The 70979-nt window shown below is 45.1% G+C and overlaps 3 protein-coding genes and 1 long non-coding RNA gene across 7 annotated transcripts; 2 read left to right on the top strand and 2 right to left on the bottom strand.

Annotated features, from left to right (window-relative positions):
* The first annotated feature begins 7629 nt into the window (after window positions 1-7629).
* AQP5 (aquaporin 5) lies at window positions 7630-11348 on the top strand. 2 transcript variants are annotated; one of them, XM_077170850.1, is made up of 4 exons: window positions 7630-8108; window positions 9242-9406; window positions 9833-9916; window positions 10570-10684. In XM_077170850.1, the coding sequence occupies exons 1-4, from the start codon at window positions 7746-7748 to the stop codon at window positions 10624-10626; spliced, it is 669 nt and encodes a 222-aa protein (XP_077026965.1). In that variant the 5' UTR covers window positions 7630-7745; the 3' UTR covers window positions 10627-10684. The 2 variants fall into 2 exon arrangements, with proteins under 2 accessions (XP_077026965.1, XP_077026964.1); XM_077170849.1 differs by having other exon boundaries at window positions 7678-8108; window positions 10672-11348.
* Window positions 11254-14604, bottom strand: LOC143691799 (uncharacterized). The gene is made up of 2 exons (XR_013179695.1): window positions 14326-14604; window positions 11254-11475 (listed from the first exon to the last, which is right to left on the bottom strand). It is a non-coding gene; the product is annotated as an uncharacterized LOC143691799 (long non-coding RNA).
* A 3341-nt stretch (window positions 14605-17945) lies between these two features.
* On the top strand, window positions 17946-23230 carry AQP6 (aquaporin 6; the record flags this gene model as incomplete). Its single annotated transcript, XM_077170851.1, has 4 exons — window positions 17946-18455; window positions 19259-19417; window positions 19611-19691; window positions 20294-23230. Coding segments are annotated over 4 exons (963 nt in total), but the record flags the coding sequence as incomplete, so codon positions are not given.
* Window positions 23231-30584: 7354 nt separating this feature from the next.
* On the bottom strand, window positions 30585-56197 carry RACGAP1 (Rac GTPase activating protein 1). 3 transcript variants are annotated; one of them, XM_077170847.1, is made up of 17 exons: window positions 56039-56197; window positions 48723-48807; window positions 43775-43977; window positions 42602-42738; window positions 41521-41590; window positions 39889-39942; window positions 39117-39197; window positions 38662-38779; window positions 38169-38299; window positions 37319-37483; window positions 36142-36237; window positions 35856-36054; window positions 34177-34282; window positions 33869-34001; window positions 33587-33722; window positions 32559-32667; window positions 30585-32278 (listed from the first exon to the last, which is right to left on the bottom strand). In XM_077170847.1, the coding sequence occupies exons 2-17, from the start codon at window positions 48805-48807 to the stop codon at window positions 32203-32205; spliced, it is 1899 nt and encodes a 632-aa protein (XP_077026962.1). In that variant the 5' UTR covers window positions 56039-56197; the 3' UTR covers window positions 30585-32202. The 3 variants fall into 3 exon arrangements, with proteins under 3 accessions (XP_077026962.1, XP_077026963.1, XP_077026960.1); XM_077170845.1 differs by having other exon boundaries at window positions 30588-32278; window positions 48723-48811; window positions 56039-56196; XM_077170848.1 differs by lacking the exon at window positions 48723-48807 and having other exon boundaries at window positions 56039-56196.
* Window positions 56198-70979: the final 14782 nt, after the last annotated feature.

Raw genomic sequence — 70979 nt, forward strand, 5'->3', positions numbered from 1 at the left:
AACCTTCCACTGCTGCAGAGAAAACAAAACCCTTTTGTGGGCCCCTAACCTTTGTCTTGGGAAAGCGGGAGATTTGCAACTAGACACTTCTTGAAAGGAGATACTCATTTCGCAAGTGAGCTTTTTCGCCCAGCACACACCTCAGGCTGGGGACAGCAGGCAACACCTCTCCACCACCCACCCTTCCCCCAGGCAACAACTCCCCTTTGCCAGCAATCTCTGTTCCCCTCCCTTTCTCCTGTCAACTCCAGAGCTCCTCCCCTGCTCCCTGCTCCCCAGCCCCGACCACTGGACACTGGATAGTGTTGAGAGAGCAGCCTGGCACTCTCAGGACCAGCATATACACTAGAGAAGAGAAATGACTTGTCCAGGTAGAGGCAGGTCTGAGTCTAGAACCCAGGCTTCTAAATTTCCAGGTCAGTGCACTGGTTCTCAAATGATTAAGTGAGATGATGCATGTAAAAATGCTGTGTGAACTGTAAATCCTAATACCACTATCATGCATCAGTAGGCTTGTTTTCATTATTTGTGCTTCCTCGTGGGGAGCGGAGAGGTGCACGCAGAAGGAGAATGCAGAAGTGGCCTGACTCTCTGCCTCCTTGACCTGGGTCAGTGGTCAAAGTTAAGGAGAGCCCTGGGAGTCCGATGGTCCAGACAGAAGAGGGGGCTGAAGTTTGGTGCTAACCCCATCATTGTGCAGACTTTCAGCCTCTCCTCACTCTGAGTTCATGCTGACTATTCTCCCACCTCCCTCCCACCACCCAGGCTATCCATTCTCTCCCTCTCTTCAACCTGCTGCATAACTAACCTAAGATCATACCTTGAACTCCCTTCCTCATGCCCTCTGGTGCCTCCATGTTTTCAAGGCTTTTGCACAAGCAATGGAGCAAAGGAGGTCTGAGCACCCACTGTGCACCAAGCACTGAGTCTCCAGTCCCTGTCTCCCCTCAAGACTCTCTTCAGAGCTGGGATGCATATAAAGGTCATCTCTGTAATGGCACTCCCACCACCTACCCCCGCTGACACCCACCCCTTGTCATCACGCTCTTGCCTGTCTTCCTTGGCCCTCCCTTTGGTATCAGAAAAGGGCCCTTCTGGGCCATGGGCACTATGGAGATTACTCCCAAACCCTGGACAGCTAGTGACAGCAACCTGGCCCCACTGAGGGGGAGGGGTCCATCAAAGGCCAAGGTGACCTCCAGGTCTGAACTCCTGGAAGTCACCTGTCCTTACTCTGGAAGCTCAAAGGCAGCAAGGCACTGAGCTGTGGGGCCAGCCTGGATGTGCCTCAGGCACCCCATTCCTGCCCTGCCTCATGCCAGCAGACAGACTCCTTTGGCAGGTGCCAAGAAGTTTTCTCTATGCCCTGCTTCCTGCATTTCATTTCCCCTAAAACTATATGTTCCCAGCCCCTATTATCTAGATTAAGGCACTGAGGTCAGTGGTTGAAGCAGGATTCAAAGTGATGGAAGTGGAGAACTGACACCTATTCAGCATCTCTGAAAGAACAGCCACTGTGCTGGGTGCTTTATGTTTTCCCATTTACAAAGCACTCCCTTATTATCTCCTGTGATTATCTCCCAACCCTGTGAGATGGACAGAGCAAATATTATTCTTCCCATTTTATAGATTTAAGAAACCGAGGCTAAGAGACTGGTCTAAAGTCACACAGCTAATATCTAGTGGAGCCAAGACTTGCACTCAGGCCTTTTTATTCAAAATCCCATGATCTTTAGATGTGGAAGTCAGGAGAGACGAGGTCTGCACTGAGGCAAGGCCTAGACAGATCTTGGGAGCCCCTGGCAGAAACCACAGCACGACTGTGCCCACAGTCTTATGGGCATAGAACCTTGGGGAGGGTAGAGAGGAAATGACAAAGAACACAGGATGGTTTCTGCCCTTGAAGAGCTACCAGTCTGGAGAAGGGTGGTAGTCAGACACACTCCAAGCGAGACAGAGGCAGGCAGACAGTACTGCAAGTCCCCAAGCTGGAGACAGAAAGGCTGGGAGGTGAGGGGGGGAGGTGGCTGACACTGGGTCCCACAGCATCCATTCCCATTGTGCTGAATGACTTTGCCCCTACAAATGTTGCTTTGATTTTTTTTTATTTCTTAAAGATATGAGCTTGTATATATGCAATGACTCCCAGACTGTAAGCCTTTTGGAGGCCAGGCTTCTTCCAGTTTGTTGATCTGCTTGTCTAGCACGGTATTCTGTATATAGGAAGCACTCAATAAATGTTCATTTGCCAATAAGCGCTGTTTCTTCCACAACTTGGAAATGGTCAATACAGTCCCAGGTGCCAGAAGGGAGACTGGGTTGTCTGGCATAGAATGAGTTCCTTAGCCCCGAGCTACTATTAGGAGTGGTGTAGAGGGGCTTTCCACACTCAAGTAGAAACTCACCCAGGAAGCCTGTGGAGGCAAATTCCTTCTGCCTTGAGGAAAGATCCAACCTGGGTCAAAATGGGCTTTGTAACCAAATGGCACTATGGAAAGGGCACCAAGACATGGGCAGGCTGTGTGCCCTCCAGAGAAAACAAAGAACAGTCCTTTTTTGCTCCCCTCCACCCCTCACTGGCCTGGCCGGCTGCTGTGTCTATTGAAAAGCTAGGGCAGGGTCCTCCAGAGTCTTTGACAATGCCTAACATGCAACATGTCCAAAACTGGCCTCCTGATCTTCCCACAAAACCGGCTTCTCCCACAGTTCTCTCCATACCAGTTATGGCAACTCCATCCTCCCCGTTGTTCAGGCCAAAAAGATTGGGGTCATTGTTGACTCTTCCTTCTCTCATACCCCACATGACAGCCATCAGGAAATCCTGTCAGTTCTCCCTTCAAAATGACTCTAGAATCTGATCTCTCTCTCCACCTAAACTGTCTCCACCCAGGCCAGGCCAACCTCACCTCCACCTGCCCCTATGATGTGCAACCCAGCAGCAGCGTGAGCAGTGTTAAAAACTTCTGTCAGGGATTTATATTTCGGGTAACACATTTCCTAATTTAACTTGTATGGTCAGTTTAGTTGAACACCGTAAGTACAAGGAATCTTGAATAGGACATGAGATTTTGTTGGTTTGTCCAGGTTAGTATGATACCCCAATATATCCCAGAGTAATTGGGCAGTGGATAAAGAAGTATCTGCAAAGACCCCTTGAGGGACTGGGGAGAAAGGAGGAAAGTCAACTTCTCCATTTGGACGATCTCTGATATTCTCACAAGCAGTGGGGACAGCCAAATCAATAGGCCAAGTCCTCGATCTTGGTGTTTGCCCCTGTGAAACTTATTCCTACAAAGGATAGGCTAAACCTACTTAAAATTAAGCCTAAGAGTCACCCCCAGAGAACCTCTTTTGCTACTCAGATGTGGCCTGTCTCTCTAAGCGAACTTGACAGGTAAACTTACTGCCCTCCCCCATATTTGGGACATGACTCCCAGGGGTGTAAATCTCCTTGGCAACATCCGGACAGAAACCCTGGGGATGAGCCAGGACCCAGCATCATGGGACTGAGAAAGCTTTCTTGATCAAAAGGGGGAAGAGAGAAATGAGACAAAATAAAGTTTCAGTGGCTGAGAGATTTCAAACAGAGTTGAGAGGTTATCCTGGAGGTTATTCTTATATATTACATAGATATCTCTTTTTAGTTTATGGCATATTGGAGTGGCTGGAGGGAAGTATCTGAAACTGTTGCGCTCTGTTCCAGTAGCCTAGATTTTTGAAGACGATTATATAAAGATATAACTTTTACTATGTGACTTTATGATTGTGAAAACCTTGCTTCTGATGCTCCTTTTATCCAGAGCATAGACAGATAAATAAAAAATATGAATAAAAATAAATAAATAGTAAGGGAGACAAAGGGTAAAATAAATCAGGTAGATGGAAATACTAGTGGTCAGTGAGAGGGAGGGGTGACGCGTATGATATATGAGTTTTTTCTTTTTATTGCTTTTTCTGGAATGATGCAAATGTTCAAAAAAATGATCATTGTGATGAATACACAACTATGTGATGATATTGTGAGCCACTGTTTGTACATCATGTATGGAATGTATGTGTGTGAAGATTTATCAATAAAAATATATATTTTTAAAATTTTGTCAGTCCACATCAGTTCTCTGTTCTGTGGCTTCCTATTTCCCTGAAAGTAAAGCCCACAGTCCTTAGACTGGGATATCAGATCCCACACTCCGTTTCCTCTCTGCCCACACTCTGCTGCCTCTCTGTCCTCATCTCCTTCCTCTCCTCCTTGCTACCTCTGCTTCAGCAACACCAGCTGTTCTCTCTGTCTGGAGTATTCTTCCCCCAGATTTCTACATGGTTCTTTTCTTCTCCTCCTTCAAGTCTTTGCTCAAATGTCACCTTCTCAATAAGACCCCAAAATTATATAGAAGCCCCAATTCTACCACAGCCTGCCCAGCCCCCTTTGTATGTTCTCTTTCTTCCCATCCACTCACCAATTCTGTCATACCACTTAGTTTACACATGCTCACTGTTTATTATCTGTCTCTTTTCACTAGAATATAAGCTCCCCAAGGGAAGAGACTTTCGTCTGCTGAACTCATGGCTGTATCTCTAGTGCCTACAATAGTGTCTGGTACATACTAGGTACTCAAGAAGTTTTTGTGGAATGAACAGATAACTCTCCCCAACACTGAGATACATAGCCCCAGGATACACCTGTTCCCGGTTACCCTCCCTGCCCAGGTGCCCTACCCCCTCAACTTCTCCAAGGAATCCTGGGCTCCCTGTATCAGGAGAGGAAGGGAAGTTTCTCCTATGAGACTTCAATTCCCTCTTGCACAAATGTGAGACCTCCCCCCATCCCAGAAAGGTCCCAGGGAAACATTCCTCTGAGTGCTCAAGGAAAAGACAATTCCAGGAGATAATAGCTTCAGGAGTTTCCTTTGAGAATCCAGGGACAAAGTGATCCTGATGTTAAGAGGACGGGACCTCAGGCACAGGCCTCGGAAATGTAAACAGCTGCCCCCTGAGTGCTTTGACAGATCTAGGTCTCCTTTAACTGCACCCAGCCCCCCCACTCCTGGCATACAGTTCCTATCTCAACTCTGTCCACTTGTGACCTTGGGCAAGGCAGTAACCTCTCTGAGTCTGGGTTTTCTTACAGGTAGCTTGGAATTAAATCACATAGTGGAAGCCAAAGACCTTTGTTAGCTGTAAAGGACTGTGCTCAATTCTGCAGGTGGGACTTCCCCTGCTGGCCCCGTCTCCTCTGAGGACTGCTGAGTCCTTCCCACTCCAAGACAATGGAGTGTAGACCTACGAATTCATGGAGACAGTGCTTGGGGAGAGAGGATGAGAAAGAAGGTGGAAGGGTGCAGCCTGGGGGCAAGCTCAACGGCGTAGGGGCCCGGCCTCCAACAGCCTCCCCGTCTGGGCCAGTCCCTCACCCCAACCTCTAAGTCCCAGGCTCAGGAGAAAATAAATCCTGATATAACTGCTGTGCTCTGCCAGGGGAGGGGCCCTGGGACCCACAGAATAAAGGACGGACAGACCTCCTGCCCTAAGAGAAGAGAAGTGGGGGAGGAGCTCCTCCAGCCGGAAATGCCATGCAGAGCAGGAACAATAGTGGGGTTTCTTTGGCCCCTGTTTTCTTTGGCCTTTTGGCTGCCACGGAGCCCAGATCCCGGTCCTCCAGGCCCTTGGCTTTCCTCCCAGCTCCTCCCCTCAGCTGCTGCCTGACAGACTGACAGAGGAGACAGCTACTTTCTCCCTGTGCTGTATTGTCCATCTGGGCTCCTTCCCCTCACCTAGCTCCACACCAAACACTCAGGGCGGGGGCTTGTAAAATGATAATTATAGCACAAGGAAACTTCACGGAGCCTTACTCTGTGCCAGGCATTGTGCTCAGTGTCCCCTGATCACAAGGAGGGATGGGCAGCTCCTCTCAAGGGTCCAAGGGGGTGCATACCCGCCCCTCCTCCAAGCCCTGGAGGGCCCTCCAGCCTCATTCTTCACATGCCAAACCTGGGGATGGGAAGAGGGAGGGGTGGGAGGAAGGTGAAGAGGGGCTGGGAGTTCAGAGGGAAAGGGAGAGAACAGGAAGAGGGGGTTGGAGAACTGGAAGACAGTGTCACCCAGTTCAGGGCTGGGGGAAAACACACACACACACACCTTGTAAAACCAACAGACATGAAAAATGGGGTAGAGACAGACAGACAGAAAAGCTCAGACGTGAAAAGAGCCTGAGAAAGGTGAAAGAGAGAGGAAATAGAAACTGAGAGGTAAATAGAGAGATTGAGACACCGGAGTGTGGGACGGGGCTGGAGAAGACGGTGAGATCAGGGCAGACAGAATGAAGAGGGAAGGAAGGAAAAAACAGACGCTGAGAAAGAGGGAGAGAGAGCAGGCACACTGAGACCAGAAATAGAGGGAGAGAGACACTGAGCAAGAGACAGACAGAAAGGGAGAGACCGGCAGACAAAGAGGGACAGGGAGACTTAAGAGACAGACAGATAAACTGAGACAGAAAGAGAGAATAAGAGACAATAAGAGCAAATACAGCAAGAGAGATTGAGAGGGAAAGAAGCTAAATCTAAGTGAGGGTTTGGTAGAAGAGACTAAGGGAAAGAGGGAGGAGGAAGAATTGAAATTCAAGAGCGAAAGGCTAAGAGGCTTCAGACAGGGAGGCACCTGCGCCCTCCCGGCACCCAGCTCCAGCACCCAGACTTCCATGGCCCTTACACTGACCCCAAAGAAAATCTAACGCAGTCGTATGGGTTCCCCCGCAATCTAGGAGGTGACCTGCACCCTACGTCCTGCGGGGATTCGTGCGTCTCCCCAAGGGGGCTGCGCCACAGGAGGGCTTAGACTTCTTCAGCCGGGGAGAGGCAGAAGATGCCGAGGGACGGGCTCCCCGCCTCCTCCCGGGGCTGCCTGGCCACCGGGCGTCGAGAATTGCCAAGCGCGCAGAAGGCTGGCACGGCCTCGACTCTTCCCCAAACACCTCCGCTCCAACCCAGGGCCAGCCCGGCCCAGACCAGGGATAGGCCCAGGACCGCCGGACCGCCTCGCACCACCCAGTCTCGCCGCCCGCCCCCGCCCTCAGCGGGCAGGGAGCTGAGTGGCGCCGAGCTCAGGGAGCCGCATCGCGGCACCGCGGTCGGGGGTGAGGCCGGGTCAGGATGCCCAGGTCGCAGGAGGAAAAGGAGGAGCTAGACCAAGAGATGGAAGAGGAGAAAAAGGGAAAACCACGCACGGAGATAAATTCCCAGAGCAGGTAGATGCCCGGAGGTCAGACGGAAGAGGCCAGATTGAGCAAAGTCTCCCAGCGAGCCGGGTGAGAGGGACGAAGGGCGCGGAGCAGAGCGGGAGCCGCCTGCAAGCGCGCCATGTGCGGGGCCGCGGCAGCGGGGCGCATCTACACCGCCGCCTGGGTCACATGGCCCCGGCGGGCGCACGGCTGCCCCGGAGGTGGGGCGAGCTCCGGGCGGGGGGCGCGCGGGGCGGGGACGGGCTGCGAGCCCGCGGCGGCCACAAACTTCCCTCCCTGCTGGCCCCGGGGCGCGGGAGCCGCCCCCTGCCCCCCCGCGCTCGCGGCGCTCAGGCGCGCCCGCCCTCTATATAGCGCGCCCCTGCTGGGCCCGCACCAGGCCGCCAGGCAGGGAGTGGGCGCGGGAGAGCGCGCTGCGCCCCGGAGCCAGGCCCCCGCCCGCGCCGTCGCCCCCGCCCCAACGGGCGACCCCCGCCGCCGCCGCCGCCACCGCCAGGGGCCCGTGGCCACCATGAAGAAGGAGGTGTGCTCCGTGGCCTTCCTCAAGGCGGTGTTTGCAGAGTTCCTGGCCACCCTCATCTTCGTCTTCTTTGGCCTCGGTTCGGCCCTCAAGTGGCCGTCGGCACTGCCCAGCGTCCTGCAGATCGCGCTGGCCTTCGGTCTGGCCATAGGCACCCTGGCCCAGGCCCTGGGGCCCATCAGCGGTGGCCACATCAATCCCGCCATCACCCTGGCCCTCTTCGTGGGCAACCAGATCTCGCTGCTCCGCACTGTCTTCTACGTGGTGGCCCAGCTGGTGGGCGCCATTGCGGGGGCGGGCATCCTCTATGGGCTGGCACCACTCAATGCCCGGGACAACCTGGCTGTCAACGCCGTGAGTGACTGCGGGACTGGGGTGGGGCCAGGGACCCTGGCCCTGGGCTCCAGGCCAGGCCTCTAGCCAGAACTTGAGAATGGGTACGATAGAAGGGGGCTGTACACACCCTTTCCAGGAAGGCGAGAGCCTCCTGGGGGGGGGGGGGGGGGGGCGGGGAGAAATCTCCAGGCTGGTCTGTGCACCACTCAGTCTCTCTAGTCCATATCCACCCTCTTCTGTCCCCCGCCTTCCTGCTTTCCCATCTTGGCCACTCTCCTGCCTGCTGTCCCCTTTTATTTCCCTATCTCACCTCTGGCTATGACCTCGCTCTTGGCCCCTCACCTCTTCTGTCTACCCCTCAGAGGAGTGGTTCAGTGGAACCATGTGCAACAATTGGATTGTTCTGCCTTGGGTGACATTAGTCTCTCAGCACTTCATTTTTTTCAGCCATAACATGGGAATGCTTATACATGCCCAGTAGGTGCTGTGGGGATTCCCTTCAGAAGCCATGCCCGTGAGCCCCTAACATGGTGCCATCCATAGCAGTGTCTGGTGAATATTGGTTCCTCCATCTTGTCCCTGCTCCTGTCTCCCTGCTGCGTCCCTCCTCCCACAGCCCTCGATTCAGCCCCCACATCCCATGTACTGGGTTCATTAATCAAACATAGAGGAGGATTTACTCGACCATTGTCAAGCCATGAGTCAGCCGCACCGGAGAGACGGGTTTGAGGTTGGCAGCAGCGGCAGGTCAGGCATGGGCAGAAGGCCTGGGTAGAGGACGCAGTAGGCAAACTGGGCAGCTGTCCGCAGGAGGGAGGATGAAATGCCAGCTTGTGGGGGTGGGGAGCTGAGCAGGACCGTTGACAGGACTGTGTCCAGAACAAGCTCCCTTCACACTCTGCCCTTTGGCTACAGCCCGCAGCTTCAAGCTGTGTGCAAACTGTGAAGTGCGTGGTCTCTTCTGCAAATGGCCTCTCTGAGGTAACATATGCAGGGCTTGGCTGTGCCAACCATGTGGGGTTCAGGACTTCCCTTTCCAGGTTCTCAGGCTCTAGATCTCCTCAGGAGCCAAAAGGAGGGCCAAACCCTTCACCATAGAGCCAGAAGAAGGCAGGGTGGCTCTGGGGTCCTAACCCACCCTCCCCTCACAGCTCAACAAAAACACGACGCCAGGCCAGGCCATGGTGGTGGAGCTGATTCTGACCTTCCAGCTGGCCCTCTGCATTTTCTCCTCCACTGACTCCCGCCGCACCAGCCCCGTGGGCACCCCGGCCCTGTCCATCGGCTTCTCTGTCACACTGGGCCACCTTGTAGGGGTGAGTGGGGTTGCCAGAAGGAGTGGGCTTAGGGTTTGGGAGGAGCTACATGGTACAAGTAATGGGGGATCCTAGAGCCGCCCCTTCTGGACCTGGATTTGGGAGTACTGGACCCTGGCTCAACTGACCTTAAGTTTAACCCCTCAAAAACTTCTCTCTGGGCTGAGGAGAGCTGGGAGTTAGTGGGAGGTGGGGTGGGGCCAGGGAACCAAGCCTAAGTTCAGGACAGAGTAAGAGAGGAGGCATTCATGGTTAACTGGACAACTGGGGTCTGTGAAGGGAGTGGTCACCAGCTGAGGAATTACGAGATTTGAGTTTTGAGACTGACTGAACCCCTCAACTGCTGCAAGACCTTGGGAGAGTGCTGTGCCCTGTGTGAGTGGGTGAGGGCATTGCCCTGCTCACCGGCTCCCTCTTTCTATCCAGATCTACTTCACTGGCTGCTCCATGAACCCAGCCCGCTCTTTCGGCCCCGCAGTGGTCATGAAGCGGTTCAGCCACGCACACTGGGTGAGTATGGGCCCTTCCCTGGTTCCCCAATGATGAGCGCCCTGCAACCTGGCCCATGGCCTCCCAGGGCTGACTGGGCCTTCTAGATGCTGTGGGCCCAGAGCTTGGGGTGGGACCCGGGGGGCACGGCTGGAGTGAGGAGGAGACACAGGAGGGGATGGGATGCAGCCAGAACAGCAGGGATGGAGTCACATGGCCCGAGGCCCTGGGGACAGGGGACCCGGGTGGGTGGGTATGGTCCATGTGTTTCTGTCTCTCTGGGGAAGGGGGTCTGTGTCTCTGTGTTGATCTCTTCTGAGGATTCTGCATCTGTCCCTCTGGGATCTGTATGTCTTTCCTTTCTAATGTTACATTTATCTATCCCTCTTGAGGGGTTTGGGAGAGTCTTCCTGTGTGTCGGTCCATTTGGACAACCTGTCTGTCACCTCCTTCAAGAGCTCATGGCTTCTCGCTCCAGAACCTGTCTCTGGACCTGCGTGTATGGAGGCAGGGGGAATGGGCCTGTCACTCTGAGAATCTGATGTTTGACCCTCTGAAAGTTTGTCTCTTTGGGGGGCATGGATGAGGCCCGACCCTCTGAGGATCTGTGTGTCTCCTCTAGGGTCCATGCTTCCGTCACTGGGGAGGAGGGTGTCAGTGTATCTGTTTCCCAGGTAGGAGGAGGTCTTTCCCTCTGGAAGACTGGGAAGCTGCATGTCCATCTCCTCTGAGGGCCCGTGGGCTCAGCCCCCTGACTGCTGCCCTGTCTCCACCAGGTGTTCTGGGTGGGGCCCATCGTGGGGGCTGTCCTGGCTGCCATCCTCTACTTCTACCTGCTTTTCCCCAACTCTCTGAGCATGAGTGAGCGTGTGGCCGTCGTCAAGGGCACTTATGAGCCCGAGGAGGACTGGGAGGAGCAGCGGGAGGAGCGGAAGAAGACCATGGAGATGACCGTCCACTGACCAGCGTCAGGCAGGGGCCAGCCCCGCAGTCCCTGAACCACAAGGGGAAAAAAAGAAAAAAAAAATTGACGGCAAACCTTCCTTCCCCCACAGCTGGGTCCTCCTGGCTGGAGAGGAGGTCTGGCTCTCCAGGTGCAGTTAGAGATGGGAGCAGGGTTCTGTGACAGAGTTCTTGGGGTGGGGGTGAGAGGCTGGGGGCGGATGGAGAAGAGGCCTCTTAGGGACAGGGTAGACTGTGCTGCTGGGAGGTGAGACTTGGAGATTGTGAACACAGGCTAGGAAGGGGTGACCTGCCGTCTGCACCTACTCCTTCCCTAGCCCTCAAGAGCCAGAGGGTTCCAAGCCCCTAGGATAGTAGAGGGCTTCTCCAGAGCACCTTAGGAAACAGACTGGCTCAAAAATGGCCCCTTATTTATTTCTGATCAAGGATGAGTGGGGAGGCCTGCTGGTGTTTGGGGTGGGGGCACTGCCCAATAAACCAGTGACACTCATGCTCTGCTTCCATGGCTTCCTGACGCTTCTCCTTGGGACACTTCCCTCCCGGTCCCCACAGGGCACACGAGGAACCCAGGACGAGTCTGCTGAGGAAAGATAAGGGAAAAGGAGGCCAGAGGAGACCTGGGGAGTCAGAGAATCAGGGAAGAGAGAGAGAGACCAGTTAGAAATAGAGCAACAGGTCAACAAGGAAGGGGCAGTGGGAGTGGAGAAGGAAGGGTCCTCACTGGCCTCACCCACCCACTCACCCCTCCCTTGACACCTCAGCTATGTCAAGTCCCTGCCACTTGAGGAGGACCTCGCACTAGGTGTATGGCAGGCAGGGTGTGGCAGGCAGGGTGGAGGAGAAGTGAACCAGCCAGCAGCCCCTCAAGATGCCAAGGGGGTGACCAGCCAGTTCTGTCACTGGGGAGGAGGCACCACCCTGAACTCCCTTCTCTGTATCTTGACATCTCAAAAGGTGCCATTTTGGGAGCCTGGGCTTATATGGAGTAATATCCCACCCCCCCAAGGCCACACCCAGTCCAGCTGTTTTCTGGGTCCCCTCCCTCCTGCCTCTGCCCCTCAGAGTTCCTACCATCCTCCCCTCTGAACCTCTACTTCTGCCCTTGCCTGCTCCTTGGTCAATTGCCCCAACATGTCTTAGGCAACCTCTTTAAACTTTCTGAGCCTCCATCTTTTAATCTGTAAAATGAGGATAAGAAATGCTTCTCTCACAGGGTTATTGTAGGAAGCAGAGGAGATGAGGGAGGGAGTTGCAGCTTTCTGTGAGAAGTGGGGGTCTAAGACTCTGGGCCCTGAAAATGAGCAGCTCGGGACACAGCACAGCTTGGAGTCTTAACCCAAGTGCAAATCTCGCTGTGCAACTTTGGGTCACATACTTAAGCTCTCTGAGCATTAATTGCCTTGTTGGTAAAATGGGGATACTCTTACTTCCCTCATAGTTTGTTGCAAGGATAAAATTAGATTATGGTTGGAAGTAAACTGCTTGTGCAAACAGGGCCAGTTACCTCAGAGTGAGTGCCCAATTGACTAGTGTGAAGAGAATCAGCACATATACCTGCCAGCCACATCCCACCTCTGGGCCTTGTGCTCTCCTGAGTGTGTGAACCTAACCTCCAGATTCTCTCCCTGTATTGCCTCTCCCTGGGATCTCCAATCTAGCCTAAGAGGAGGGGCCAGTAGGGCCAGAAGATGGACTGAGAAGGGGTGAGAGAAGCTAAAGAGTCTGGCGAGGGTCAGTCCCGGGAGCTGGGGGTAAGGAGCGGCAGACTCCCAGCCCTCCTCCAGACTTTAGTCTCCGCATCTGTAAATGGGTTTGCAACCACCCCTGCCCTGCCCTGCCTTGCCCTGACCTACATGACAGTGCGTGTGAGAACCTCTGGACTCCAGTAAAGAAGCTCCCTCTCCTCCAGGCCTGGGGAAGCAGGGCTGCAAGTGCCAGCTCCTGCCAGCAGGGGGGGACCTGGTCCACCGAATCCGCAATTGCTTTGCTTCCCCATCCACAAGTCCTGGGTCTGGGCTCCAGCCAGGTGGGGGTAGTGATGGAGGACACAGGAAGTCTCTCAGGCAGAGGTCTCCCGGGGCCACCAGAAAGCAGCCTGCCCCAGTCCAATTCCCCACTCCACTCTGAGGAGTGCAGGAGAAAGACAGCAATGACTGGGAGACTGGCCTCTCCCACCAACCTAGCAGCTTGTGTGTCTTTCTCTGGCAGGCCTCAAGGGAGAGCATGACGGGTGAACGGAGGGCCCATTAGGGACAGATCCTCGGGGGTGTGGGGGTTGGAGCATCCACTCAGAGGGAGTTACAGGCCTTGAACTGCTCTGAGTAAGAGTGGCCTGGCCAGTGGGCAAGGGTTTGGGTTGTCAAGTTGCACGTGGCCATGGCAGTGTAGCCAGCAGGGGGTGCTGTGCGCCTTGGCATTTATCTTCCATCCTTCGTACGGGTCTGTGGGTTCTCGAAGACCTGCACACATGTGAGCATACATACACACAAGCCTCGTACGTCTCTGGGGTTTGGGCTTACCCTCAGTTTTACCCACAGGACTGCTGTGTTTTTTCTGTGCATGTATCACCTGCCATCAGCATAGAAGCGTTTACTCATGTGTGTGCAAAGCCCCCTTCAACACGCCCCCTTCACTTGCACAGAGCCACTCTGGTACCGGATCTAAGAGTCAGGCTCCATGTGTTCTCAGAGAGGCACACACGTGTGCAGTCATACACAGCACACATAGGCTCACACTGCTCAGAAGCCTCAGTCACCTGTCTGACCTTCCGTTCTACCTGAAGGCTGAACCCAGGAAGAGCCTTCATTCTCCTACAGGACATTCCCTCCCCCTCCTCCCCAGGGGCTGCCAGTTTCACCGGGTAAGAAGGTAGACATGGTGATAGGATGGAGATGAAGGAGGACTGGAGGTTTCTGTCAACAATGGACAGGTGATTTTTACCAGATGGGTGGGCGGGAAGAGGATGGTCTGGGAGGATCAGATCTCCCAGCTCCTTCCTGAGTCTCAGCTTCCTCATCCATGAAGTGTGGGTGAGGATGCCAGTCCTTACCTTTCCAAACTTTGTGGGATCGGTCAGATAATGCAACAGAGCCACCTTGAACCCCTTGCCTTTATATCAGGTTTTCTTCTCTCTCTCTCCTTCCCCTCTCCTCCTTTAGCCCTGAGCGGACCCTTAGCCAGAGATGCCCACTGCACCAGTGTGGGCAGCCGCACAGCCACCTGACAGGCAGCCCTAGGCAGCCAGCCGTGGGGCCTTGGCCAAAGGCCTCTGTGCATGAGCGAACTCTAGCTTGGCACCAGAGCCTGACACTAGCTGGGTCCAGGACAGGGCCAGCTGGGGCTGGTAAATCCAGGGCTGGACCAAGCCCCGGCCAGTGCCCAGTTACTCTCAGGGAGTGAAGGGCTCATCCCAGGCCAGACAAGGCCCAGGAGGACCTTTTCAAGGCTAGCTAGGAATGGGGGTTGACCTGTATTTAGTCCTCTCCACCTCCAGGGTCCAGAGCAGGGGGACACAGGTGCTGTTTGTTCTAGAGCTGCCATGGCAACCGGAACCCCTCCCAGCCCAGTCCCCACTGTCTCAATGGAGTGCCCGTCTCCCCTTTCTGTGGGGATAGGGAGAAGAACAATCCTAATAACCAACATTTTCTGACTCAGAGCCATTCTCTTACAAAGCAGCCCATTCACATCTAACACCACCTGGGAGATGGAATTGCCCCCATTCTATAAATGGGGAACCCAAGGCCACAAAAGGTAAGCAGCTGTCAGGGGTATAATCTACATGGCTGTGTTCAAAATGCACGTGCTCGTATATTTTTGAACGCTCTCAACAGATAGGTCTTACTGGTGTTTGGTGCCTGTTTTATAGATGCAGAAACTGAGGCTAAGTAAGATATAGGGGCTGGTGCAAAAGTAAACATCTAGATGGGACTCCTACCTTAGTCACTGAGTGCAAGACCAGTATCTGTCCACTAAGCCCTCTACTGAGAAGAGGAAAGGGGAGAGATAGCTGAGGTGCTGTGGGACAGCCCCAGGCGGGGAACCTACTAACCCAGGGAGGAACAGCCTGCACAGCCCACACAGCTACATTCTTGCATTTGTTGAACCTTTATTGAATGACTCCTCTCTGAAGGCAAGGGTGGAAGTCTGCACAGAACAGCAGAGGGAGGCGCAGAGGGAGGCACGGAGGGCACAAAAGCCAGAGCCACCAGCTGGCTTTGCTCAAGCCCAACTTCTCAGTGAAGCGTGCCCTGATTTTGTGATGGGAGAGGGGGGGTGGGAATCAGGACAGGTTTCATAGAGGAATTGGGCTTGAACAAAGTCTTGAAAGAGAGACCAGGAAGAAAGGCATTCCAAACTCAGTGTTGCAGAGGGCTCAAAAGCTTATTTTGGGGACTGGACTGCAAATATTTGGCCTGGCAGGAGTAGAAGAGGGGCAGGGTGGGCAGTGAGAGGGAGCTGTCCTTGCATGTTAGACTTGGATATTCAGACTTGATGCTGAGGTAATGGACAGCCATTGAAGGGTTTTGAGCAGAGAAGTGACTGATCGGCTCTGCATTTTAGAAGGCTCCCTCTGGTGGCAGGGAGATGGTGTGGAGGGGCACAAATGTAATCCAAGAGCCTAGTAAAGAGGCTGATGCCGTAATCCTGGGGTAGATGAGGGCTGAACTGAGCCAGTGGCATCTGGGCACAGGGGAAGTGTCAGGTATGAGAAAAAGCCACTGGAAACTTGGCTACCCACTGGGGATGGGTGGAGGGAAAGGGAGGTTTCTGGATGACTTCTAGGTCTGGCTGGGACAACTGAGGGGAGAGGGACAAGGAGGAACAGGCAGGAGGGCCGAGAGGGGGTGGCCATGGGGGGCTGGAGATGCTGCTGTGATGGTCTTGAGGCCACAGACAGGACAAAGAAGCTAGAAGAGCTAGAAGAGCCATGGGCCAGGAACTGACAACACCTGGGTTTAAGGGTGAGCAGAAGAGCTGCTGGCAAAGGAGACCAAGAAGAAGCCCTCAGAAACGTAGGAGAGCCAGAAAAGTAGAGTCCTTCAAGAAGCTGTAGGTGAGTTTGTGGCTGGGGAGGCAGGATGAGAAGTCTCCTTATCAGATGACCTGGCCTTCTAGGTGAAACAGGTGAGGCCGTCTGCTAAAGGAAAATCCAGGGTGAGTCAGGTACCGTAAGAGAAGGGGGAAGATTTGAAGCAGGCCTCACAAGAATGGGGACGCATAAGGATTGCTGAGCAGAGCAGAGACCCCTGCTGAGGCTGGAGGCAGCGGACTTGCCATGGCAGCAGTCTACACGGCTGGGCGATTTCCTTCAGCAGTGCTCGGGAGCGCAGATGCAGGGTGCAGGAGGTGTGGAGGAGGGGAATGAGAACAGAGTGATGCAGCCACGGCTAAGAGGTCTCTGGGGAGCTGGTAGAGAGAACAGGGCATGCGAGAGCTGAGAAGCCAGGGGATCTGGCTGGATCTGTGGAAAGGGTTCTCTAAGAAGAGGGGAGACTGTCCTCCAAGGAGAGACGAACATGGAGTGTTCCAGAGTCACAGGCCATTTGATGTGGCCAGAGAGTAACGGTCAAAGCAAGGAGTCGGGAGAGGCAAGGCAGGAGTAGCAAGGGCTGGCTCCCAGAGGGCCTTGTAAGCCAGGCGCAGAGCTCACAGAGGGGATGGGAGGCATTGAAGAGATTTTAGCAGGGGAGCAGCATGATCAGATTTGCATTTTAGAAAGATCACTGGGGCTGCAGTGTGGAGAATTGATTGGAACGGAGCAAGGGAGCAGGCAGAGGCTGGTTAAAGGCAGTAGAAGCAACGAGAAGAGGGCACAGTCAAGAAATATTTAATATTCAAAATCAGCAGACTTGATTTTTATTGGATCGGAGGAGGAGAGAGAAGGGTCAAGGATACTTCTCAGGTACCACTAACTGGGCTGAAGAAAGCAGGGGTGCATTAGTTTCAGGTGTGAGGGGGGCAGAGGGAGAATGGGGGAGCCCATTTTGAGACAGGTTTCATCTGAGGGGCACCAGGACAACTGGGAAATATCTACCGGGCAGGTAGATATGCCCAGAGGTGAGGTCAATGCACCCAGATGTGGTTATTTCAATAGCACAGCAGATCCTTCTGAGGGAGGAAGGAAGGGGTATTTTCCTTTATTAGGGAAAATACCTTAATATGGTGGTAAGAGGAGCAATGGGGGCCTTTCTTTCAGGCCCACACAGCCACATAAATGGTTGAGCTGCCCCATTTGAGAAATGAGGGGAGTGTCTTTGGCCCTGAGAGGAAGAGAGCCTGAAATTTGGGCTGAGAGAGACGCAGGGAAGGCGGGGGCCGGAGAAGTGGGTGAAGGGCCCATGGGAATTCTTGGTGGTGGGCAACCTACAGCCATTTTAAGAGCAGAGGGACATGAGTGCAGGTATGTGATTTGATGTAGCTAGAGTAGCTGCGGTATAAAGCCTCCTCCACCTGTTCCCTCCTGGCACCCCCACAGATGCCTTTGGTAAAGTTGATTCTATTCACAGCTGCTTTCTGTGAGTGGGGTTTTAGGGGCAATAAAGGGGAGAGCCTAATTTCACATCTGGGTTTAGGGGCACAGTATTCTGTCAGCCTATTTGGAGGCTGAGCCGGGAGGCAGAGGGGGACCAGGACAGGAGGTCCCCACCAACCAAAATGCATAGGAACCCCCAAGGTGGGCCCTGGGCTCCCAGGGTTGTGGTCTTGGGGGTTCTGAGTGATTCTGTCCTAACTAAACCCATGGGACATGAGTTCCCTGGAGCCCCCGTTTCTCCCCCGAACCCCCACTCCACCCCACCCCCACCACTGTTCCTTTACCGGCAGCCCTCAGTCTGGGACTCTGCCCATAGCACTAGTCAGGCTGCCTGGCCTTGGAAAATTTTCTGGGGTTTCCAGCTCAGTGCCCAGGCCCTCCCACCCCCAGCCCAATCTTTCAGGTAAACTCAGGGTGAAGCAGGCATGTAAGCCCCACCCCTTCTACCGTCCACACCCCTCCCACCCACCCAGACACACATAAGCCCCTCGGACTGTTCCCTGCCAGTCTGACTGGCCCAACTCTTAGGAAGGCAGAGAAGCCTCCAGAGGGTGAGACAGGGTCAGCCAGAGACCAGAAGTTAGAGGAGACAAGGAGGAGCAGAGACAGGAAAACAGAAGAGGCCCTGGTGCAAAGGAGGCGATGGCCAAGGAACCAGAACCTGGACACACAGAGGGCCAGGAGGGCCGCGGCTGGGCTAGGGTGCTGGTGTGCCGGCCCTGGACAGCTATCTGCAGGGCTCTGTTTGCCGAATTCCTGGCCACGGGGTTGTATGTGTTCTTTGGGGTGGGCTCGGCTCTGCGCTGGCCCTCAGCGCTTCCCTCTGTGCTGCAGATTGCCATCACCTTCAATCTGGCCACGGCCATGGCAGTGCAGGTCACATGGAAGGCCAGTGGGGCCCACGTCAACCCTGCTGTCACACTGGCTTTCCTTGTGGGCTCCCACATCTCTCTGCCCCGAGCTGTGGCCTATGTGGCTGCCCAGCTGGCAGGGGCCACTGTGGGGGCTGCTCTGCTTTATGGGGTCACACCAGGAGACACCCGAGGCACCCTTGGGATCAACATGGTAAGTGCAGGGAGGGGCACATGGCAGGTGCTAGGGTAGGGAAACCTGGTGGGGCCAGGAGTGAGCCCAGAGAAGAAAAGGAGACAGGAGGAAAGAACTCACCCATATCTCAACATCTGCTCTGGGTGGGGTCCAGGGACTCAGAGGAATTAGATATTGGCCTCAGCCCAGGCAGAGTAGGAATAGGATTGAGTTGTGAGGAATAGATGTAAAAGGGAGAAACCACATGATGGTTCCTTGGGATTGGGATCTCCTACGAGTAGAAGGACCAGATACCGAGGGGCAGGGGTGCCAAGGGAGGGCTGAGGCTGTGGGTAATGGAAGGGGGCACTCCATGTACTTTGTGCTTCCTCCCCAAGCTCCACCCCCTTGTCCTCTGGCTCTTGTTTTCCCCTAGTCCTCCTTCCAGGTCTCCACCACTGTGAGGCCTCTCTCAATCCTCCAGATTCCCCTAATTATCTATTATTCCACCTACTTTCTCAGATCTCCACCTTCCAGGACCCATACTCCTCTCAAGTAGGCATCCCCAGCAACTCTGAGCCTTCTCTTTCTCACCAGTCCTGAGTTCCTGCCTCCTCCTCCTGAACCACTAGCCCCAGCCAGAGTTGGGGGATGGGGACACTCACTCCTGCAGACAGCAGGTGTCCAGAGATGATACACACCCCACCAGCCCAGTTCTCCTCTGGGATGTCCTATCCTTAAGGTGTGCAGCTGGGAGTTGGTAAGCTGTTCCCCCACTTCTAGGGGGGCTCACCATCCATTAGCAGAATCTGCATCTGCTCCAGTGTAAACCCCTCTCCCAGGTCCGGGGCAGCATCTCAGAGATCCAGGCTGTGGCAGTGGAGCTCGTACTGACCCTGCAGCTGGTGCTCTGTGTTTTTGCTTCTACCGACAGCCGTCAGGCATCTGGCTCCCCAGCCACCATGATTGGGATCTCTGTGGCATTGGGCCACCTCATTGGGGTAAGGGGCAAAGGGGATACTGTACACATATGCCCACTGGGTCCCTCCCTGGGGAAGCCCTACCCTCCAGCTCCAGATATGGTGCTGCAGTTACCAAGGCTGGGTCGGGGCTCTGAGCCAGGGCAGATGGAACTGTCCCCTCCCTGGCCTGTCTCAAGCCTCCTCATACCCAGAGCCTACACTCACTCCTCAGATCTACTTCACTGGCTGTTCCATGAACCCAGCTCGCTCCTTTGGTCCTGCCATCATCGTTGGGAAGTTCACTGTTCACTGGGTAAGACCCTTTGCTGGGCAGTCATTGGGGAAGAGGGGGGCCAAAGGTGGGTGCTGATTGAGGATATAGGTTTCATGAGGCGTGGGTCCACAGAGATCATTTTGACTCCCCGGGGGAGGTTTCCCAAAGCTCAGAAGACCAGGGAAAGAATCCGTGTTTGTACCTTCTTTCTTACCACCTTTAACACCTAGTGGACTGGCAAAAATTGGGAGGCCTTACGTCTGTGGTTGTTTCCTTATTCATTTTTTCCAACCAGACCAATTTCCAAACTTTGGTAAAGAAAAAAGGAAAAGCAGAAATAGCCACACATCCCAGCAGAGAAACGCACAGCAGTAGCCAAGACTCCTGGCTAAAACAGGGAAGGGGAGAGGGAAGAGGCAGGAGTAGAGGGTAGGCTGGCTCCTGGCCCTGTTCCACAGTCCCCTCACCTGCATGGTCTCAGGAGGCATGACTTGTGGTTCTCAAATTTATCACCCTGTAGACAGCTTAAGGGTTCCTGGAAGACCAAGACTGTGCTAAGGAAACAGGCCAGGGTCCCAGGACTACCCCATGACCCTGGGACCTCTTGCATGCACTGCCTACTTCTCTCTCTGCCTCCTCAGATTTTCTGGGTGGGACCCGTGATGGGGGCTGTCCTGGCTTCGCTGATCTACAATTTTATCCTGTTTCCCGACACCAAGACCCTAGCCCAACGGCTGGCCATCCTCACAGGCACTGCGGAGGAGGAGAGAGTGGTAGGGGTGGAGCCCCAGAAGACAGAATCTGAGCCCACTGAAGGGGACACTGAAATGGAGTGTGTGTGTGAGACAGCATAGACTTTGGCTCTTGCCCTTGGGCTTCAGAAGGGTGCTCTGTAGCATGCCTTGTCTGATCTGACTTCAGATTTTCCTGGGGATCTTTGCAAGAGGATGGAGAAGGCTGGCCTCTTGATTTAACACAATAGTCGGGGGATGCCAATGCCTGTTCCTATACATCATTTTTCTAGATAGAATCTGAGGACTGTATCTGTCCAGTTTCCTCTCCGTAGGCCTTCCCATCTCTCAGTTGAACAGAGAAGAGGGAGGCAGGGAAAATCATGATGGTTCTCTCCTTCCCTCACCCATCTGGACCCCATTAGGAGTTCAAGGCCTCCAGAGTCCCATGTCCTAGGGTAAGGGGAACTGGAGTCCAGTGAGCCACTCTGCTTAGAGACTGAAGACTACAGGGACATCAGGGAACCCCCACTTCTCATTCTACTCTACGGGAAGAAGAGCCAAGGCTCCCAGAAGAACCAGTCCCTGTGATGGCCTTCTGAGCTCCTCAGAAGGCCACGTGGTTTAGGGGCTATGACTCCCCTGTCAGATTGGGTACTTCCTGAGGACAAGGATTGCTCTCAACAGATGGTCACTGCTCACACCTCCATGTGCTCAGGACAGTTGCCTGCCCTAGGGAAGAGTTGATACAAAGAGGAACCTGCTTTTAGCTGCCAGAGAGACAAGATGTGAGCAAGGGAAGGTTTGAGGCTAGACAGGCCTTTTCCAGAACAGGCTCTTCCCTGGTGTTGTCCTGCCTTCCATTCTACTCACAAGAACAATCCTGAGAAGGGAAATCCTCATTCCATCCCTCAACCAGTGACCTGGGCCAGAAAAAGAGGGCTCCACATCCAGATTCTCAGCTCTAATGGGAGCCACCAAAAGCTGTTGAATATGTCCCAAAGATGATAGAAACCCTAGGAATTACAGGAAACCAAGATTTGAGGTCCAGTGCTTCTGAAGGACTAATGGAGTCTCAATTGGTTTGTTAATATTTAAAAGCTGCTATAAATCTACTCTGCCCATGACTTAGGGTCCTATCTGGATCGTGGCTTTACCAGCTATAAAAGGGGTTCAGTCCTCCCCCATGGACTGCTGTGAAAACAAGCAATTGGAAAATGCTCTGGGAAGTTAAAATGCTAGAAAAAACAACCCAAATAAATGATGATTGTTGCTGCTACTGTAATTATTAGGCTTGAATACAACTGCTGTTGGTAATGGGAGGGATGAGGGAAGAGGAGAGAAAGGAATGATTGAGAGGGAGAGAAACGAGAGGAGGCTTTTTTCTCTCATTTCACTAGCTCTGCTTATCAGGGGCCTTGCCTCCTTATCTACTGACCTGGAAGCCTTGTGGGTATGGGGTATGGGGGCTTGGGAGGGAACCTGGAATGAAGAGATGAGCCAATAAGTCAGTTCTCATCTCCATGGTGCCCATCACCATGGCATCCTGAAATGCAGAAGCCAAATAAATCCATTAAAAAAAAAAAATCCATTATGTCCCAAGATGGGAGAGGGGCTCCCAAAGGCAGGGTCACAGAGCCCAGCCTGTCCAAGGCAGTCACTGAACCCCAGTTCTTTCTATACTAACGTCAGTGCCGTGCTGTACACCTCTCCAAGCTGGACCCCATTCATCTGTCTTCAATCTCTCAGTGCCCAGGGCATTCTTTGCCCTTTTACAAGCAGTGACAGCTGTGTGTGTGTGTGTGTGTGTGTGTGTGTGTGTGTGTACACAAGAGGGTGTGATTGACTTGCTAAAGGTCTTCCAGCTTAGTACCATAGCCCCCTAAGGCCTCCCCAGCTCCCAGCTTAGAATTTTCCAAAATAGAGCCCCAGGGGGGCTTATACAGGCTGCAACCAGAGGAAGGAAGGGAGCAGGAACTAGAGGGTTGAAGAGGGCAGGGGTGGAGCTCCTGCAGTAGGATCTTAAGCTCCTTGACAAATTATCTCTGCGTCCCCAGAGCTGAGCACACACTGGGTGCTCAATAAAAGTTTGATGAATGAATGACTAAGGCTGAGTGGAGTGCAAAGGAGGGAAGGCAGCAATTGATCAAGAGGAGGAAAATTCAGGCACTACAGCTCCAAATGAGGCAAAACGGCAGCAGCTGAGAAGCCTGTGCTTACAGGAAGGGTTGGCTGGGGAACGGGGTGCATATCCAAAACCTCCACCCACTACTCCAGGGCAGCACTGTCTAACCTCTGTGGTAGGACTGTCAGGCCAAAAGGTCAAGGGTGCTTACCTGAAGAGAAAGCTGGGGGCCTGCTTTTATCTTTAGTGCTTCCCTATGTCAGTATAGACTAAAACAAGAAGAGGCCTACTTCAGAAGGGAGGAACTAGTCTAGAATCTAAAAAGCACTGAAGGTTAGACAGGAATAGGTAACTGAAGGTTAAGCAAAGGCCATGTGTTAGGATGAAGGAAGGGCTGGCCTTTGAAGAGTGGAATCTCAGCAGTTCCAGAACGGGGGAAGCAGGCTTCAGGTCACAGCCCCTGGGCATCGTTCAGGGGCGGTGGGAGGCAGAGGACAGAGACCCAGCCAGGCAGGCCCTTAGTGTGTGTTCCCTTCCTCCCAAATTTGTCAGGGGAAGTTTTTAATTAATGGTGTGTAATCTGATCTGGCCCCTCTCCCTGCTGAGCACTGCCTTCAATCAGTAGAGCCATCTGCAATTGCAATTCATAATTCTCCAGAAAGGGAGAGGAGCTTGGAATGGGAGCCTTGGTGATTAATACAATTAGCCTTTTATGTTGATGATTGTCTTAGCAGGAGCAGATGAAGCAAGCAGACCTGAGGCTATTGCTACCCAACTGGCTGGCATGAAGGCCCTCCCTCTCCATCCCCACTCCCACTGCAATTCTTTAACCTGCTACTCCCAGGTAGAAAGAGGATATGCCTTATCTGGGGTTATAATGTGCAAGGGGAAGCCCTGGAAGGGGCTAAGGCTCTGGGGCACATTTGGTCTCAGACTTGAGGATCAAGACAATGGTCTAGAGACTCACTTTCCAAAGAAAATCACCTTGACTTACAATGCCTGTGCACCCAAAATAAAAAGCAAAGCAAATAAAACCCTTCCATAATGGTAGTATAGAGGTTGAAAGAGTTTAAATACAGGCACAGCACTGAGGTGTGGGAGTTGAGCAAGTTATAAAGGATTCTGAAGCTCATTTTCCTCATCTGTAAAATGGGAATATTAACCCTCACTTAACATAGCTGGAAAAATTAATGAGCTGCATTTGGCACCACACCTGATGCACAGCTCTCAGTCAGTGGTATCTATTTTTACCATCATCATGGTAGATTGCCATTCCTATGCCACTGAGTTCAGCTGCTCCCCCTGGAGTTTATGAGGCTCAGGCTGTTACAGAAATGATCACTTCCTTCCCATAGCCCAGGTGCCTGAGCTAAGGGGGAAGGAGAGAGGAGACAAAGGAATCCCAGAGGAAAGAGGAGTCAAAATTCAAACATAGGAAAGAGAAACAAAAGGCCTTCTCAGAATAGAGGAATTGGAACACTGGAGTGCTCATGGTAGAGGTGAAAAGCAGGGCTTTGAGGATTTGGAATTTCATTTGAAAACTAAGTAAACAAAAACGGAACAGCCGCCAGAGCCCAGGATTGAAGAGGTAGCACAGCCCTAAAGCACTGAAATTCCCAAGGACAGATCTATAATGACATCAAGTGATCTGGGACAAGCCCCAAGGCCAGGTGAGGGACCCATTGCCTGTTCTCCATGACCATGGCAATGCTCCGTAGAGTGCAGGGAAAAGATTCAAGGAGAAAAAAGCTGGTTCTCAAGAAAAATTTTAACCCATGGCAAAATGTCAGGCCCAGGCAATGTCAGAGAGGAAGACAGTGAGGGAAGGAGGGAGAGAAGTTAAGGGCTAATCAAGGTGAAGCATCCGGCCAAGCTGTGGCCACTCTGGGCAGCTGTGGCAGGGGGTCAGCACAGGACAAGATCTGTAATCATTTCTCAGAGAGAGGCAGCTACACTGAGGCATAGTCACATATTTAGCAAAGCTGGGGAGGGGAGGCTTGGTTGATAAAGGGAAAGTGGGGGGTCTAATTAAAAAGCTGCAGTTAATAGGCAGAAAAGGGGGAAAATGAAATACAATGTTTCAGAGCTCTGATCAAGCCACACAGGATTGACTATTGCCACAGCTGGGGGTGGAGGAGGCCAGAGACAAGCAGCAACCAATAACCTGCACTCCAACCCCATGGACAGATGGAGAAAGGCCCAGTCAGGCCAGGGCCCAGCCTATGATCAGAGAAGAAGCCAGGATAGCAGTCAGGGATGTCCAATTCTGGAACAACAGTCTAGAGGGATTTCCTCTGCCCAAAATATGCTTCTGTGCTCTCTTTAGTTGCTTCATCCATCCTTTGAGATCTGTTAAAATCTCCAAAGCTTTCTAAGCCTCCCTTCCTCCTTCTGAGTTCCCAAAGCACTCTGCTGCTATCTCTATGCTGGAACTGAACACATTTTCATAGCCATTAAAGCACCTCTCTCTACCCGAACACAGAAAAATATTCTTAAAATTTTATTTTTAGCCAAGTCTCATCTCAGGGCAACATTACTTACTATCTGCCCTGTTAGATGAGACTTCCTTTCTCTGTCAGTTCCCAAAGCATAGCCTTCGACTTTTAAGGAGGAAGGACCCCTCTGATGTTCTGAATTTAACAAATTGGATAAAGGATTGCAATAAACTCTCCCAATACCCTGCACACAGAATATCTAACACCTCTAATCTTTTTGGTTACATGTTAAAGCATCCTGGATGAGTTTCAGTACTATGCTATGATTGCTGAACTCAAGTAGGATGTGCTATTATTTTAGTTAAAGCATCATTTATTCAGGATGGCTTTCCCCCCCTTCCCTGTTTCAGGGGTTCATGTGATGGCTCTGGGGGTCATATATGAGTCATACATGAGATATATTTTGATCCTATCCTACACATATTTATCTGTAGATGACCTTGGACTGAGCCTTGGTTTCCTTGCTTTTCCTATACCACAGTGTCCCTCAACCTGAATGGACTGTTTTAATATCTACCCAACAGTGGTAGATTCCCTAGCTTCCACATCTGGATATACAAATAACTAACACTTCCAACCCAAATAACATTGATTATAAGATGTATCACTGAAAACTATTGCTTTTTTCTTTCTTTGCTTTGTATACATGTTATATTATACAATTACAAAAGTTTAAAAAAGAAAAAGAAAAGATGCATCACTATTTTATGAAACAGTAAGAAAGGAAACACACTGCATTCATTATATTTGTAAGATTACATTGATTATAAAATGTCTAAATTTCAAGATATCAAAATATATTTTGTGATGATGATGAATATGCAACTATGTGATGATATTGTGAATTACTGATTATATATGTAGAATGGAATGATAAGAGTGTTTGTGTTGGTTGTTATATTTTTTAAAAATTTAAAAATTAATTAAAAAAATATATATATATTTTAAATGCATCTTTTAATCAATGAAATGCTCATTTCTCCTTTACATCTTGGCTTTTAGTTGGACTTTAATAAAAAGGAGAATGGAAGGCCAAAAGTGGGGACCATATTAGAGAGCCTCAAGTCTTATTCAAGGGAGATGGATATCATTGCCTTCTTATGCTCTTACCTCTTCTTACACATCTGTTCCCACATCAGCTTCCTAGTACACAGGCCATTCCTCATTGTGACCATCTTCTCTCCCTCAGTGACAGGGAGAGTTCTGTGCTGTAGTTCTGCCCCAGAAGAGAACCCCGCTTTTTTCACGGAGGCAAAACAAAACACAAACCAGGCCATCTGGGACCACAATTTTGAGGTGATGGCCTAGCACTCCAATACCACTTAACCAACCACTTCCCATCCCACTGGGTTATCTTCCCCCAAAGTCTCCAGGACAGTGTCATGAGAACATGCAGAGATTAATCATTTCCTCCTAATCGGGCTAAGACAGCTGCTCACTGCCGGCGGTTCCCGTTAAAGCAAAGCAGCTGGAAAGGGCTCAGCCCTTTAATGCCAGAAGCTGCATCTCCATAGTAAGGGTGCTCTACAGAGGGGCTGGACTCTGTCCAGGAGGATCAGGCATTTAGCCCAATGTATATTAACCTGGGAGTAGAGAGCTGCCAGGTCCCTAGGAGGTAGTTCATTTAAGCACCTCCACCCCCAAGCTTTGCTCTCCAATGAGGAAGAAAAATCCCAGCCCCTTCACGTATCTCTCTCCACTAAAATCAGGAATACTGTATCATCTTAAAGGCAGAAAGAGCTTCCACTGTAACAAGATTGACTCCATCTTAAAAACACATCTAAGGACAGACCCACTGGTTAGTTTGGGAAAAATAAAAAATCTTAGGCCACTAACCACTTGGGCTCATTCTTCTTTGCTGAGCTGATTTTCTTCTCTCAGGTCTAAAGTATTCTTCTGATCCCAGATGTGTATACATGTGGACACAACAGTGGTAGTCCACAGACTGACCACCTCCTCTTGGAGGGCATGGAGCCCTAGGGTTGACAAGTGAGAAAGCTAAAGAGCCTTCAGAAAGCCTTGGCACAGAGCAGGCTGCTGAAGAGAGATCACTCGAAGACTTCTTACACAAAGCCAGATGGTGAACATGAGACAGGGTGAGCACTAATGCCACTCAGGGGAAAAGCCAATAAGCTAATCCGCTGACACGTTTCTAGAAGCAGGCTGATGGCTTTGGTTTGGAGACTTGCCTGCTCTTGGCTTTGGGCTTCAGAGCACATAGGATGCACATGTGGCCCGAGAAGAGACTACCACCAGGGGCAAGCTCAAGCACTCAGACCAGCTCATCCTCTGCCTCCCACACAGAAAACACCCTTGCATACCCAAGCCTAGGTCTTCCATTTTACTAGACAATAATCCCAACCATTAAGGAACTCTTCTGTCCCAAAAGCGTTTCTTAGTAGTCTGGGACTCCCTGCTCCTTTCAAGTCATCTGTTGAGAGGGCCATTTCAACTACAAACTCCTGGAGGAGAGAAATTATGTCTTATTTTCATATCCCAAGTAATAGTAAGTGTTGATTAAGTCTTTGATAAACAAATAGAAAGGCTTCATGGAGTAAAGCAAAACAGGAGTTAAGCATCAGCTTTCTTACCTACTGTCAGTTACTGGTTCATGTCTAAAATACCCCTTCCTTCTCTGCTCCCAATCCCCCACTAAAAGCAGCGCATAAGTACATCCACACGTACCCCCTCAGTGGAATCTGTGGCTCTAGGCTGGATGTGACTTACAAAAAGTTTTTACAGTAATAGGGAGAACTCCTGAAATGTAAACTATCATCTCTTTCTACAGCTTTGTTCACTTTACAGATGATCACTTCTCAAAAGAACAAGATCCTTGCTTGCATGAGATATAATACTGGCTCTGAGCTCAGGCTATTTCCTAGCAGAAGGTACCTAATAATTATATATTACAGACCTCTTAAGATTGAAGAAATCTGAAATAGCAAGCACCATGGCTAACCTCTAGACTAGGAGTATAAATTTCCCAGTTCTAATCTCAGCTAAACTATAGTTTGTGGAAGTTTGGGCCAAATCACCCCTCTGAACCTGTCAGAGAGGTAACATCACCTGCCCTGTCCATCCCACATAGGTGTGATGAGATTAAGTAAGATGATAAATGAAAACACTTATTTACATATTGTAAATCACCATGTTAAATTTCCTAGAGGCTTTGTGGGCAATCAGTTCTTAAATCCCAGTTTTCACCGATAGCCAAAGAAGATATTAATCAGCTGTACTTTATTAGAAATCTAAATATCCTTTTAACAAGTTAGAATGGGCATAGCCCAAATACCCCTAAAGAGAAAAAGAGCAAAGGTGATGGTGGAGTTATACAGAGAAGGTAGGGTTTAACAAATGAGCATGATTGCTGAATCACTATATTGATATTTCTTTTAGTCTCCAGTATCTTAGGGCAGCTAGAAGTAAAAACTTAAAATTGTGGAATTGAACCCTTACCAAACTCTGAAATCTGTTCTAAAACTAATTGTTGTGATGTGCTTTGAAATTTATTCCTTTTTTGTATATATGTTATTTTTCACAAAAAAGAAAAAAAAGTCAATTGTGATGATAAATGCACAGCTATATGATATTGTGAACCACTGTACACTTTGGATGATTACATGGTATGCGAATATATTATCAATAAAAAATAAAAATATCCTTTTATAAGTGTCTGAGCCTAGCACATAGATAGTACCCAACTGTGTGAGATGTGAGAGTAATTCTGTATAAAAAACAATGTGAGTAAATGGAGCCTGGCAAGAGTTATAGAGGGAGAACGAGACAAAAGGAAAAATTCCTGCTTCTAACTAAAAGTCCCTGAAAAGTGGCCTCCTTCCCCATCCCACAGACTGCAGAGGACAAAGCTCCCATACACTTCAAGGTTATTCCTGGTGACGTCAAGCTGTCTTCCGCCTGACTTCTTGAACAGAAACCAACAACAAATACAGTTCTGAGAACCAGTGCCTAATAAATTACACAAGTTAGGGTCCTTCTGGCCTGGCTGTATTTACAAAATAGACTAGCTAAAGGGAGTGGATAGAAGAAATTACTAAATTCTTAGCTTAAGTGGTCATTCCCTAAACCTGTTTGCACCAAAAGCACAATGGCTAACATGCCCCAACTCGGTATGCTTAAAAATTAAAAGCTTTTCGTACCAGTGACTGAAACCTGAGTCATTACGTAGACTATCATCAAAGCACATACATGGAGAACCAACGGTGTAAGCTCTGCTGACTTTAACACTGACCTCTGTGCCACCTTTCCTTCTCGCATCTGGATTGCCACAGCTGTTTCCCTGCTCATGCTGAGAGCCTAAGAACAGGTAATACATGATTAAGAAAACTATTCAACATACCAAGCACAGTGCTAGATCCCACCAAATACTTTACCAACAGAAAGTCATATATTGTATATATATGCATGTGTGTATATCTACCTATATACCTCTCTACCTACCTATCTATCTGAAGCTTGAGGTGGACAGGTAGGCCCTACCATAAAACAAAAACAGCAAGCCTGATCTCTGCTTCCTGCATTCACTCAACTTTCCTGTCATTTGTGCTGCCCAACAATTAAAGAATGAATTTGAGAATTCAAGACCCCTTTTAATTCCATAGGTTCAGTTCATAGTGAAAATGACTTTTTTTCATGGTAAATCAATAGAGCAATATAGTCCGCCAACTGAAATCAGATGCCTTCTTGCACAAGATAAAGTCTCACCACTATTTCCTAAAGACTTTCCCCTCCCTTCTATCTCTGCAAACAATGAATTTATCTTCTTGAGGAGAAAACCTTACATATCCAGCAATAAACACAAACTGTTGTGATACATGTTTGATACAGAATTAAAACATGTAATGCTTGCCACGTTAAGCAAACATCAAACTCAGGAATCCTTACATAGATTGATGGAGAAGAGAAAGGAGTGCCACAATTTTAAGTTTCCAGTTACTAACATGTGGAAGAGTGAAGCTAACCTGCATTAAAGGTGAAGTAAGTAACATAAGAAAAGGCTGGGATTGAGATGGAAGTGACAGCCACCACAAACAACAGACCCCTTTCCATAGATCTCAACATTAAGGAAGCAGTTATTCAAGAGGCCCTTAAAAGTCAAGCTGTTCCACATGAAGTACTGTTAAAGAAGTTAAAAGTGGGTACATATTTCCCTTTGCTAATATCAGAATTATTTTCATGGATAAAGTCTTTTGGCCTAGCCCAAAAACTGAGCAACTGGATGCCAGCATTTGACACACAGGACCATTTCCTTTTTGGTTAATGGGCCATCAGTTCCCACATAGGGTAGTCTTGCTTTCACTAACGTTATACAATCCATTTACTTCCTCTCCATTAGTGACTTAAAATGCACCTTGGGGAGATACTACAGAACAGCAAATATGGAGCCCAGCCAACGCTAGGCTTGCAAAGACATAAGAAAATAGACAGCATCTAATACAAAGTTTAAAAAACAAAAACGAAAACAACTTAGCAGGTGTGAGGAGGTGCAGGAGGGGAAGGAAGATGAGAGAAAGGGAGGAGGGGAGGAGAGAGGAGGGGAAAAAGGGGAGATGGGACCCATCCTCTCTCAATTTGCTAAGGCAGATGGGCTCTGCTGTGAGAGCTGCCACCTCCTGGGAAAAAAGCCAGTAGGTTGCCTTCTCTCTCCACGGTTACATATTAAGCCTGCAACTGTTTACGTTCAATCTCAGATACATTCTGTTCACCAGCTTCTGAGTTCCAAGTGCAGGTGCCCTCAAGTTAATCATCCCAGCTCACTCTAGAGTCACTTTCAACAGTGAAGGATCTTCCAGGCAGTCAGCCAGGCAGAGCCAATTTTTTTTTCTTTAATGTGCACCATTCTAGTCCCCAGAGATTTGTTTTAAAAGTTTGTTTAGTTTCTTCAAATGATAACAGTCATACAGCACCAAGGGACTCCAGTTTGGATAATGAGGTTGAATGGGAAATGAAGAAACAAATTCTTGGTGGTGCTAAGTTTAAGTGGGACCAGAGGGTGAGAAATGAACAACAGATTCAACACATTTCTGAAGGAAAATATTTTCTAAAAGATATTGAAGGTTACCTTCCAGGACAAGAAAACCAACCCACATGTTCATTTGAAAAAGCTATTTACTTTTTTCTGAATATTATACCAAATGTGTGTTTCTACAGACAGGGGTCAGTAAGGGTCAATAACATTCTATAGAAGAAACCATTTTTATAGACACAGAAAATTTTAATAGAAGAAAAAGCTAGATTTATCTAGATGTGGGTATGTTCTATGGGAAGATTTTGGCATTCAAAGTGCAAAGACGAAATGAAAGTGGCTTTATTTCCCACATAAAATATTGACAATCTTCCCTTACGGCCTATTCTTAATTATTATCTGTGATACTACATAGATGGCCTACTGATCTTTAGAATTAGGGCAACACTGGACGAGCTAAGAATGGAGCAGGGTCAAGCATCAGAATGAATTCAACTTTAGAAGGACAAACTGGCTTTGACCCCAACCAAATCCAAAGTCCAGCCAGAGGCCCATTAGAGATAAATACAAGTTTTAGTATCACATTTACAAGGTTATACCACTTAACATCATTAAGAGCTAATCAATCCAAATTAAAGCTAGACATATTTCCATCACTAGTTCCAACATCACCCATTTTTTTGACGTCTCCATGTCATAGCTCAATGCAAAATAGGGGAAAGGGTTCTTCTAAGTTTTCAGAAGGAGCCATCCTATATCTTCTGTCCAACTCTTTCTTTATTCTACCCTTCACCCTGAGACAAGTTAGTCTTACCAAAGAGGTAGGCTTTCTGTTGTTGTTTCATGGAAATTAGTTCTAAAGAACTGCAAAGAAAGGTCATTCTGTGAGAGGTATTTGGCATTAAGCCAAAGGGACACTCCCCCACTCTCTCCCCAAAAGTCTCAATGAATTCCATACTCCCCCTTCCACCCCTGCAAAAGATCTCCCATCTAAAAGATCCCAACAACAAACAGCACAAGGTGTTGATATGTTATACTTGTGGAGAAGGAAAGGGAGATATATAGTTTTATAAAACCCCCATGCACAATTAAACTTGATTAAAAGCCTGGAGAATGCTAAAAGCAGTAATGAGTACAGGAGGCTGCAGAGCAGAGAGCACAGGTGCACCCTGTCTTGCAGTCAGTAAATGCTGGGAAGCAACAGGCTGACATCACATCACTTGAGCATTGGAGAAGCAAAGAAGTTGCCTTGTCGTCCTAGGTTGGTGGCAGACTTGCTTTTGCTCCCAAATCTAAAGAAAAAGAATGAACTGAGAAAGTATTGTATAGAAACTGTGAATAACAACTACAATGTTACCTGATATAATCAACTACAAGTAGGAAACACTAGACAATTACTCCATAAGCTACTCTGGGTCATCTTTAGGAAAAGGATCCTTATGGCTTCAGGTTTCCTTTTAGAGTCTGGTTACTAGGTAAGATCTAATTCAATTTTTCTTTCAATAATATGATGGAAAAGAAGTCTAAGAAAGCAGTCACTTTCTATTTCCTAGGAAAGTCAATTCTGCATACCTGGGTGTGTTCCTGGTGAGGGTGGAGCGGACTCTCTGTGACAGCGAGCTAGATGAAGGAGTCTTGAGGAGTTGATGCTCAGGAGTGGTCACAGGCCCCAGTAAACTCACTTTAATCAAAGTTTAGACATATTTTAAAAAGGGTAAAACTAGAAGGCACCAACTAGAAGGTGGCCAGTTTTAAGCTGAATATCTATGAAACACTGAATCGCTAACTTAGAGACCTAACAAGTCCCAGAGATTGTTTTTGTCATCATTTTGTAATACACTAGTGCGTCTCTTGAACCAGGCAGGCAACTAATCAATGAAGAGCTGACATTCATTTCCTAGTTTACACCATTCTCCAATTCCAAATGTCACAAATCTAACATTTACATTTGATTTTTATAATACTAGAGGAAACAATATGCTCCCTTGAAAAGGAACTTATAATAATAAAAGAACAGGTCTCTCCAATGCCAGTGAGATTAGAATGAAACCAGCCTACTTACACATTGTTTGGTGGCAACATAAATTGACAAAAGCCTTTAAGAAATCAGTCTGATAAAAGATATCAAGAGACATGAAAATGTTCAAGCCTTCTGATTCAGTATATTCAGTGATCCCATTCCTGGGAACTTATCATTGGGGCGGGGGGGGGGGGGGGGGCGGGGGCAGGGAGAAGCTATACACATATAATGTTGATTGCAGCATTATAATTATGAAAAATTCAACAATGTCAATATCTAATAGAACATTTAAGTAAATTACTGTTTACAACAATAAAAATGATAAGATTATGCAGTAACACAGAAAAAATTCCCATAATATGCCAGGTGAAATAAGAACAAACTGTATCAAAACTATTATTACATCTGCATAAAACAGATATAGTCATCTAGGTAAAAAAAAAAAGAGAACATGGAAAAGTGAAGAATATGAAGTTGAAGAATATGAATTTTAAGCAGTCCTAGCAAAGGCAGGTAGAGGGCACATAACCAAAACTAGAGGGGGAGTTCGAGTCTTTAAGAAGCACTCCTTAGGTCTTACCTTTAACATCTGGTGTCTGTGGTGTGGAAAAGGCATTGGAGTTTTCGATAACATGCATGGGGTCAATGTTCTCTTGCTCTACCATCATGAACTGACTCCAATATTCCAGGGGCAGTGAGAGCAAGCGCTCCACCACCTAAAAGCCATCAAATATGTTAGCAGCATTCACAGCTCAGGGCTGACCTCCCATCATTCTCCCTCCATATATGATACTGTAGGCAAATAAATCTTATTGCTTACATTATCATATTATACAAATTCATATAATACACTCTTGCCTACCTTGGGTTGACGCTTGATGTCTTGTAACATTGCCACCGGGTCTGGATTGGGCACAGCATGGGCAACTATTGTAGGGCCAAAGACTTTAGCCAGGTTGGCAACATCCATTTTAGTATTTGGGCTCTGAGCCACTCTAGGCAAAAGAGCACTAAATTAAAAGACTTGTTCTTCCATTTAAACATAGACCAAAATATAACTTCTACAAGAAAACAATTCAACCACCACATTCCCTCCTTAATACCCAACCAACATTATCTTCCCCTTAGAAAATTTCCTAACTCCCAGAAACAAGTTTCTGCTATACTCACCTCTGCAAGTGAATCATGAGGAAAGCTAATGTGTCCCTGTTGGCTTGGGGCAGTTCACCGACAGCCTGGTACATGGCTGCTATGCTGTTGTCCTCATCTGTGATTTCTGCAAATGAAAAGAAAGCACCAAGAGGCCTAGATTTCTTTCCCTTGACAGTGGGCTTCCAAGTTATCGACCACAAAGTCTCATCTATACAGTAAGCTTCTGAAACTTCTGATTAGGTTCATGACTACATCAGACTCTAGCTTCATTAACAAACAGGATACTAGCCAACGGTTCAATACTAGAAGTCAGAACTTTTAAAATATCGGCTCTGCAGTTAGGAAAGCAGCTTGAAACCCATGTGCTAGGAAAACAGAAATACAACTGCAGTGAACACAATTATCAAGGTGTACATTCATAAAACATATCTGAGGGCCTACTATGTGTCAGGTACTCTGTTAAGTGCTGGAGATAAAACGGAATTAAACAAAAGTCCCTGACTCACGGTATGTAGATTCTACTGCCTAAGTTGGTAAAAAAAAAAAAAAAATATATATATATATATATATATATATTTCAAGCAGTGATACATACAATAAAGACAATAAGGCAAGCAAGAAGTTAGAAAGTAATAGGGACTGTTACTTTAAACAAAATGGTCAGGAAAGGTGTTTCTGAGGGCAAGATATCTAAAGAGAAACTTGAGAGAACTAAAGAAGCAAACCACACAATTATCTAAGGTAAAAGTGTTCTAGTGTTCTAGGATAAGATAACAACAAGTACGAAGACCTTCAAGTTGAAAAGAAACTGAATTTTCCAAGAACTGCAATTTTTCCAGTGTAACCAAAGAAGAAGGAAAGAAGGGAAGATTGTTGAAAGAAATAATGTTGGAGACATAACCAGGAGGCATATTATGTAGGCTCTTTTGGGCCATGTTAAGGACTGTAGATTAATTCTGAGAGTAACAGGAAGTCACTGGAAAATACTGAAGACAGAAGTGATAAAGTCTAATTTAAATTTTAAAAGGGCCACTCTGCTACTGTAGGAGGAATATAATGTAGAAGGCAAGAACCAAAGCAGGAAAATCAGTAAGTTCTTACTCCAGGATGAGAGACGTTAAATTAAGAGTGGTAGTAGTACACAAACAGTGAACCCTAAGTTAAACCATGGACTATAATTAATAGTACAATTATAAAAATGTGCCTTCATCAATTATAACAAATGTTCCACACCAGTACAAGGTGTAAATAAGGTGGTAGATGGGAATCCTATATTTTATGCATGGCTGTTCTACAAACATGCAACTTCTCTAATAAAGAAAAACAAAAGAGCAGTAGTAGCAGTAGTGACAAATATCAAATTTTAGAAATGTTTTACAAGACTGTTGATAAGATTCACCAGTGGATCAGATGTGGTGTGTGAGGTAAAGGAATCAAAAGTGGCTCCAAGTCCAAAAGAACAACAGAAGAACTGACCAAAAACCACCACCAAAAGATCCCTATTAATATCTTATACAGTTTAGATAGCAAGAGGACAAGCAGAAGGAACACTGTGCATAGTTATTCATCCACTGAACTATTTGAGCATCTACTATGTTTACTAAGGAGGGTACTAGGCAAGAGGATAAAGGAGTACTAAGAGTCAAAAATTCCTGTCTTTATGGAACGCACATTCAAGTATTAAGATCTGCCTTTACCTGCTGCTTCCATAAAGGTCTTATTTAGCCGAAAGGTCAGAAGGGGTTCTTTGAGATTTCGAAGGAAGTCTTTCAGAAGGCTACAGATAGCATGGATGTCATCCACTTTGCTGAGGAGGGGTACAGTTTTCACTCGGAGGAATTTCTCTTTCAGCTCTTTTACTGTCCGGTCACAGCCTGAGATCCTATACAGGCCTGTCTATTATCAAGATGACACTTTTATATAAGAACCTCTTTATTATTAGCACAAATAACATATTCACCATCTTCTGGGAGTGACACTTACCTCTGTAAGCCCTCTCTGTTCAATCTCATTTACACAGTGGACAACAATGGAGGGGATCATTGGTGAAGTCTGGGACACAAAATCTGCCAGCATTCCCTAAAAAAGGAGGGTTTTAAGTCATTATTTATACTGCAGATGAAGACCATATGTGAAGAACCATCCCCAGACTAATATTCAGGCTGGGATATCATATATACTTTTAAATTCATCCATATATTAGAAAAGAATATATATTAGAACAGAGACCCTCCATTCTTTTTCTTGCCCCCACACCAGCATGGATTCAGTCATATATCTCACACTCCTGCATGAACAAGTAATAAGTCCATCAGCTATAACTGTACCTGTTTATTCTCTCCTACTCAAAAAAGGGGCGTCAGAAAACATCTAATAATGAGATTATAGGCTGGTTTTTAATATAAACTAATTTGTTATTCTAAAAAAGAAAACCCTTCCACACTTTATTCTTAAAATAAAATTATTTAACACACCTCACAACACAAACCCACCTAGGGGAGAACTCATGGTTCTCGATTAGAGTACAGAAAATTGGTTAAAAAAAAAATTTATATGTACTGATAAGTACTCTCAACATTAGAGAAAGATAATATTTGATTTGCTAATAATTAAATATAAATATTTAATTGATTTAATCAATTTTTAAAAATAACCAGCCTAACTTTGATATGTCTAGTATGGGATATCTGTAACTTAAAGGGAAGAACAATTCACAGATATAACTAACAATGGAAAAGAATAATTCATAGATAAAATTAATGAAGGCTAGATTTCCTTCAAAATAATTCACTGGACAGAGTTGGGAGAGGAGATGGGGTACTGATAAGTCAATATTGGACATGAGTCAGTAATTACTGCAATTCTGGTTATTAGAACCAGGGGTCATTTATACTGTTCTCTATACTTCTGTATATGTCTGAAAACTTCCAAAATAAAATAGGATAGGGAGAGGAAAGAAGGGCAGAGGGGCCTGGTTCTGAAATGTCATTAACTGACAAACCCAGAAAGGACTCTGCCACAAGTTAATATTTCACAAATTTCATTAATTATTCATGGAAGAGATATATAGTTGGCATTATTAATTTTAACGCAAACACTAACTTTGAGACTCTGAAAGGCTAAGAAGCCATAGGACAATGATGACACTCGCAAGTCGTACCTCTCCAATTCTGACAGGTGTTCCTATCAGGGTAGGAATACAGGGAAGAGGACAACGGTCCCGACATTCTGGATGAGAGACCACACGACAGTCTCGACACTTCAGAGACAGTTTGCCAAATTTTATCCGCTTTCCACATGGAACACAAGATTCTGGTTTAATAACCTGAAAAATAAAACAGGACAGAAGGAACAAGTGGTATGAATCAGAAAAGTATTTTCACCATCTTTTAACATTTACTGAGAACTTAGTATGTGCCAAACAACTTTCTAAACCTTTCACACACATTTACTTATGAAATCTTTACAACAATCCTATAAGGTAGGTTTTGTTTGCTTTGTTTTAAGATAAGGAAACAGAAACAAAAAGAGCTTAAGTGACCTGCCTAAGGTCATTCAGCTAGAAGGCAGCAGAGTAGAATAGTAGAAAGAAATTGCTGACACGGCATCAGAAAACCTGAATGTTAAAACTGCCACTTACTATTATGTGGATCAAAGAAACCAAGTAAATCCTCTCAACCTCAGTAAGTCTGTTTGGGTTTTTGAGGAAATCAAATGGGACAAAGTTAAAACATTTTGAAAATCTAAGGGGCTAGTCTTAAACAAAATATAAATGTGTATAACTAAAAAGCACAAGCAACTGCTCCCAAAAAGTTGCTTTAATTTAATATTATTCACAGAATGATGCAAAGATACACACCTTCTGTAACCAAAAGTTACCCATGGAGAGTGGGATTGGAAGGAAAGGAAATGCTACATTTAACTTTATAATACTGTGTAATTTTTAATTTGTTAAATTAAAATACTTAATGTAATGTTTCCAGAAGAAAATGGCACAATCACAGATTTACCGTCTTAGAGACAAAGTCATGCAAGCGCATCCCTCCATTACTCTGTGGAGTGCTGGAACTATCTGTCTCAGTTCTGGGCTCCAGCCGCTTGCTGGTCAGGGTGGAGTCACTGTTCCAGGGTTGTAAAGTACCTAGAAAACAACCAACTTTTAGCTTTGTATCTTAAGTATTTTGTTCCTTTTGTATTTTTATCCCAACTTTAATATAATTGGTAGATAATAAGTAATCTATAACCATAACCAGAAGTGAGTACCAACAGTCATGCAAAGAAAAAAAAAGTTCAAAGAGAAACAGAAGTTACACACTGGTGGCAGAGACCAAAGCCTGCAATCCAAAGGTAAAGCATGCCACAAACAGCTCCCAAGCCCTCATTAAGCAGCAGTAAGAAACTACTCTATACACCCCTGTCTCAGAAGAGCTCATACTAAGAAACCACCCTCCCAAATTTTACCACTTGTTTCACACAAGCAATTTACCCACAAATGCACCGGACCTGTTTTCCTTTGGCTCCTGGTCCAATATGGCACAGTCTCAATAGTGGACACAGCTTCAATGGGTCCGCCATCATTGGGAACAGTCACTGTAGTTTTTGCAACTATAGATTCATTCCCCTGAAGCAAGAGGTAAGAATGAGGGAAAGGCAAACATACAGAATCTTATTTTCCCTCCATTACTGAGTATTTTGGAGCGGCTGAAAAGTAACTGAGTCTTGGTCAGGATTTAAGGCTCCAGCCCAAAAAATGACATAAACACAAAGCTGACAGATGTTTACTCAGTCATAGTTACTGTATTCATTATGGATAAGGATCCTATTACATAGAAAACTCTCACCAAACATCTCTTTCAAAATAACACTGGCAATGTTGACTCAAAAGGTTTTTAAAGGGCTGGGGCCACTAATTTCTGGTGCCTTCAAGACCACAATTCTCTTGGTCTGACAATTCTTACCTGGTCTACTGTGGAGCCAATGGAACGAGTTTTCTTTACAGGTCCGGGTGGACCATCAATAAACTGTCGGCTATTCGAGCGCTAGAGAGGGGGCAAAGACCAATAACTTTAATGCCAAATAGAACATCTGAAGGATTAAAAATAAAATTATCCCATCAGATAATTTTGTGAATGTAAGACTTAGGGTTGCATCTTGTGAATGCAAGACTTGGGGTTACAATAAATAACAATGTGCTCTCTTGCACTGCCCATTTCCATATGGAGCTTAAGTTGAACAAACACAAAAATGCCCTCAGGACCCTAGAAAAGAAATGACCAAGCTTAGAAGAAATTTAGATGACAGCACTAGAAAAAGTAGAACTGTAACTCTATCTAGGGACATGAAGTCTTTGGAAACACATTAAGTACCCTAAACAATCATGCACAAACAAATCTCTATATCCCATTATACACTGATTTCATCTAAAGCTTATGTTGGAGCACAAAAGTCCTGCATAAAAATTCTTATGACAATTCAAAACAAACTTGAGTGTATCCTTTTTCACCGTATGAATGAACTGAGATGCAGCCCAGATCAGTGAAACAGGATAAGATCCTGTCCTGAGTTACTACATCAAGGAATATCAACATTCTCCTTCAGCATAAATTCCTTTGTAGTATGTGTCAAACATGACTAAAGCAACATGCCAGGAACTCAGTATAAAGGCAGAATTTCCCAAGAAAAATCTTTTATCGTTATTTTGTATGAAAAACTAAGCAAAACCATACATACCCTCTTTTCTCTCTTCTTCAGTTTGAAAGTCTTCACCAAAGAAGAATCCCAATCCTGTTGACAATTACATTGTATTAATTTCTTTCTTTGTTCAGGCCTCTTCTAAACCCTGTGCAAATTTACAGCAAACTTTAAAGGCTTCTTGAGTCAGATGGGAGATAGGAAAGGGAGGATATCTCAAAAGTTGTGGCTATAGAAAGTCAACATGCTTTCCTTCAACAATTGAAGCTATTATAATAGAATCAGGAATCAATACCACAGAGGCAAGAAAAGGTTAAAGAATCAACTTCTGTCGTGATTATTTCCAGTGCCTGGTCCTTTATTTCTGATTATTTTTGTAATTAGTTTTAGAACTCACAGAATTTTAGGCACTATTACTGATTGTATTAGATGTGATTCTTGCCCCTAAGGGATTGCTATTGTGTAATTTGATGGTCTGCACAATATTGTCACTGAAAAAGTTCTTGTTTAAGTTTTAAGTCTCTCAACCACCCCTCTTCCTTGGTTCCTAAAAAAGATGCTCACTACCGAAGAATTACTTGCCTTTTACTGTGGTCTGATCTCCTTTACCTATTTTAATCATTTGCATTTATTTTTAATTGCTACCTGTGGTTTCTTATCCCTGATAATTCCCCCCAAAATTAAATTATCTAGAAGCAGAAGTTATATATAGCAAATAGTGGTGTAGCTAAATAAATTTAATTTCCCCAATTCATGGTCAAACTATCTGGACACTAATTGGTTGATTCAGCTGCAGTGGACTCAGCTAATATGTTCTACTTTTATTATATATCCTAGACCTAATTTATGTTACTCCTTATTACAAAAAGATAATGCCTAATTTTTATATCTATGCAATGGCAATTATTTCTCTGATTAAACACTGAACTTGGACAGAAAAATCTCAGCCACATAACAAGTAGTTGTCACTTGTTTTACTATCAACAGAAAACCAACCATCGATAACCTCTAAATTACTGCTTTGTTTGTAAGCTTTTAGCCAGCAATAGGAAAGATAAACCAATGAACCACTAGTTCCTAAATATCAAAGACTGAAGTATTAGGAGAAGACCTTTTATGCGGAAACATCACCACAAGTTAAGAGAAGGGTGCTACCCCATAAAAGTAAGGTAACAAAGCATCATATAGTGCCTGAAAACTCTCATTACAATCTTTTGGCTCAAGTCCCAGGACATTAGTTTTCTTCTAATTGTGAAATACAGCTAAGTTCTTCTCAAGAGTCAAACTAATTCAGAAAAAAGGCATAAGTTTATTCACCCAAAGAGCAGCAAATAAACCCTGCCTAGAGACATTCTTGCTAATTTTTTATTAGCCTGGGGCTTTAATAAGGCAAGAAACAATCAATTAGCACATGCAGCTTACAGAGATGTTAAATAAACCATATGACAAATCCTGAATTCTATAATCTAGAAACTAAATACATATATCAGCCAGTCTCATAGCTTATATAGATTTATATTTTAAAATGCTAGCTTAGATTCTATAGCATATCAACAAATATCAACTAATAAAATAGTAATAAAGATATTCAGGAGAGAAGACAGAAGAGCTATTCCTGAGGGAGCAGGAATGAGAAGAGTCGATACTTCTCAGAGATCAAATGTTCTTTACCAGTGATTCATCAGTCTTGTCAAAGCTGATATCTGATAAAATGGAACCAGATTCATCAATAGTTGACAGTCTAGATGAGTGAAACAATACAGTGTAAGACACAAAAAATAAAATTCAGCAATACACAGAACAAGTCCCACTGACCAGGTAGGTAACATCAGAGCTAGATAACATCAGCAATTTCATAGCAATTCATAGCAACGGCTTTCTCTAAGAAAACAGTTACGAGCTCAAATTCTAGTTGAGGTGAGTTGCTTTTTATGGTTTCATAACGGAATGTGTATGCACAAGCACACATGCAGCACATCTGTTTTCTAAACAAACACCTTGAAAGCTATAGTCAGGGGTATGGGTGCTATTCCGTGCTGAGTGTGTACTATAGGCTACTAAAAATTCACAAGGCAGAAGTGTGAAGTTTAATTTGATCTCAATGGTGGTTGCTTTCTACAAAAGAGAGTATTACCCAGTACTGGCTTCTTAAGACATTAAGCCCATACATCTTCTCAGTTACAAAGATCCAGTAAAATAGGCAACAAAACAAATAGCTCTATGAGTGCTAACCTTTCCCTACTTATTGTATGGGGGGGGGTTAAATTCAAAGTCTGGTTGAGACTATTTTAAACAGTGATGCAATGGAACCAAAATTACTGCCTGGTTCACAGACCAAAACAGCTACAAAAGCTCTCTGGAGAGTAAACACTGAAAGTATTGCTGAACTGCCACTTTCACCTTTAGGTTTCTTAGCAATGTGCACGATTAGTTATTGATGTGCAATTTAGCACTAACATCAAAATTTTACTCATAAAAAGAAATAGAAATAAAACGATAATAGAGAGAAAGAAATAAAAATTAAAAAAATAAAATTTTTACTCATTGTGAAACAACACTTGAAGGAAAAATTAAAAAAAAAATTTTTTTAAAGGAAGGTCCTAAAGCCTTTATATCATACCCTATCCCCAAAACCTTATTCTGTTTTATTTAGCACACATTCCAGAAGCAGTATATTTAAGAGCTCAGATAACAAGAACTTCTGACAGCTGTGTTGCTTGGGATCCGATAACAACAGATGCAGTTCCCCCACCTTTTGTTCCCAGCATGGCCACTGGATGGCTGGCCCCTGTTGAGAAAAGCCAAAGCTGATTTTTGCTCTTCGCTTAGTTGAATGCTGCCAGATGTGTCACACATGAGCATCTCTCGAATCAGCTGAATCTGTCGTTCCTAAAGACCACAGCAGAGTAAAACATCAGAACTAGCCAGGGGAAAACGCTTCACCTCAAATTTATGGGACAGGCAGACCAGAAGACATTAAAATACAGCATTATGCAAATGGATCTTCAGGAAGGCTGCTACACCAAGAGCATATTAATTCACATCAAGCCCAGATTGTGTCTCTGATTTCTGACTGGTAAAATGAACTCCATTTAGAATAACAGGGGTTCTGCTACAAGACTTCTGGATCAAACTGCTAATCCAGGAGCAGAGCAATGCAAAATAAGAGCCCCAAAATAGATGTCATATAGCAAAAATACTTTAGTGTCATTTTATCAGGACAATTACTGGTTTCTTCTTATGGATCAAAGCACCTTTCTAAATGGGAGAGTAAAATCCATTAAAATAGATAAAAAGCTATAAGATACTGGAACCAAACAATCTGAGCTTACTGAGGCATCTAACACTGTACCAAGATGGATTAGTCCCTTCTTGTAATGGCTTTCCTTTGCACTATCACCCCCCCCCCCCGGTATATCGTATATCAGAATGATAGTGTTCTACGTCAATCACATTGCTCAACTGGTTGAATACATCTAGCCCTTTACCCTGAATTAGAGAAAAGTGATGAAGGGAAGACAGAGTTGCCTTGCCTGTGTCAATAAGAAAGTACTGATATAAGGATGAGAATATTCTAGGTAGCATTTATAATCAACAATGAGGATTGGTCAGTATCTTGTGTCAAGTATACTAGTATTTCCCTACCTTTCCCCCAGTTTTAATCTTTAAATTCTCATTTGAAATCTGTCTACTAAGTAAAATTCTCAAGTCTAAAAAAAGGAGAAAAAAAAATTTAATTTTAACCTATGAAGAACAGGATTCCTGTGTTGCTATTCCAGTTTCAATCACAGGCAAGCAGCTGTATTGGACAGGTCACTTTTAGTTAATGTGGAAGAAGAAACGGGTATATCTGACATTATCAATGATAGGTTCCTCTCCCCAACCATCAATTTAAGCAGGCCCTAGCACAGAAAACAATACACACCAGCTTTTCACAGTCAGCTTCAGCTCGCTGTCTCCGTTTGATCTCTACATCCACCTGATTGCGTGCATGCTTCAGCTTAACATCCAGAGCACTACGCTCAGTCTCTGCTTTCATCAAAAGATCCTTGTATTTCCCCAACTCGTGGTCTGTTTTCTGCCACTTTTTACGGAAATCCTCAAAGTCCTTTGCCAACTGGATGAATTCTGAGGAAAGGGAGGCACTTTAATAATTCAAGCACCAAACAGAGTATAAATGTTCTGATAAATGGCTAACCTCTGGTTAGCTTTACCTCAAATGCATATTAAAATACTGGATGAACTATGGGCAAATCCAGTTGAAAATAACCAGGAGCAGATCTTGGATATGTGTTTGTCACTCCAGATGAAAGCTTTGTGAGGAGGAATTCCTGTTTCAATAGACTACTTACTTTTGGCTTAGCCAGTGGCATCTGCTATGTAATAAGTAACTCAGTCAGTCACCTGGCTCCAGATGTAACACTAACACTGAACAGAAGGCAATCAAAAGGGGATACCTCTGGGGCAGCTGTTACGCACCAGGACAGGTATAGCCATAAAACAAAAACAACCTCCTTCATAGTCACGCATTGCTGCACGAGAGAGACATTCAACAGCAAATTCAAACGCAACTGCTCTAAGATGCTCCGGTAGATGTAGATTAATATTACAGATGTATAGGCCTGCAATTCCATTCAGCTACATAATTATACAAATATTGATTTGAAAGTAAAGGGCCAATTTGCTTTAGCTGTTTAACAAAGCCCTGAAGGGTATGTAAACATTATAGTTGGAATCACACAGAAAGAGATCATGCTCGCTTTTGGTGAATCACTGATAGCAGAATGTGGATTCCTTTCAAATGTCTGTCCAGAAAGCACTGTTTCCAAGACTGTGCTTCAAAGCAAGATAACCCTCGTGGGATCATTCTTATTACCTTCAATCGGCAGACTGTTCTACAATATATTTACCAAAGTGCCTTAAAATTTCCTGGTTAACCTCTATCTCTGTATTTCACTCTCTACCAGCATCATGGAAGAAGTTCCAAGATATACCTCTGTTGCTGGTCAGACTAACCCATTTCACAGCTGAAACTAGCCAGAATTCATCAAGCAGCGCATTTATGATTTGTGTGCTTTCCTGATGTAAGTTAAGACATTAATTTCAAAAAATAAAGAACAAAAAAACACATTATTCGACCTCAGTCTAAACACTTTCTCAAGTCTCATATACTCAAATATTTATTGAATTGAAAAACAGTTTTAACCATGAAAAGATTTTGCATCTGACCTAATTTTGTTGGTTTGTTTGTTCAAGATACTCCTCCTTGATGTCTTACTAAAATTGGTTTATAATTTCAATTCATTGTTAATCTCTAGCTAAACCAGTTTGCCCCTATTCCCAGAAAAGAAACAGTTCATTTCTGCCTTCTCATTTGTGATCAAGCTATACATTCTTATTAGAATGCCCTACCTACTCTTGTTTAAGCATCCATTTTTCAAGTCCTACTTGCTCTATAAACCTCTTCAAATTAGTTTGACCTATACCAGATCTTTCTAGACTTCCCAAAAGCATATATTTTGATTCTTGCATTATCTTGTTTCTTGATGGAGAATCCTGTCTCTAAAACTTGATTATAACTTTCTTGAAGACAGGCACCATTTCACATATACTTTAGAATCTCCTGCTCTACATCCCATAGCACACACCTAGTATGGCACTGGCACATAATAGGCATCTGATAAATACTGTTATATTTTGCCTAATTTAACACTTATCTACATAAAAAAAAGTACAGACGGTTTATGATAAAATAAAAACAGAAGATAAAAATCATTTAAATTGGAAAAAACAAATATGTTGAAATTCCTAGGCTATTATTAAAGCCATTGTATTTGAATGTTAACTTCCATCCTGATTTTTAAAAAACCTTGGACTTTGCTTAAAAAAAAATGTACAGAAAGGAAAAAAGAAGAATGAAGTTATAATGAAGGGTAAGTTAGGAGACAGGATACTTAGGAATGAGAGGAAAGATTCCTAGTATCTAAGGTGAGGATAACAACTGGTGTGGTTGAAAGGAGATTCTAGAGTCTAGAAAACATTGAGCCACTTTAGTTCCTCAAAAGTCAGCATTCCAAGTAAGAAATTTGGAGAGGAGGAAAACATACCCCAAATTTTATAATAGAAATCAATGGGAAAGTAGAATTTGCTTAACAGAAATTTGCTTATAAAATAAGAGTACCTATAAAAATAAATATCTTGCATGACACAGTCACTTTCAAAAGTATTTTCACAACTAGTATCTCATTTTATCCCTAAATCCTCACAGCACTCCCACAAAGATAAAGACATTTAAATTTCTATTTTACAGATGGAGAAACAGACATAGAAATAGTAGTTAAAAGCTAACACTATCAAGTCATCAAGACTCCAAGCCTCCCTCTGCCCCCACATCCTATCAGCAGCTTTCTCCTAGAGATCTTACCATCATGACATGATCTCTTCCACCCATTTTCCCATATTTCCATCTTCACAGTCACAATTCTAGTTAGGGCTCTTATTGTACCTTCCCTAAGCTATTGCAACCATCTCCTAATTAGTCTCCCAGCGTCCACCTCTTCTGTAGCGTCCATCTAGTCCCAAAACACAGCTCTGATTATATCACTCCCCTTTACTCTTAATTCCCCTCAACAAATCCCACACCCTCTTGCCTCAGTTCATGCTGTTCCCCTGACCTAAACTGCCCTCTTTCATCTCTGCCTGTTGGGACCCTGCCCTATATCTATAACTTTAATCAAATCCATGGCTTTTCTCCATGAAACCATCTACTTTTTCCTTTCCTTCAATTCCACATTAGGCTGGAAGCTGCAACAGATTTGCATCTGCTGAATGAACTTGAGTTTTAAGATCTCTAAAACAATATTCTGCCCACTAGATCCAGTTATCTCTCTTCAGAGATGATGTGACCTAAAAGAGAAGCCTAATTAGTATGCCATGCAGTTATTGAGCTAGTACCAAATGTTAGGGTTGTGCAGCAGCTATCAGAGAGAGAAATTAGAATAGTGTTTTGGAAGGCTTGTAAGTGGGTAAGGGCTTTAAAAACAGCAATCAAGTTAAAGAAAATACTGAATGACATAAGTAGGACATTGAATGGCATAAGCAAGACACCCCACTAAGTACCTTGGGGATAAAAAAGTTTAAGACATAGTTTTTGCATTATTTTTATACCATCAAGGTTGATATAAGAAACGCCATTTACTAAATTAGATATTAACAAAAATCTGAAATGGAAGAGAATGGCAAAACAAAGAGAAGCTAGTATAGAATAATTTCCTTATCACATAAGTAAGTGCTATAAGTCCAACTTCCTTTCCTGAGAATTTACTTCCCAAACTGTTCTGTGCATCAGCACCTTCTTTTCCTCCCCAACTCTCCATCAACTGCAGTCCTGTGATACTAAGCATCAAATACATGAAGCAGGTTAATGTAGATGACTGGTTCTACAAAAAGAAATTTTTCTTTCTCTTCAATTAAAAGTGTTTCATATTGAACAGTGAATAAAAAAAGTATTTGCAAAGTCCCCTTTTGGGAATGGTGAGAACGGGGGAAAATTAAGCTTCCCCAAGTCGAATTCTTGATCTTCTCACAAGTAGTGTGGACAACCAAAGCTATACGCTGAGCCCCCAGTCTTGGGGTTTGTTCATATGAAACTTAATCGCACAAAGGATAGGTCAAGTCTACTTAAAATTAGGCCCAAGAGTCACCCCCAAGAGAACCTCTTTTGTTGCTCAGATGTGGCCTCTCTCTCCAGCCAATACAACAAGCAAACTCACTGCCCTTCCCCTGTCTACATGGGACATGACTCCCAGGGGTGTGGACCTTCCTGGCAACGTGGGACAGAAATCCTAGAATGAGCTGAGACTCAGCATCAAGGGATTGAGAAAACCTTCTCGACCAAAAGGGGGAAGAGAGAAATGAGACAAAGTATCAATGGCTGAGAGATTCCAAACAGAGTCAAGAGGTTATCCTGGAGGTTATTCTTATGCATTAAGTAGATATCACCTTGTTAGTCAAGATGTAATGAAGAGGCTGAAGGGAACTGCCTGAAAATGTAGAGCTGTGTTCCAGTAGCCATGTTTTCTTGAAGATGATTGTATAATGACATAGCTTTCACAATGTGACTGTGTGATTGTGAAAACCTTGTGTCTAATGCTCCTTTTATCTACCTTGTCAACAGAAGAGTAGAACATATGGAATAGAAATAAATAATAGGGGGAACAAATGTTAAAATAAATTTAGTTTGAAATGCTAGTGATCAATGAAAGGGAGGGGTAAGGGGTGTGGTATGTATAAATTTTTTTTTCTGTTTTCGTTTTATTTCTTTTTCTAAATAGATGCAAATATTCCAAGAAATGATCATGATGATGAATATACAACTATGTGATGATATTGCGAATTACTGATTATATATGTAGAATGGAATGATCAAATAGGAATGCTTGTGTTTGTTTGGTGTTTTTTGGTATTTAAAAAAATTTTTAAAAAAAAGTGTTTCATAGAACACAGGGAAAGCCCAGGATGTAGACAACTACCCCTCTAACAACAAAAAAAAGCAATGTCCTTGGAAATTCAGTAGAATTTATGGTATGAACATGAAGTTGGCACCAAATGTCAAGTATTGACTGGAAAGAGAACACTGACAATGAAAAAAGTCTGGAAAAACTCACTCAGAGCAACTACAGGAAAAAAGTTAAAAAAAAGGTCATTTATAATGAGTGCCCATTAAGCTTTGACCAAGGATAAGCAACTATCACTTTCTCTTTAGGTAGCCCAAATGAAAAACAATTTTAAGATTGAAATACACTTCAGCTTTGTAGAAACCCAATCTAAAATCTGATTTTCTTCTCTGCACAGGCTAGCTCAGAATGACTTACGGAGTTCATTTCCTTCACTGAGAATCTCCACCCGGCGCACAAGCTGCTCAAACAGATTCCGCAAATTCAGCATAGTAGTCTCCATCTTTCTGCCAAGAAATCAAATATACATTTGATGTCAGTTCCTGACTTCTCCCTCTGACAAAAGATTCAGTAGCAATCCAATATACCCACCAGTGACTGACATTTGGACTCTTCCATTTGGAGCTACCATTCCAAGAATCTCATGGATCAACATGCTTTGTATGATCCATAACAAAATGGGAATATTAGGCTCATTTGAAAATTTTAAAAAGTATTTCACAGACCTCTGAATATAGCACCCCCTTCTTGCCTACTTCTTTCCCTCCTCTGTAATCACTCTGGAGCTAAGAAGAAAACAAATAGGGATGAGCATGTCAGTTGATTACTGGGTGACCAACAACAAAACATGGTTCTTAAAGTCAAGCCTAGTGCTTAATATAGCACTTTTGTCACTTTAATCCTTCTGGACTTTGAAGACCTGCAATTTAACTTAAAAGCTTTATTTTTAATTTCATTTTTAGCTAGTGTCCTGTTGCAACTGCCTTTTAAAATGCAGTACATGGTCAGCACATTTCCTACCAAAAGCACAGATGACGTCACACAAGTGATTAAGTGGGGAAATCGCCAGCTCAGCAGCAAAAGAATTATTTCTGTAATGCAGGGCTCTCTGCTGGGCTGCATACAGGGACTATGTCTAATAAATTTACACTAAGTATAGGCAAAGGATTATGTTGTACCACATTCTGGCATCAGAAAGACAATACACCACCTTCACAGTCAGAAGGGCAAAGGAAAAACCATTTGCCACTGTATTCTGTACAGTGAATTTCAGGCTTCATATTTCCCCCAAGACCTGCTGGTATTATATTAAAGACAGTGTCCTTACAGGCAATTCTGTTTCAAATAGTTTTTAACTAGGGACACTTTGAGGAATTAAGTTCTTCATATAACAGTCAAAAAAGAAAGATACCAACTGTATATTATGAAAATTATCTCAAGGAAATAAAATAAGAAACCAAATTTCATCTGAAAACTGAGTGTCCTCAGAAATATCATTAAAGGGTTCTTCTTATGTTTTTTCTAACCACCCCTTCAACATTCTAGTCCAGGTCCTTATTTCATGTATCTAAATAAATTTTGAAGAACTCTTTTATAAAAGTTCAATAATTTTACAATGTCTATAAAATTGTACCATAGGTTATGAGGGCAAGAAAGGAGTAAAAAAAAAGGTAAAGGAACATATAAACATGAAGATATTGACTACACTGCTACAGAATTTGTACTTGTATGACAATTTCTCTGGTAACAAAAAAAGCTTACAATTCCAAGCCTGGATACCACATATACCTGAATTAAGGCTGGAAACAATGATTTTCAAATGGCAATAAATCTGTTCCAAGCTAAATAATCACAGCAAGCTGCTAGGCAACTAGACCAACAAATTTGTTACAAAGATCTTTCTCTCAAATAAGAACAAAACTAAAGAATAACATTAAAATCAGTAAGAAGAGATCTGGAAGTTATGAGATGCCTATGGATTTAACAATACGACAAAACAGGCAAACATACTCAAGTGCTACAGGACAGAAGCAGAGGTAGGATATCCAGTGACCAGTTCAAATAATTTACTTTGGATTCCAGTTGAAAGGAAAGACACTGACCAGTAGTTTAATATGAGATCAATATATGATTTCTATCATTTCAAGACTCATTTGTATATTCTGAAACAATAAGACAATGAGCTCAGAGCACAGGAAGATTTTAACTGACCAAGGAGACACAAAAGGGAATTTCCATGGTGCAACTATGATTTTGAAAACTGGTTTTAAAAAATTTTCCAGAGGGGTTTTTATGTCTTAAATTATTATACAATAACCTAACCCTTTGTCCCTTTTTAAAAAAATTTCCTGAAGTTCCTCTAATCCATTATTTTTGTTTCCTATTTTCTTTGTGCACACCATCCCTAGAATAAGGGTGGGGATGGAGGGAGGATGGCATACTCCCTTGAAAACACCAGCCCAATTCCTGAAAAAGCTAAAAATACATAGAGAACTTACATAGGGATATGTTCTCACCATGGTAACTGGTATCTCATGCAACTACCACCAAATACCTCTATGCCTAGTAACCAGGATAGGTTTGTTCAGCTGAACTTCTAATGCTCTACTATAAAACAACAAAGATGGAACCCTTAACTTTGTCAGACTTATAGATTAAGAAATTTAGGAAGAGTTTATTAATTTATTTTAAAATATTTTTATTGATAAAACAACATACAAACACAAATACTCTTAACATACAAATATTCTATACATGGTGTACTATCAATGGCCCATAATATTATCACATAGTTGTGTATTCATCAGCATGATCATTTTTTAGGACAGTTGCATCACTCCAGAAAAAGAAATAAAAAGAATAAAGAAAAAACCCATATATTCCATATCCTTTACCCCTTCCTCTCATTGACATATTAGGTATTTCCATCTACACAATATGCTGTTTTTGTTATTTTAAATTTTTTTTTAATTTTAAAAATGTTTTTAAACATAACATACAAACATGAACATTCTTACCATGTGATCATTCCAATCGTGAAACATAATCAATAACTCACAATATCATCACATTGTTCTATAGTCATCACCACAATCACCTTTCAGAACATTTGCATCAATCCAGAAATAGAATTAAAAAGAAAAAAGAAAAAAATTCGTATGTACCATACTCCCCACCCCTTCCCCTCATCAATCACCAGCATTTCAATCTACTAAATTTATTTTAACATTTGAGGAACAGTTTATTTTTTAATTCTTCCTTCAATACCAGACATTCCCAAAGTTCAATCCTCTAACCTTTTGAAAAACTTATCAAACGATCTTGCTTTAACCAGTACATCTCTACACACAACTCGAGCACTTTATCTCTCCATCCCTAACCTCTTTCCCAAAGTTCTATCCTTGTGCTCTAGCTCTCAACTTGCTTGGATGCCCTAATGTTGAGCTTGATTTTGAGACCTTGCTCTACCCTTCCCCCTCATATACATCTTCAACTACCCTACCACAAACCTGACTCCCAATTTTGATTTCCCTATTTTTACCATTCTCCCAGGCACTTAAGTTCCAAATCTCAGGATCACCTTTGGCTCTCGCCTTTCCTACAAGCTTAATTGCCCACACTTGTGGAGGCTTCTTTTGTGTTTTATATTCCTCCCTCATCACTTGCAGGTTATCATCATTGACTTCAGCAGACTTTCCTGCCTCCAGTCTTTCCCCTGCCACTTCACTTAATTGGCACTCAGACACATATACCTTGCACTTTAATTTAATTTACCATATGTTTCTAATCCATGTCCCAGAAAGACTGAAAACCTGAAGAACCTTACATGTGGCACTATACAATATAAACACAGTGTTTACACACAAAATAAACAGTTGATAAATGCAAGTCAGAAAACACACACACACACACAATGCTAGCCCATGACGCTATTGTCAAAAGAATTTTCATTTTATATGAACATCTATGTGTAGGATAGATTAAAACAAAAAGAACATTAACAATAACAAAAAAAAGAGACAGCAGAAGCCCTGGAGTAAATTTGGGAAATTGCTTAAATTTTGAGATCTATAAAATGGTAACAACATTACCTGCTCTATTTATTTCACAGATATTATAAATTAATGCAAGTCAAGTTCTATAACGTATAAACTGAATTTTACTATAAAAATATAAGATATTATAATTGAGATATTATAATAATTAGGATAAAGAAATTTTTTTTGGTCTTATAGCTATTTACATTTATAGTTATTTATATTCTAGAACAGTGATTTCCAAATCTAGTTTGTCTCCACAAAATGCTATCACTAAATTCAGAATTTAAGACCATTTGTTTACAGTGCTTTGCAGTTACAAGAAAGGAAACAAGTATATTATTTACTAGGAGCCTCAAAAGTGATTCAGGCAACAAGCTAGACACTTCACATACATTTCTTCTTTGAATGAATTTGACTGACTGAATTATCCTCATTTTACAGACAATGGAGAACAAAAGTTCAAAGACCTTAAATGACTAATAAATGTTGAGCTTCAAACCTAGAGCCCAAAATTTCTGTTCTTCTCACTACAACACACTGAAGTTATATTATTTTTTAAAATGTTGCAGATATTCTCAGACACCTTCCCCAAATCATGGCATTCAAAATGCATATACAACACATATTACATCTGGAACCTAGGCCAGGAAAAAATCAAGGCAAACAAAATCTGACCAGGATTAAGTTCTTAATCAAGCTGTTATGAATTTTGTTTCTAAAGATGGGTTTTCTTCTAACATAAGTTTACCAAGGGTTATCAAAAAACAGCACTAGCAAAATATAGTCCTTTTCTCTTTATGTGCTGACGGCCCATATATTTTTATTAACATTCTACAGAAGTGACTCTCAGGAGTTATTTGTATATGACTAAAATATCCTTCTGCGTCAGTATTAACTGATATCCCAGCCAAACTGTATCTCGAAAAGCTAGAATTTATTCAATCTGTTGTATGGTCTAAATCTTCCTGTTGGGTCACATTTTCATCTTCATGAACACTTCTTTATCTCTCCCCCTTTATTATTTAGCTCCATAGCTAGATGATAATGTGAAAGGAAACAAAAAAGTTATATTGTGGTACATTGCTTTGTAGCTGTAAAACAGCTGTTACTTCTCAATACAGAGGCGACTGCCTTTCAGGGAAGCTGAAATGAAATCAGTTTGTGGAACACTTTAAACAAAAAGGTGCTAGAAATCTCAGTTGTTATTGATGGGGAGCCCCAGAGGTGGAGAAGTCACTATATTACAGATTACCAATCTGTGAGTATTCCTAAAGGAGCAATCTGGCAACAGGATGAGTCTCAGCTTGTGGTGATTGCTTTGAGCCCCCAATTTAATTTCAATCACCCAGCCAAGAGACAGACATTGTCCTTCAGAATAACAGACCATTACTCTTACTGCAGGGTATCCTGGGAAAAGTCACCATCCTTTTTCTCCACCCCCTACAAATAACACTATTGACACACTATACATCAGTTATTTTAGATCAACAAGGGTATTAAATAATGTAAGATAAAGTAATGGAAGGTTGCTTGGGTTTTTTCAGGAAAGAACTTTAATGAAAAACATTCTCACAAACACGGCTAAATCTGGAGATTCCCAAGAAATCAACAATACGGGTTTTTTTCTGCTGCAAAGGAAAACCATTCCCAAAAGACATTCTCAATACTATAAGATTCCTTCACATGAAAATATTTCAGAACAATTCTTTTTCCCAAATGTCCAGTTTCTGCCTGGTAAAGGTAAACATATAAACATATGTTCCAAAAGCCTCTATACAATTGGCAGGTAGAAGAAATATCTTAAAACCAAATGTTTTTATGTGCAAATCAACTGCAGAAAGAGTAAACAGAACATCCTCAGGCCAAAACAAATGAAGACTAAAATAAGGGAAGAGATGAATTATTTTTTAGAAAATTATTATCAGTTCAGCATACCAAACTTTCCTGTTTTTCTTGTGAATTCTTCACTTTCTGAAGTCTTCCATTCTTCAAGGTCTAGTATAAATTTTACCAATTCATTAAAGCCCCACCTAACCATTTCAGTCCAAAATGATCTTTTTATTAACTATAATACTCATTTGGCAGATATAAAACACTGCCTCATATTGTTAATTAACCATGTTCAAAAAAATTAATGGATTTTTTAAATAGTTAAACAAAAACTTCACCACTCTAAACCACATGCACACCCCTTCCTAATCTTTGACCAATGTGCACTCATCTCACAGACTTGTAGTCATAGATTAAATATGACTTCGCTTTGCTTTTTCTCTAGTAAGTTCCAAAGAGTTAATGACCAATTATTTGCTTAACCACTCTCTTCTTTGTTCATTTAGGTAATTTCCAGTTTTTCAGTTCTTTCTGCCTGGAATCTCTTGCCATCACCTCCTTCAGGTCTTTATTCAAATCTCACTTTCTCGGTGAGGTCTTCCCTAACCATCTGATTTTAAATTGCAGCCTTTCACCCAAGACTTCCTTGCTTTATTTTGTTCCAAAGCATTTATCTCCACCCAACATCCAATATGTATTTAACTATCTATTTAGTTTATTTGTCTGTCCACGAGAGTTTAAGAAGGAATTTTTGTCTGTTCTGTTCATTGCTGAGCCCTGGTGCCTGCAACAGTATCTGACAGCTGGTAAAATGCTTAATAAATATTTGTTGAATGAATGAATTGAACAGCTCTGTGAATACTACTGTTCTTCAGGTGGCTGTATTCCTTAGAATAAATTTCCAAGGTTTGGATTACTACACCAGAGATAAAAACATGTTACGGCTTCTGATAAAATAATGCCAAAATATTTTCTAAAAAGGTTGTACTAATGTACCGTCCTCTCAACAAGGTATTAGCCTATCATATTCACCACAATCAATTATCTTTTTAGGAGCTATCATCTCACACAAAACACAAGCTTCATTAAGGCAAAATAAAGTTGTCTTGAACTTATTCTTTACCCTTAACAAATACCTGTTGAATGATTAAACTATAGGAAAGGCATTTTTGTCCAAACCCCTTCAATAACTCGAAAAGCTTATTTACCCTACACATTATAAAGAGAGAAAATGCCACTTCTTTTTTCTTTTTTTAAGGCTAATTAATTACCCACCCATCCCGTCTTTCTACATACCTCTCCACCTACGAATGAAATCCTGTAAAAAGGAATTTGCTATAAATGTACTGGAAACTCTAAAAATAGCCTGGAAAGTAAGGGTTCGTCCTTACTGAGGCTAAAAATTAGGATGAGAAGGGTAAGATGTCATTGCCTCGGCCAGCCTACCTAAGACACAGCCCAAAAGGGACAGGGCTAAGGCCCACCCTCATACCTCGAGACCATGCCCGCCTCTCATACACCAAGCCTTTTCCCTTCCACAAATGCCCTCCAAAAAAGGATAAGGGGTGTTACCCCACTCATTCCCAAACTTTGAATTTAAGTGAGAGCCACCTTTTTTGGCGGATCCTGCCCTGTTAAACACACCACTTCAAAAAGACACCCCGGCTTTCCACAAAACGCGGTGCCAAGAAAGAAAGCCCCACTATCCGAGCCCCAGACCTAGCCCCTTCGGCCTGCCTCCGCCCCAGGGAAAGCCCTAATGGAAGGGTTGTAGCTGCCGCCTTCCCTCCAACCCCCTGCAGTAGTCAAGGGTTACCATCTCGGACACTCTCCCTCCTATCACAAATCCAGCGTCAGACGTACCTCTTCTCCGTAGGCCCCAGTGCTCGCTTCGCCCGGGTCCACCGGGGCCTACCCGGGGCAGCCTTCCACTTCCCTACGCTCTGCAACCAACTGCAGAGCAGTAGCGCGCCGCCAGCTCGGGTTTGAAATCCCGCACCAACCAATCACAGAGCAATTTATTCTTCCCACGCTACTCCGTTACGCTAGGACGCACGCACTAGGGTCGCGTGGGGGTGAGACCGGACAGAACTGGGCATGTGCATTCTAGTAGACCGAAGCCACTCAATAGCCATTTTGATTAAGGTCAATGGTACTTTCTGTCGCCCTCTCCTGAAGTCACTCAGGACGCCATGTTGACTAAGGGCAAATGGTATTTCCGAGTGCAAAAAATTTTTGGCGTCGCAGTCTCTCCCAGACCGGGAAATAGGGATTTTTGGAAACTATCAAATGAACAGTATTGGATCTCGAGGTAGAATAGGAAAAATTCCAGGAGATAGAAAAGCGGTCATTTTCAACCGCAGTTACTGAACTGTTATTATCCCTTCATCGATTGATGCAGTCATTCAGGCTTTCATCTAACACATTTATTAAGTGGCAATTTTGTAACAAGTACTCTGCTAAGGATCGGAAAAATAAAGGTCTCTGCTTTATTTCAGTGGCTACGAATGGAGGAGACAGCTGGGGAAACAATACTAAATAACTTTCATTAGAACCTGGCATTGTGCTCCCGCAGACGCTCTCATGCTTTATCATTACTATTATTATTTTTAACTTCAACCCAGTGGGAAATATTTTTCATATTAAGCCAAGTATCACAGAAAACAGAAGGCGATGTACCCCTACTACTTGTAAAATACTTTGAATTTGTATATTCTCTTTTTTCCCCTCTGTTGGTAGTTCCTACTTCATTGCCTTTAATACTCAATAATGAATTGTTACCAGTAATTTGAAAACAATACTGTGCTAGGGCATACAAGAAGCACTGTGGGTTAATGAACAGGGCACAGGTTTAATAACCTGAAAATCTGTCTCCATTTGAACATCTACCTATTGAACACTGGGGTGGTGGCATACCACTGAAAAACTGCACTATCACTTAATCCTTCTATATTTAACTTCCTTCAGCAATAATAATAATACCATCCCTATCTCCCAGGTCTATCCCGAGATCAAATGAGATGATGTGCACAGCAGTATACTTTCTGAATTGTAATACATATTGTTATTAACATTATTAGGAAAGGGAGGAAGGAAGGAAATATTAAATGTACCTGTATTATTCCATTTAATCCTCCCAACAACCCTTCAAGTTCAGGAGAGCTCATTGCACTATCCTGTGCCTCCTTAGTTACTTATAATACAATGAAATAACTACTAGGGCAGAGATATGTGTAAAGTACTTTAGGAGCACTAATCCTATCTGGAGAGTGGGAGTGTTAGAAAAGCCTACAGAGACTTGATAGCTGAGCTGGGCCTTAATGTGTGAGTTGGAATTTACCAGACAGAGGGAGTTGGCAAATTCCTGGCAGTGGGAAGAGCGTGTGACCTCAAAACTTCTGAAGAATAAGGCAGGGATATATTTAATAAACAAACAGGCAAATATGCTCATGAAGGTTTAAGGCTGTAAAGGCACATTCAGGTTATGTTGGGGATTCAGTAAGTGTGAATGCCTCTTGGGCAGTTTTGACTGGAAGAAGGGAAAGAGAAACTAGAAAAGTAAATTAAGCCAAAACAAGGATTGGATTTGATCCTGTAGTAAATACAAGGGCAAAACAATGGGGCTTTTTACAATAAGGACTGACTTGATTGGATTATATATATATATATATTATATATATATGTATATATATATATATACACACACACACACACACGCACACATACATACATACACACACACAGAGGCTGTATGGAGGATGGTATGTAGTGGGAAAAATCTGAAGGTTAAGAGACTCTTGCCATGATGCCAGAAAGAGAGGACGGGAGCCTGAATTAGGCCAGTGTCAGTGGGAGTGGATAGGAGGGGACAGATGGGAGAGGTATTTATTCAGGTGATGAAATCAAATGGATATATTAGACTGGAAGCCAGGGATGAGGGGCAGAAGGAAGATATAGGATGACTCAGCTTTCTCTCTCTCCCTCCCAGCCCATATCAATTACAGAGTCCCACTGTCACCACCCTAGTCTAATTCAGAGGTCCAAGTTTACTACTGAAACTGTTCACTTCTTCCTTGAGTGAACTTCTTAAAATACAATTCTAATCATGCTTCTCCAGGGCTTAAAACCATTCAATGACTTCAAATTGACTTTGTAATAAAGATCAAAATTCTTAGGGAAACTCTCCCAACATGGCCCTTTCTTGCCCCTCTAGCCACACTTCCTGCGCCTCTGACATTTGCAGTTCCCCAGTAAATCAAGCTTCTGTTCCCACCCAGAGCCTTTGCTCTTGCTATTCCATCTGCCACAATACATTTTCCCACCCCCACTGCCTCTTCACCTTGCTATATTCCACTCATCCTTCCAGGCAGCTTAAATGTTTACTATCTTGGTTAGCCAGACCTCCGATGCCTGGTGTCACTTCTTCCCTGTCAGCCCCCCCTGTTCTTCCTCACTTCATTTGTCACCTCATTTGTTTGGCTTTTGTCTTCCTGGTTCTTCCAGTTGCCAGTTTTATGGCTTTATATAAGTCATCTGTGCTTTGGGTCACTCATCTATAAAATGGAAATAATAAAAATACCTATTTCATAGGGTTGTTGAGAGGAATAAATGAGATATCTACATAAAGTATTTGGCAGAAAATATTCCTTATTTTCCCTGCTAGACTACAAACTACCAAAAAACAAGAGACGGCAAGCCTCTCATTTACTGCTATATTCTTTTGCTTTTGTTACGCCAATAAATAGTCGTTTTAATGGAATGAGGTGAGATGCTTAATAAGATAGTGGTAGCATTTTTCTCCACCACCCAATCTGTGTTTCCCAATGGGACTGGCGGGTGCAGACACTGTCCCTCCCCACGCAGGGCACCTTCACACTCTTCCACTCAACACCCCCTTCTCTGCGGCACCAGCCCTTATGGCAGGCAGAGCCTAACTGTCTTCCCAAACTATAGTTCTCTGGGTAAGGAGACATCCCGCGGCTGCACCTGTAGCGGGATAAGCATGCCATCTGGTGCCAGAAAGCTTGGGTTCGATTCCGCATTCTGCCACTTTATCGAGGCTCGCGGTTTTTTAATTTCCCTCGTCCGTCAAGGCTCCTTGCGAGGAGCCAGCGAGGTAACGGCCGTGAAAGGGCTTCTCTCTCCTGGGACGCGCCGTCGGAGGACCGGTTATTACCATTACGCGCGGCCCTGGCGACCTCGACCCGAGCTGGACGCTGAGGGCTGGCGCTGCGGGGGTGGCGAGCAGGGAGCGGTCACCCGACGCCGCTCCCCTCCCATCCCTGCGGGCGCTGCAGCCACGCGCCTGCAGCGGCTAAAGGGATTTATGCTCCTGGAGCCGACTCCGGGGACCGCTGGAGTGTGCCGCGTCCCGCTATCCCCCCGGCCCGCCTCTCAAGGCACCGGCCTCCTGCCCAGATGTCGCGACAGATGAACTGTCACCGACGATCCCTCGGCAGCTTTAGAGGCCTGGGAGCCGGGCTGGAAGGCGGGGGCGGGGGGCGGGAGGAGGCTCGGCCCCCCGCTGCGGCCGGTCCGGCCACCGCCCAGTGTTTGTCTTCACTCTCCCGCACCGGGTTTCGGTCTCCAGTCCCTTCTCATTTGCTCTCTGTCTCTGCAGAGCTCTCTCCCGACCTCAGTTGGAAGGTTGTTTCCTCTGTGGATTGAAAGTAAGGTGTTTTGAGCGCTTCCTGCGTTCCACGCAGCGCGCTAAGCATGGGATCGAGTCGGGTACAGTGAGGTACAACGGGAGGTGCGCAGACAACGGCAACCGCGTATTCTCCACAGAGTGTGGGGATAAGGACGATATTCTAGGGGTTCATCGAGAGAAAGCAGGCGAATGGAAAGAATCTACCTGAAAGAAGGGGCTTTTTTTAGCTGAACTTTGAAGGAGAGGATCCCAACTCTCCTTCAAAGTCGGGGGTGGGGTGGGCAGGAGGCGAGGTGTGAAGGAAACGTTGAAATGAAGAACTTAATTCAGTTTGACTGGAGAGTAAACGTCTTGGTTGGGGACATTTCTGAGGCTATTGAAGGGTTTTGAGCAAATGACAAGCCTGTGCTTCCTCCTATTTATCCATGTGAAGCAGCAAAGCATAGCAGTTAAATGCTTTGGAGTTAGACTATCTGGGTTCAATTTCTGTTTCTACCACTTACAACCTATGTGGTGGACAACTAAACTCTGTGCTTCAATTTATCCATCTATCAAATGGGAATTATAACAATAGTGTAGAGAGCTACTGGAGGATTAAATGAGGGCACTCGCAAAGCTCTGAACACAGTGTGAGGCACATGGTAAGTGCACCACAAATGTTAGTTTATTATTATCTTGTGTCTCTGGTCTTCCTCTGTTTCTTGCTTCCATTTTTTCTGCTGACCCTCCTCCGTCTCATCAAGATGAAACAAAACTCTTCCAAAATTCATGTTTTCCCCAATCCATGCCAAGGAATGACCCTTTCACACTCAGTCAAGTGTTGAGCTGAATCAAACTTGAATAGAAACTAGTCCTCTTCAGAAAGACAGCCATGCCTCTCCCAGACCTCCAGGCTCCAGGGATTCCTGCTTGGAAGAAGGGATTGTAGTTATTGAGGTACTAAACTCATCTTCACTAGATTCCAACCTCCTTAAAAACAGAGACCACAGCTCACTCACCCTTTCCCATCTCTAACAATGTTTCTGACCCTCCATAGGTCTGGGCTTTATTCCAGTGAGTCTCAAATATTAGTGTTTGAGTGCATCAGAAATCCTTGGACAGCTTGTTAAAACACGGTGTGCTGGTTTGAAAGGATGTATGTCTCCTAGAAAAGCCATGTTTTAATCAGAATCCCCTTCCCTATTCAATACTGTATGTTTGGAACTGTAATCAGATCATGTCCCTGGATGATGTGATTTAGTCAAGAGTGGTTGTTAAACTGGATTAAGTGACAAACATGTCTCCACACATTTGGGTGGGTCTTAATAAATTTCAGGAGTCCTCTAAAAGAAGAAACATTTTGGAGAATGAGATTCAAAGATTGCAGAGAATGCTGCAGCACCACGAGAAGCCAAGTCCACCAGCCAGCAACCTTTGGAGATGAAGAAGGAAAATGCCTCCTGGGGAGCTTCATGAAACAGGAAGCCAGGAGAAGCAGTCAGCAGATGATGCTGTGCTTGCCATGTGCCCTTCCAGATGAGAGAGGAACCCTGACTGTGTTCACCATGTGCCTTTCCAGATGAGAGAGAAACTCTGACTGTATTCGCAGTGCGCCCTTCCACTTGACAGAGAAACCCTGAACTTCATTGGCCTTCTTGAATCAAGGTATCTTTTCCTGGATGCCTTAGATTGGACATTTCTATAGACTTCTTTAACCGGGACATTTTCTCAGTCTTAGAACTGTAAACTAGCAACATATTAAATTCCCCTGTTTAAAAGCCATTCCATTTCTGGTATATTGCATTCCGGCAGCTAGCAAACAAGAACACATGCGTTATTGGGCCACCCTAGAGCAAGTCTACAATGGGGCCCCAAAATTCGCATTTCTAATACATTCCTAAGTCCTGCTTAGTTACTGATCTGGGGACTTCACTTCAAGGAGAGAACTGTTGTTCTAGAATAACATTTTGAATGGCTATACCCAAGAAGGAAAATTCCCCTATCCCAAGCTCAATAGGATCAGAATCCAAAATATCAACTCGCATGGAAAGTGGAACTTAGGGATTTTTTCTTCTTCTTCTTTTAACTTCCCAGGTAATTCTGAGATGCACACAGGTTTGGGACTCACTGGCCTTCCACTACATCCCCCCATGTCCCCATTTCCCCCACCCCCACCCCTGTATTCCCCTCCTTGTCCTGCCCACCTAATTTAACCCTGCCTCTCAGCAAACGACCATTGCCTGCCCATACTTTCCTCAGGAGACAGTCTGCCACTCTGTGCTACTTTGGATTCAAGGTGGCTGAAGACAGCCTTAGAAAAGGGAGGAGAAAGTAGTCGGTTCTGAAAAAAGACCAGAGATTTATATAAATAGCAACAAATACCACTTCTACTAATTGTTAACCCTGAAGGTCCTGCCAAGAGCCAGGTCACTGGAGTTAGACCTGGAGTGATATCTCAGCTCTCTCCCTCTCTACCCAGCATTCCTGGGCTTCCCTTGCCCCAAGTGTTAAATGAGAATAATGGACCCCTACCTCACAGAGTTGGTTTGAGGATTTAAAAGATTAGAGATGCCAAGTTCTCTTCTCCAATCACTTTGCTATTTACCCAGAACTTGCACACAGATTTTCTCATTGGATTCTCCCAACAGTACAGGGGGGTAGAAAAGGCATTATTCCCACAGGGAGGAATATTCAACTGTTAGCTGCCTTCTATTCTACGGATGAGAAAGCCAAGTCACAGGAAAGTTAAATACCAAGACTTACTTAGAGCTTGGGCAGTGTTGGAAAGGGACTTGAAGCAGAGCTGGCTGCTGCTCCCCACTCGTCCCTCTGGCTGTCCTCTTAACATCTCCCTTTTGCAGCTCTCTAGGCATGTTCTACCTGAATCCAAGTGGTAGGAAGACAAGGTGGGGTTCCCTGCTCCTCTAGGAGACGGCCTTGCTCTGCTGCCCCCCAACCCTCAGCCTGCAACCTCTTTCCTAGTTAAGCCCCTGCAGAATTGATATTGGCACTTCCTGAGGCAAATTTCTATTCTGATTTCAAATTCCGATGTAGCCTGCTTTCTAGTTATGTGAATGTGAACAGGTCTCTCCCCACTCCAGACCTTGGTCTCCTCATCTGTAACCTGAGGCTCGCTTTAGATCCTTGGTTCCCAAACTGCAGTGACCTTGGAGTGATCACAAGCAATTCACTCCCTGGCCTGGGTAATGACTCCGTGGAACCCTCAGCATGTAACTGATTTGCACATGTATGACCTAGCTGCTGGTGGATGAATAAGATACTAACGAATTTTAATGATGTGATCCAGAATTCAGTTATTACATATTTCTCCATCAAGAGAAATTAAAAATACAACTGCTACCATGTCAGAGTCAGGGATATTTTTTTGTTTAATTAAAGAAGTTGGAAACCTCTGGTTTGAATAGCCTCTGCAGCCATCCTACACAGCCATGGAGAAGAGGCTCCGGGCCACAGGGGGTGCTGCAGTCCTTGTGCCATGTGGAAATTGAGGCCTGGGGCCAAGGCGCCAGCCCAGTGTCTACAGACTACAATTAAGACTAGTTATGGGTAAGGCTCTGTAAGGGAGATGTGTATCTCTAGATGTCCAGAGGGGACAGTGACTGGCCCCAGGTCACTCAGCAGAGGGGCTCCTGTGGTTCTGTGCCATAGTAAGTCATGTCTGGTTAGACCTTGAGCTCCAGCTCTGGGCCTGCCATATAGAAAGCTTCTTAAATTTCATCCACCTATCCTCAGATGAGGGGGAAGGATTAAGAGGAAAAAGGCAAGGATGGCTGTGCCAAGTGAGTGGCCTCCAAGTGAAACTCAGGAGTGCAGGGATGGACAGAGGCCTTTCTGGAGGAGTTGGACATGATCAGATAAGGGAAGGAAGGCACTTATGAGAAGAACCGTCCCTCTTATCTCATGAGAAGACCTTTGTTAAGATGCAGGACCCGTCTTGCCTGACAGTAGGAAATGGCAGCCTGTGGTCAGAGAAGAGGTCAGGAGAAGAAAGTAACTGCCCCACCCACACTCCCTCACCCCCTCACGTCAACTCACCCCTGCTGAAACCTGGGCAGAACTCTGGCCGGGCTCAGCCTCTCCAGTTGGGAGTTCCTTCCCCAAAAGGAATCAGAGAACTCAAATAGAGAAGCTGGTTCCAGTTCACACAAACAGACACACACTCATACCCAGAGGCTCAGGCCCTATCATATTCATAAGCTGTCGGGACCCAGAAAACTTTCCAGAACAACCTGAAGGTTCACCCACCGTGAAGGTCACATTTGTGATAAAACCTAGGGAGTCTCTTCTACCTTGGAATGAAAACAGACACACATGCAAACACACAAACTCAGAGTTGATTTCAGCAGAACAAATGAGTCTCACAACCTCCGCCCCCCACCCCCATCCTGAGGCCAGGCAAGCCACCTCCTCCCCTTCCCCCCCAGTCACGCTCCCTTCTCATCATCCCTAAGCTGACTCTGTGTTTCAAAGTCCTTCCCACAATCACCCTGCCCCACCCTGCCCCGTTTCCCCTTGCCTGGGCACTATCCCTGTTTCCCAGCTGAGTGCCACCCAAATCCTGCTCCTCCCACTCTCCCCCCTTTGGCTCTTCTTTCTGAGGCCTCTAAACAGAGACGACGGAAAAAGAGGCAGCCACTTTAGGAGCAGGGGCATTCTATTGGCGAGACTTCTCTGGGCAGCAAAAACGACAGCAGGACAGGTGGGCAGGGCAGGTGCCCTGGAGAGGGTGGGCCCACTCACCTCCTCCTCGCTAATCCAAAAGGACCACCTCCCAAGCTTGGAATTTTGGCTCCAATCCTCTCTCTCTCTCTCTCTCTCTCTCTCTCACACACACACACACACACACACACACATTGGGCTTGACACTCAGCTCTGCAGAGGTCTGTCTTACCTGTCAGCCCCCCAGAGTCTACTTCCTTATTGCCTACTAATCCTTTCCCATCTGCTTTTACAAGGGAGCTCACTTCTCCAGAGACCCCTCAATTCTCCAGTCTCTTTCAACCTTTTAGAGACAAGGCCATATCAAATCTAGAATCCCTGTTACTGCCCCATTTACAGCCCAACCCTTCCAGCTCCCTCCCACCTTGTTCCTTCTGCTCCTTGGTACCTCCCTCCCGCCTCCGTGAAGCCTTCAAGGCTGGGAGTGAGGTCAGAATGGAGCCCATCCTGGCAAAATGAGAAAAGATTAGAGCAATACATTTGCTGTCAATGGCAATAAGGCTGCCTGAGCAGGGGAGAAGGAATATTTGATTTGGGGCTCTCTGGGGGTCTTAATGGAGAAGCACTGGCAGCCTGCAGCCCCAGGCTTGATGGAGTGGGAACGGCTGGTCTCAGTTCCAGCAACCGGGGACCCTGGTGTCCCAGCCCTCCCATCTCCGTACTGATCCCATCCCCCGCAGACACCCACAGGGTTCCAGCTCCCCCCGTCCTCACCCCCATCTACCTCTTCCCCTCCACTGCCAAATTTGTTTCCCACAGCGGTTTTTCTACCCGGTGTAGTGTGAAAGAGCAGAAAGAACTCGGCCATAGGCACTGGGGAAAAGGTCTATGTTCTAACACCCGGGCAACTTCCAAGCCAAAGGATGTCATGCAAGTCACTTAACTTCTCTGAGCCTTGGGGAGCATGGGGTGGGGAGAGAATATGGCATATGGCATCCTGCGACCGGGGGTCAACTCAGCCACTCACTGCTTCAGCAGTCTTGGGCAGCATTACTTAACCTCTTTGAGCTCCCGTTTATTCATCAATAAAATGGGGAGCAGGGGGAGTAGATAATAATGTCTATGACGTAGGGTAGTGGTGAGTACCAACAAAGCTGTGGATATGAAAGCTGTAAATAATTGTGAGGAGAGTATTTTCTTGTTATTACATGGGGAATCATGGTACATCCCCTGGCAGAAGGCTGGGCCTAGGCTTCACAAGGGTCCAGAGGGTTCTTTCTAAGCCCTAGGAATCTAGTTCTAGGCCCTGCCCTTCCAGAGAGGAGGGAGGTTGGAGTTTGTGTGGGAAATGAAAATGAGGGAGTTTCTTGGTCAAACAAGCCAGTACTGAGGGCAGCAGCTGTCATCTCTACTTTGAGCAATCCTGAAAGAACATTCTAGGGGGAATATGTCACCACTGTTTCTTTCCTAATTCCTCCCACCCTCATCTCCACTTGTGAATGACGCCCCCTGGAGTTGTGTGGTGTGGCAGTTCTGCCTGGATGCAGAGTGAAACAATTTCTTCCCAGCCTCTAGGTGAACGGTCGAGGTGCTTGGAAGGAAGAGGGTACAGAGAGGCCAGGAGATGGACTTCACATTCATTTGGGGCCTACCATGTGGCAAGGACCATGTAGTGCCTCTCAGAGGATACGGAGGTTGAATACGTGCCCATTATTACCAGCTGCAATGAGCTGTGACTTAGGCCTGCCGGATTCCATCACTCCATACCACCTCCTGCTATAGCCGGCCTGAGGCCTTAGCCCCAGGCCTAGCCCCACAAGCTTCCAAACTGGGCAGATATTTAAGCCCCTCTAAAAGATAAAGACAATAGTTTTCTCATCTGGGAAAGAGGGAATGCGGAGACCTCTTCATGGAGAGTCGCTGTGGTTTCCTGCTTCAACGGTCACCCAAACAACCCTCAGACGTTGCTCCAGCCAGTGCCTCCTCTCCTCCACCGCCCACCATGACAACCACGTCCCCATTGTCCCCAGAACTACAACCAGGACTCAGAGGCCGCCATCAAGCGCCAGATCAACCTGGAGCTCTAGGCCTCTTATGTCTGCTTGTCAATATCTTACTACTTTGACTGTGATGTTGTGGTTTCGAAGAATTTTGCCAAATATTCTCTTCACCAGTCTCATGAGGAGAGGGAACATGGTGAAAGACTTATGAAGCTGTAGAACCAATGAGGTGGCTGAATCTTCCCTTGGGATATCTAGAAACCAAAACGAGATGACTGGGAGCGTGGACTGAATGCCATGGAGTGTGCATTACACATGGAACAGAGAGTGAATCCGTCCCTACAGGAACTGCTCAAACTGGCCACTGATAAAAACGACCCCCATTTGTATGACTTCATTGAGATGCATTACCTGAAGGAGCAGGTGAAATGCATCAAAGAGTTGGGCGATGATTTAACTAACTCGCTGTATTAGGGTTCTGTAGAGAAACAGAATCAACAGGGAACACTTGCAAATATAAAATTTATAAAAGTGTCTCCCGTGACCACAGGAATGCAGAGTCCAAAATCCACAGGGCAGGCTGCGAAGCTGACGACTCCGATGGATGGCCTGGGTGAACTACACAGGAGAGGCTCACCAGCCAAAGCAGGAATGGAACCTGTCTCCTCTGAGTCCTCCTTAAAAGGCTTCCCATGATTAGATTTAGCATCACTAATTGCAGAAGACATTCCTCTTTGGTTGATTACAAATGGAATCAGCTGTGGATGCAGCTGACGCGATCATGACCTAATCCTATGAAATGTCCTCATTGCAACAGACAGGCCAGCACTTGCCCAATCAGATAAACAGGTACCACAACTTGGCCAAGTTGACACGTGTCCCTAACCATGACAGTCCACCCCTTGTGAACTTGGCACATATATATATATATCACCTTAAACCATTTTTTTCTTTTACCTGACAATACTCAACTGTCCTGCATATAACTGGAAACACATTAAATCTCTCCAGAATAGGGTGCTCATCCTTGGGCAACATTCATTCTTAAACTTGATATCTTACAACTTAACTAGTATAACATGAACAAAACAGCATTACAGTCCTCGTTTCTGTAACTGATCATGTGGTCGAAGTTCATATTTATCACTACCTTCTTCCACTACCCATTCCATGTTCCTTTTACCCTCAGCAAACACTTCAGCTGGCCGTGGTTCTTTGCCTGGTGGGGTGATCCAAACCTTCATTCCTGAAGTTTCAGAGCCATTAGTATTCCTGCCTGGATTGTGTTGTTGCAGTTTTCCATTGATTTTAATCATAGGGCATGGTAGTACTAATAGACGCCCTGGGGGATCTCCTATATTCCAAGAAAACTCTTCTTTACCTCCATTATGTAGTTGCAGTCCTACTTCCTTCTGATAGTCAGGGTCAATTACCCCAGACAATAATGTAATCCCCTTCTTGGCTTGTTGATCCAGAGGTATAAGTAGCCCAAAGTGACCAGGTGGCAATCTTAACTTCCAGTTCATTGGTATCACTGTTGTTTCTCCTGGAGGAAGCACACCCCGTTTTGGAACTAAAACCTGTAGACCAGCAGAACTCAGGGTAGCAGGGACAGGAAGCAAGAGTTTTCCTAGTGGATCACTAGTGGTAATAGTGAGTGGTACCACACCCATTTCCACCCCTTGGTTCCTGGACCCATGGATCCTGGCTATGGGAGAAACAGCACCATACAGCAGACGCTGATTCAGAGCATACACAGCTTCCTGGAGAACATTACCCCAGCCTTTCAAGTTTTTGCCACCTAGTTGGCACCGTAATTGAGTTTTCAAAAGGCCATTCCACTGTTCTATCAATCCAGCTGCTTCTGGATGATGGGGAACATGATAAGACCAGAGAATTCCATGAGCATGTGCCCATTTCCGCACTTCATTTGCTGTGAAGTGTGTTCCTTGATCCGAAGGAATGCTATGTGGAATACCATGACAATGGATAAGGCATTCTGTAAGACCACGGATGGTAGTTTTGGCAGAAGCATTGCGTGCAGAGAAAACAAACCCATATCCAGAGTATGTGTCTACTCCAGTTAGAATAAATCGCTGCCCCTTCCATAAAGGGAGTGGTCCAATGTAATCAACCTGCCACCATGTAGCTGGCTGGTCACCTCGGGGAATGGTGCCATATTGGGGGCTGAGTGTGGGTCTCTGCTGCTGGCAGATTGGGCACTCAGCAGTGGCTGTAGCCAGGTCAGCCTTGGTGAGTGGAAGTCCATGTCACTGAGCCCATGCATAACCTCCATCCCTACCACCATGACCACTTTGTTCATGAGCCCATTGGGCAATAACAGGAGTTTCTGGGAAAAGAGGCTGACTGGTATCTACAGAACGGGTCATCTTATCCACTTGATTATTAAAATCTTCCTCTGCTGAAGTCACCCTCTAGTGTGCATTCACATGGGACACACATATCTTCATGTTTTTAGCCCACTCAGAAAGATCTATCCACATACTTCTTCCCCAGACCTCTTTGTCACCAATTTTCCAATTATGGTCTTTCCGAGTCCCTGACCATCCAGCCAAACCATTAGCAACAGCCCATGAGTCAGTATACATACGCACCTCTGGCCAGTTTTCCTTCCAAGCAAAATGAACAACCAGGTGCACTGCTCGAAGTTCTGCCCACTGGGAGGATTTCCCCTCACCACTGTCCTTCAAGGACACCCCAGAAAGGGGTTGTAATGCTGCAGCTGTCCACTTTCGGGTGGTACCTGCATATCGTGCTGAACCATCTGTAAACCAGGCCCGAGTTTTCTCTTCCTCAGTCAATTCACTGTAAGGAACTCCCCAAGAGGCCATAGCTCTGGTCTGGGAAAGAGAAGGTAATGTGGCAGGAGTGGAAACCATGGGCATTTGTGCCACTTCTTCATGTAACTTACTTGTGCCTTCAGGACCTGCTATGGCTCTATCTCGTATATGCCATTTCCATTTTACAATAGAGTGCTGCTGTGCACGCCCAACTTTATGACTTGGTGGGCCAGACAACACCCAACTCATGATAGGCAACTCAGGTCTCATGGTAACTTGGTGGCCCATGGTTAAGCGTATAGTCTCTACTAAGGCCCAGTAGCAGGCCAAAAGCTGTTTCTCAAAAGGAGAGTAGTTATCTGCAGCAGATGGTAAGGCTTTGCTCCAAAATCCTAAGGATCTGCGTTGTGATTCTCCTATGGGGCCTGCCAGAGGCTCCAGAAAGCATCTCTATTTGCCACTGACACTTCCAGCACCATTGGATCTGCTGAATCATACGGCCCAAGTGGCAGAGCAGCTTGTACAGCAGCCTGGACCTGTCGCAGAGCCTCCTCTTGTTCAGGTCCCCACTCAAAATTAGCAGTTTTTCTGGTCACTCGATAAATGGGCCGGAGTAGCACACCCAAATGAGGAATATGTCGCCAAAATCCAAAAAAGACCAACTAGGCGTTGAGCCCCCTTGTGGGAGGGGCCAGATGCAGCAACTTATCCTTCACCTTAGAAGGGAGAGCTCGACATGTCCCACACCACTGGACACCTAGAAATTTTACTGAGGTGGAAGACCCCTGTATTTTTGTTGGATTTATCTCCCATCCTCTGACACACAAAAGCCTTACCAGTAAATCTAGAGTAGTTGCTACTTCTTGTTCACTAGGTCCAATCAACGTGATATCATCAATATAATGGACCAGTGTGATGTCTTGTGGGAGGCAGAAACGATCAAGTTCTCTGAGAACAAGATTATGACATAGGGCTGGAGAGTTGATATACCCCTGAGGTAGGACAGTGAAAGTATATTGCTGACCTTGCCAGCTGAGAGCAAACTGTTTCTGGTAGTCCTTACTAATAGCTATTGAGAAAAAAGCATTTTCCAGATCAATAGCTGCATACCAGTTACCAGGGGATGTATTGATTTGCTCAAGCAATGATACTACATCTGGAACAGCATCTGCAATTGGAGTTACCACCTGGTTGAGTTTTCGATAATCCACTGTCATTCTCCAAGACCCATCTGTTTTCTGTACAGGACAAATAGGAGAGTTGAACAGGGATGTGGTGGGAATCACCACCCCTGCATCTTTCAAGTCCTTAAGAGTGGCAGTAATCTCTGCAATCCCTCCAGGAATACAGTATTGCTTCTGATTTACTATTTTGCTTGGTAGGGGCAGTTCTAGTGGCTTCCAATTGGCCTTTCCCACCATAATAGCCCTCACTGTACGAGTTAGAGAACCGACATGGGGATTCTGCCAGTTGCTTAGTATGTCTATGCTAATTATACATTCCAGAACTGGGGAAATAACTACAGGATGGGTCCGGGGGCCCACTGGACCCACTGTGAGACAGACCTGAGCTAAAACTCCATTGATCACCTGGCCTCCACAAACCCCCACTCTGACTGGTGGTCCAGAGTGACGTTTTGGGTCCCCTGGAATTAATGTCACTTCTGAACCAGTGTCTAATAACCCCCGAAATAT

The sequence above is a fragment of the Tamandua tetradactyla genome, chromosome 7, assembly GCF_023851605.1.
Source record: "Tamandua tetradactyla isolate mTamTet1 chromosome 7, mTamTet1.pri, whole genome shotgun sequence".
Classification (NCBI taxonomy): domain Eukaryota; kingdom Metazoa; phylum Chordata; class Mammalia; order Pilosa; family Myrmecophagidae; genus Tamandua; species Tamandua tetradactyla.

Excerpts from the sequence above, each read along its gene's own strand:
- AQP5 (XM_077170849.1), top strand. The coding sequence starts at position 7,746 with ATGAAGAAGGAGGTGTGCTCCGTGGCCTTCCTCAAGGCGGTGTTTGCA. Across the intron at positions 9,407-9,832 it reads CACTGGGCCACCTTGTAGGG|ATCTACTTCACTGGCTGCTC; the intron begins GTGAGTGGGGTT and ends CTTTCTATCCAG. Across the intron at positions 9,917-10,671 it reads GGTTCAGCCACGCACACTGG|GTGTTCTGGGTGGGGCCCAT; the intron begins GTGAGTATGGGC and ends TGTCTCCACCAG.
- RACGAP1 (XM_077170847.1), bottom strand. The coding sequence starts at position 48,807 with ATGGAGACTACTATGCTGAATTTGCGGAATCTGTTTGAGCAGCTTGTG. Across the intron at positions 33,723-33,868 it reads ACATCAAGCGTCAACCCAAG|GTGGTGGAGCGCTTGCTCTC; the intron begins GTAGGCAAGAGT and ends GATGGCTTTTAG. Across the intron at positions 32,668-33,586 it reads ACAGACACCAGATGTTAAAG|TGAGTTTACTGGGGCCTGTG; the intron begins GTAAGACCTAAG and ends CTTTGATTAAAG.